We start from the raw sequence: 71,449 nt of genomic DNA, 5'->3' as shown, positions 1-71,449 counted from the left end.
TGCATCATTGTCCGTGTTGGCAGGTTGAATTTCTTCAGCTGCCTCAGGAAGTACATCCTCTGCTGGGCTTTCTTAATGACGGAGGTGATGGTGGGCTCCCACTTCAGGTCCTGGGTGATGGTGGTACCCAGGAAGCGGAATGAGTCCACAGAGGATTCAGCACCAGGTTGTTGTGGCTGCACCAGGACACCAGACGTTCAACCTCCCTCCTGTAGGCAGACTCATCCCCGTCCGAGATGAGTCCAATAACGGTGGTGTCATCTGCAAACTTGATTAGCTTGACAGACTGGTGGGTGGAGGTGCAGCAGTTGGTGTACAGGGAGAAGAGCAGAGGAGAAAGAACACAGCCCTGAGGGGAGCCGGTGCTGATGGTCCGGGAGTCCGAGACATTCTTTCCCAGCCTCACATGCTGCTTCCTGTCCGTCAGGAAGTCAGTGATCCACCGGCATATGGGATCAGGCACATTCATCTGGGAAAACTTGCCTTGGAGATGGTCTGGAAGGATGGTGTTGAAGGCAGAGCTGAAGTCCACAAACAGGATCCTGGCGTAGGTTCCTGGGGAGTCCAGATGCTGCAGTATGAAGTGTAGAGCCATGTTGATAGTGTCATCTACAGACCTGTTGGCTCTGTATGCAAACTGCAGGGGGTCTAGGGGGGGGCCGTGAGGGTCTTGAGGTAGGAGAGAACCACGCGCTCAAATGACTTCATGACCACAGATGTCAAAGCCACAGGTCTGTAGTCATTTAGTCCAGTGATCCTTGGTTTCTTGGGGACTGGGATTATGGTAGAGGACTTGAAGCAGGCAGGCACATGACATGCTTGCAGTGAGGAGTTGAAAATGCCAGAAAACACTTGGGCCAGCTCGTTTGCACAGTGTCTGAGGGTGGCAGGAGACACATCGTCTGGGCCAGGAGCTTTTTGAGCATTCAGACTCTTAAACTGCTTCTTCACATCTGCTTCATGAATATGAAGAGTTGTGGTGGGAGAAGGTGGTGTGAAATCCTCCTTGGTGTGGGGTGTGGAAGGAGGTGTTGTAGGTGAAGTGTTTGATGGTGGTGATGGCTCTATGGAGGGGGGAGAGGTGGGGGAATGAGTTTCCAAAGTGTCTCTATTGTTGGGGACGTTGGAGGTGTGAAGGCTGCCTGATGGCTTGTCAAAATGGCAGTAAAAGTCATTAAGGGTGTTGGCCAAGAGCAAGTCATCAGTGGAGTGGGGGGTTTTAGGCTTGTAGTTGGTGATATTTCTAAAACTTTTCCACACAGAGGGCGAGTCATTCTCTGAGATCTGCTGCTGCATCTTCTCAGAGTGCTGATGTTTAGCAATGTCCACTTCTTTAGTGAACCTGCACTTGGCCTCTCTGTAGCAGTCCCTGTCTCCGCTTCTGAACGCTTTTCTCTTTTCCAGCCACAGCTTTTTGAGTTTAGGAGTAAACCAGGGTTTGTCATTGTTATAACTCACCCTGATGCGTGATGGCACAATACTGTCCTCACAGAAGTGGATATAGGAGGTGATAATGTCCGTAAACTCATCCAAGCTGTTAGAAGCAGCCTTCATTGTGTCCCAGTCTGTAGACTCCAAACACGTGCGAAGCTCCTCCACAGCCTCGTTGCTCCACAGTTTTTTAGTCCTCACGACAGGTTTGGAGAGCTTCAGCCCCTGTCTGTACACGGGGATCAGGTGGATCATGACGTGGTCAGAAAGTCCAAATGAAGCGCGGGGCACCACACAATAGGCCCCGCTGATCGTGCTGTCCAATGTCCTCTCCTTTCTGTTCGGGAATTTAATATACTGCTTGTATTTGGATAGCTCTTGGCTCAGATTGGCTTTGTTAAGTCCCCAAGAGCAAAGTCCCAGAGTCTGGGAATGTCCACTTCATGTGCAGTATCTGCTGCGCGAGTGCGCACTGAGCTGCCTGCACATCCGCATCTGGCGGGATGTAAACAGCGGCCAAGATGAATGAAGCAAACTCCCGCGGAGAATAAAATGGTTTGCACTGAATAAAAAGGTATTCCAGACAGGAAGAGCAGTGCTGAGAAATCACTGTTACATCTGTGCACCAGCCACTATTAATGTAGAAGCAGACACCTCCACCTGTGGTCTTACCAGAGAGAGGCCTGCCGGTCCGCACGCAGCAGATGAAAACCCTCCAGCTTGAGCGCGCAGTCCGGGATGTCCTCACAGAGCCACGACTCCGTAAAACATAAGACACAGAAGGAGGCAAAGTCTCTGTTCATGCTTCTCATCAGGGCCAGCTCGTCCATCTTATTCCTGAGTGAGCGTACGTTGGAAAGGAAGATCCCAGGAAAAGCAGTTCACAGTCCGCGTCTCCTCAGATGCATGAGTGCGCTGGCTCGCTTTCCTCTCCTTCGGCGTCTCACTTTCCTGATCAAAGTCTGTAGTAAATCTGCCGCAGATGTGACAAATATTGGAAGTAAATCCACAGGTGTTGTAGTCCTGTAGTTAAGAAGCTCTTCTCTGGTGTTTCTGGAGTGCCCAGAAACACAAGTTATGCACAAAAACAAAACAGAAGTAACGCACTGAAAAACCAGGGCATCCATACGCGGCGCCATCTTGGATAAAACAAGGGGAAACTAATGGCCAAGAACTAAACAGAGAAACCTAGACAATTCAAAATATAGAATAAACTCACAACTAACTAAATGAACATAACCATAATACAAAAATTGACATCAAAACACTAGGTCAAATGACCTAGGACCATCACAATTGCACATTAACATGTTTCTTTTTGTTGTAATGGTTCAGCAGATAATGTTATTTAATTTGAATAGAAATTGATTTTCAGAATGAGTGGCTGTAACCTCTCAGGGAGAAGCTGTGAAGCTCTGTCCTCAGTTCTCAGCTCCCAGTCGTCTAGTTTGAGAGACCTGGACCTGAGTAACAATGACCTGAAGGATACAGGAGTGACTCTTCTGTCTGCAGAAATGAAGAGTCCACATTGTACACTGGAAACTGTGAGGTGAGAGTTATTTTTTGATTTTTTTTTTTTTTTTGGACAGCTGGGTTAAAAATTGTCAGAAAGTGCAGTTGTCAGGGTTCCTGGGTCATCGACCCAGTGCTTTCAGTTTTGTTCATGTTCAGTTTATTTTGCCACTGCCTGTTTCACTTCCTGTTTGTTCTTGTGTCAGCTCGTCTCGTACCATTAGCCAGAGTATGTTCAGCTGTGTACTCACCGGTCTCTCATTATCATCCTCATCAGTCTGTGTATTTAAGTCTTCTGTTTCTACTCGTTATTTGTCGTGTCATTGTCATGTTATGTTGTTGCTTCCACCTGTGTTCAGTCAGCCAGCCAGCCAGCCATTCAGTCAGTCCGTCCGTCCTTCATTCATTCATTCAGTCAGTCGTCCAGCCAGCCAGCCATTTCCTACCTCTTTTCTGTGTGTTCACTCCATCGACAATAAAACACCAGGCTTCACCTACCTGCGAGTCCTGCGTTTGGGTTCCTTCTTCCTCGCCTCCACACCACGCCTGACAGCAGTAGAGCAATACAAAGCATTTTTACTGGGAAGTTGCCATAAAACATTTAAATAAGGATTCTGTTTAATATTGGCACTGGTTTAAAGACTGCTGTACACGAATTATGAATGCAATATTTATTACATGGGCAGTGATGGTCCTAGCCTGTTTGGAGCCCTGGGCGAACACTCCCTCTAGCACCCCCTATGTATCCTGTTCAGTCGTCCCTCTAAGACTGTATATTAACATATTTCATTGTAAAAACTGTTGTCAGAACCATACCATATTTAACCAGAGAAAAATGGACACACACACACTCACACACACAAAAAAAAAAAATATATATATATATATATATATATATATATATATATGGTGTAACGATACACAGAATTCACGGTTCGGTTCGGTTCGATACTTTGGTGTCACGGTTCGATATTTTTTTGATACAAAAAAATGTTCATGCTTTTTTAATATGTCATTTATTAAAATTGTAAATATATATTTTAACTCAAAAGTACAGTTTTTAAATGTAATGTTGCTGAAACAACAAAGTAATAAAAAAATAAATCTATCTGATCGAGAAATCACTCATCTTTGGAAAAGAGAGTTTATTACAGAGAAATGGCTCTTTCCAAAATAAAACCTATACTATACGCTTCTTCTGGGCTATATTCTCAGCAGCATATTAAACATCGTGCGCTCGACAGTGCAGCCTAGGCGGAGTAGTCGAACGCAGATCCACTGAGCTCTCAACACAGACAGCATTGTCAGGAGAAAAGTTGATAAAATAAATTAAAAATTTTGTATTGTTCGATACACATGCCTACCGAACCGGAAGCACTGTATCGAACGGTTCAATATCAATACGAGTATCGTTGCACCCCTAATATATATATATATATATATATATATATATATATATAGATAGATAGATAGCAAAGATAGATCAAGACTGGCTACGGATACCGACTACGGAACGGAGCAGTTGTCAGCCACCTCCTGTACATGGATGACATCAAGCTGTATGCCAAGAGTGAACGAGACATCAATTCACTGATCCACACTACCAGGATATACAGCAATGTCATCGGGATGTCATTCGGGCTAGAGAAGTGTAGTCAGATGATAACAAAGAGAGGGAAGGTAGTCCGAACTGAGGGGATCGAGCTACCAGAAGGCAACATTGCAGACATAGAGGACAGTTACAAGTACCTGGGTATCCCGCAGGCGAATGGGAACCATGGAGAGGCAGCTAGGAAAGCTGCAACCACTAAGTACCTGCAGAGGGTCAGGCCAGTCCTGAGGAGTCAGCTGAACGGTAAGAACAAGATCCGGGCCATCAACACGTACACCCTGCCCGTGATCAGGTACCCAGCTGGTATAATAAGTTGGCCAAAGGAGGAGATAGAAGCCACTGACATAAATACAAGAAAGCTCCTTACCATGCATGGAGGGTTTCACCCCAAGTCCAGCACCCTGAGGCTGTACGCTAAGTGGAAAGAAGGGGGCCGGGGACTGGTGAGTGTCAGCACCACAGTCCAGGATGAGGCAACAAACATCCAAGAATTTATTGGGAAGATGGCCCCAACTGACCGAGTGCTCAGTGAGTACATCAGGTAGCAGAAACCAAAGAAAGAGGAGGGAGACAAGGAACCATCATGGAAGGACAGGCCCCTGCACGATATGTACCACCGGCAGATAGAGGACGTGGCTGATATCCAGAAATCCTACCAGTGGCTGGACAAAGCTCGACTGAAAGACAGCACAGAGGCACTAATCATGGCAGCACAAGAAGCACAAGAGCCATAGAGGCTTGGGTCTATCACACCAGGCAAGACCCCTGGTTCAGGCTGTGTAAAGATGCCCCTGAGACAATCCAGCACATAACAGCAGGGTGCAAGATGCTAGCAGGCAGGGCATACACAGAACGCCATAACCAAGTGGCTGGCATAGTATACAGAAACATCTGTGCCGAATATAGCCTGGAAGTTCCGAGGTCAAAATGGGAGACGCCTCCAAGGGTGGTGGAGAATGACCGAGCTAAGATCCTGTGGGACTTCCAGATACAGACGGACAAAATGGTGGTGGCTAAAAAAACTCAATGCATCATGGGAATCCCCGGCAGCCTACGTCTATTTTAGCTGTCATCATCCTGGGTCTTTTGACACAACGTTTTGTGTTTTCTATTATTATGATGTATTTTGGTTCTGGTTTTCTATTTCTTTTGTTGTTGGTTCTGTTCTTCCTCAGTTTAGTGTTAGCCATCTCTGACTTTGTATTTCCATGTCAAGTCCGCGTTTCTTGGTCTGTGTCTTTGAATGTGTGAGTTCCTGTTTTATGTTGAAGGTCTGCGTCTCCCGTCAGTGTTTCTAGTTTCACCTCCCCTTGTCTCGTTATGTCCAATTACTCCCAGCCGTGCCGCCCTCCTGTTTCCCATTCCCTGATTGCCCTGTGTGTATTTAAGCCCTGTATTTTCTCGTGTGTTGCTGGTTCGTCTGCGTTATCTCCATCTGTCCTTCTTTGTTCACTCTCTGAGTCATTCTGCATCATTTCCCATGTCTCCCTGCTTCTCCGTTTTCAGGTTTGTTTTTGCTTAGTTTTCCCAGTTTAGGTTTTCTGTTCTGTTTTCTCCACCCTCGCATTTGTTGTATGTGCACGCTCCACAAACAAAGCTCCCTCACCTCAGTTGTGCTGCATCTTGGGTCTGTTAATAATTCCATATGGCTTGCCCTGGCAAACCATGACAGTAGCATAACTAAGGGAGGATCCAGGGTCACCTGGTCCAGCCCTAACTAGATGCTTTAGCAAAAAGCAAAGTTTTAGGCCTAATCTTGAAAGTAGAGATAGTGTCTGTCTCCTGAATCCAAACTGGAAGCTGGTTCCACAGAAGAGGGGCCTGAAAACTGAAGGCTCTGCCTCCCATTCTTCTTTTAAATACTCTAGGAACAACAACAAAGCCTGCAGTGCGAGAGCAAAGTGCTCTCATAGGGTGATATGGTACTACAAGGTCAATAAGATAAGATGGGGCCTGATTATTTAAGACCTTGTATGTGAGGAGCAGGATTTTTAATTCAATTCTGTATTTAACAGGAAGCCAATGAAGGGAAGCCAAAACAGGAGAAATATGCTCTCTCTATCTAGTCCCTGTCAGTACTCTTGCTGCAGCAATTTGGATTAACTGAAGGCTTTTCAGCGAGTTTTTTGGACATCCTGATAATAATGAATTACAGTAGTCCAGCCTGGAAGTAATAAATGCATGAACTAGTTTTTCAGCGTCACTCTGAGATAGGATTTTTCTACCTTTAGAGATGTTGCGCAAATGGAAGAAAGCAGTCTTAAATATTTGTTTAATATGTGCGTTGAAGGACATATCCTGGTCAAAAATGACTCCAAGGTTCCTCACAGCGTTACTGGAGGCCAAGTTAATGCCATCCAGAGTAAGAATCTGGTTAGATACCATATTTCTAAGCTTTTCAGCGCCGAGAACAATAACCTCAGTTTTAACTGAGTTAAGAAGCAGAAAGGTAGCGGCCATCCAAGTCTTTATGTCTTTAAGACATTCCTGCAGTTTAACTAATTGGTGTGTCTTATCTGGCTTCATGGATAGATAGAGCTGGGTGTCATCTGCATAGCAGTGTAAATGTATGCTATGTCTTCTAATGATACTGCCTAAGGGAAGCATGTATAATGTAAACAGAATTGGTCCTAGCACTGAACCCTGTGGAACACCATAATTGACCTTAGTGCGTGAAGAGGACTCTCCATTTAAATCTACAAATTGGAGTCTATTAGATAGATATGATACAAACCACTGCAGTGCAGTACCTGTAATACCTACAGCATGTTCTAATCGCTCTAACAGGATATTATGGTCAACAGTATCGAATGCTGCACTAAGGTCAAGAAGGACAAGCACAGAGATGAGTCCACTGTCAGAGGCCATAAGAAGATCATTTGTAAGCTTCACTAAAGCTGTTTCTGTGCTGTGATGAACTCTGAAACCTGACTGAAACTCTTCAAATAAACCATTCCTCTGCAGATGATCTGTTAGCTGTTTGACAACTACTCTTTCAAGGATTTTTGATATGAAAGGAAGGTTGGAGATTGGCCTATAATTAGCTAAGACTGCTGGGTCTAGAGATGGCTTTTTAAGTAAAGGTTTAACTGCAGCCACCTTGAAGGCCTGTGGTACATAGCCGATTATTAGAGATAGGTTGATCATATATAAGATCGAAGAATTAATCAATGGCAGGACTTCTTTGAGCAGTTTTGTAGGAATGGGGTCTAAAAGACACGTTGATGGTTTGGAGGAAGTAATTATTGAAGTTAACTCAGAAAGATCGATTGGAGAAAAAGAGTCTAACTTAACATCAATGGAACTAAGAGTAGCTGTAGATAATATTACATCTGTGGGATGATTATTGGTAATTTTTTCTCTAATGATAAAAATTTTATTTGTGAAGAAGTTCATGAAGTCATCACTAGTTAACGTTAAAGGGATGGTTGGCTCAAAAGAGCTCTGACTTTTTGTCAGCCTTGCTACAGTGCTGAAGAGAAACCTGGGGTTGTTCTTATTTTCTTCAATCAGTGATGAGTAGTAAGCTGTTCTGGCTTTGCGGAGGGCTTTCTTATAAAGCAACAAACTATTTCTCCAGGCTAAATGATGATCCTCTAAATTTGTGACACGCCATTTCCTCTCCAGATTACGAGTCATCTGCTTTAGGGTACGTGTTTGAGAATTATACCACGGGGTCAGGTATTTCTGATTAGAGACCTTAGTTTTCACTGGAGCTACAGTATCCAGAGTCGTACGTAGTGAGGAGGTGAAATTATTAACAAGATAATCGACCTCTGTTGGGGTAGCGTTCAGATAGCTGCTCTGCTCTGTGTTGGTACAGGGCATTGACGATGATAACAGTGGCTGGATTATATTCTTAAACTTAGTTACAGCGCTTTCAGAAAGACATCTACTTTGATAAAGTCCACTCTCCACTGCTGCGTAATCAATTATTGTAAATGTAAATGTTATCAAGAAATGATCAGACAGGAGAGGGTTTTCAGGAAACACTGTTAAATGTTCAGTTTCTATGCCATATGTTAAAACAAGATCTAGAGTGTGATTAAAGTGGTGGGTGGGTTCTTTTACATTTTGAGAGAAACCAATTGAGTCTAACAACAGATTAAATGCCATGTTGAGGCTGTCATTTTTAGCATCAACATGGATGTTAAAATCACCCACAATAATTATTTTATCTGAGCTCAGAACTAAATTAGATATAAAGTCTGAGAAATCAGACAGAAACTCTGTGTAAGGCCCAGGTGGACGATAGATGATAACAAGTAAGACTGGTTTCTGAGTTTTACAGCTGGGGTGGACAATGTTAAGCATCAGGCTTTCAAATGAATTAAAAGTCTGTCTTGGTCTTTCATTAATTAATAGACTGGTGTGAAAAATAGTTGCCACACCGCCCCCTCGACCTGTGCTTCGCGATTTCTGGTAGTTAGAATGACTCGGGGGTGTTGATTCATTTAAACTAACATAATCATCCTGCTGCAACCAGGTTTCTGTAAGGCAGAGTAAATCAATTTGTTGATCAATTATTAAGTCATGTACTAACAGAGACTTGGAGGAGAGAGACCTAATATTTAATAATCCACATTTCACTGTTTTACTCTTTGGTTCAGATGTGGATACTGTATTGTTCTTTCTTTGTAAATGTTTAAGTTGTTTGTTGCTGGTTTTTAGTTTGTTTTTTGTCTTTTTGGAAGCAGACACAGTCTCTATGGAGATGGGTTTTTGGGGGGGTAGCAGGAGGAGAGAAGCTGCAGAGAGGCGTGTAAGACTGCAACTCTGCTTCCTGGTCCCAACTCTGGATAGTCATGTTTTGAGGGGTTTAATAAATTTGTCGATATTTCTAGAAATGAGAGCTGCTCCATCCAAAGTGGGATGGATGCCATCTCTCCTAACAAGACCAGGTTTCCTCCAGAAGGTTTGCCAATTATCTATGAAGCCCACATCATTTCTGGGACACCACTCAGACAGCCAGCAATTTAAGGAGAACATGCGGCTAAACATGTCACTCCTGGTCTGATTGGGGAGGGGACCAGAGAAAACTACAGAGTCCGACATTGTTTTGGCAAAGTTGCACACCGATTCAATATTGATTTTAGTGACCTCCGATTGGCGTAACCGGGTGTCATTACTGCCGACGTGAATTATGATTTTACTGAATTTACGTTTACCCTTAGCCAGCAGTTTTAAATTTCCTTCACAGGAGAGGAAATTTGACACACTAGTCACAGGAGCACGTTCAGTGAGAGACTTGAAATCACCAAAAAGCACCACTGAACGACACAGGAAATCATTCCTGCCTGTAGCCATCTTCCTGTACAACTCCTGCATCTAATACACTGTAAACACTGCAATAGTTACACCCTTTTTACACACACTCTTTTCCACTCTGTAATATTCTTGTGAGTTTTCTTGACATTTATCTATAATCACCTCTGTTAATCCCTAATATTTATAATTGAGTGATCTGTATATACTAGTGCCATCCATCCATCCATCCATCCATCTTCATCCGCTTTATCCGAGGCCGGGTCGCGGGGGCAGCAGCCTAAGCAAAGAGGCCCAGACCTCCCTCTCCCCAGCCACCTCCTCCAGCTTATCCGGGGGAACACCAACGCGTTCCCAGGCCAGTCGAGAGATATAATCTCTCCAGCGTGTCCTGGGTCTGCCCCGGGGCCTCCTCCCGGTGGGACATGCCTGGAACACCTCACCCAGGAGGCGCCCAGGGGGCATCCTTGTCAGATGCCCAAACCACCTCAGCTGGCTCCTTTCGATGTGGAGCAGCAGCGGCTCTACTCTGAGCCCCTCCCGGATGGCCGAACTTCTCACCCTATCTCTAAGGGAGAGGCCAGCCACCCTTCGGAGGAAGCTCATTTCCGCCGCTTGTATCCGCGATCTCGTTCTTTCGGTCACTACCCACAGCTCGTGGCCATAGATGAGGGTAGGGACGTAGATCGACTGGTAAATTGAGAGCTTCTCTTTTACACTCAGCTCCCTCTTCACCACGATGGACCGGTGCAGCGTCTGCATTACTGCAGCTGCAGCCCCAATCCGTCTGTCGATCTCTGGCTCCCTTCTCCCATCACTCGCGAACAAGACCCCGAGATACTTGAACTCCTCCACTTGGGGCAGGAACTCATCCCCGACCCGGAGTGGGCACTCCACCCTTTTCCGGCTGAGAACCATGGCCTCAGATTTGGAGGTGCTGATCCTCATTCCTGCTGCTTCACACTCAGCTGCAAACCGCTCCAGTGCGAGCTGGAGGCCCTCACCCGATGAATCCAACAGAACCACATCATCCGCAAAAATCAGAGATGAGATTCTGAGGCCACCAAAGCGAAAGCCCTCCGCCACTTGGCTGCGCCTAGAAATCCTGTCCATAAAAATTATGAACAGAACCGGTGACAAAGGGCAGCCCTGGCGGAGCTCATCACCCACCGGGAACGAGTCCGACTTATTGCCGGCAATTCGAACCAAGCTCTTGCAACGGTTGTATAGGGATCAAATGGCCCGTAGCAATGGGCCAGACACCCCATACTCCCACAACACCTCCCACAGGACACCCCGAGGGACACGGTCGAATGCCTTCTCCAAGTCCACAAAACACATGTAGACTGGTTGGGCAAACTCCCATGCACCCTCAAGTATCCTCGAGAGGATGAAGAGCTGGTCCAGTGTTCCACGACCAGGACGAAAACCGCATTGTTCCTCCTGTATCCGAGGTTTGACTAGCGGACGAACTCTCCTTTCCAGCACCCTGGCATAGACTTTCCCGGGGAGGCTGAGGAGTGTGATCCCCCTGTAGTTGGAACACACCCTCCGGTCCCCCTTCTTAAAGATGGGGACCACCACCCTGGTCTGCCAGTCCAGGGGTACTGCCCCTGATCTCCACGCAACATTGCAGAGGCGTGTCAACCAAGACAGCCCTACAACATCCAGAGCCTTCAGGAACTCGGGGTGGACCTCATCAACACCAGGGGCTCTGCCACCAAGGAGTTGTTTAACTGCCTCAGTGACCTCGCCCCCGGAAATTGGCGGGTCATTCCCCTCATCCCCAGACTCTGCTTCCTCCTCGGAAGACGCGTCAGTGGGATTAAGGAGGTTCTTGAAGTATTCCTTCCACCGCCTGACAATTTTCTCAGTCGACGTCAGCAGCGCTCCGCCAGCACTATACACAGTGCAGGTAGAGCACCGCTTTCCCCTTTTGACAGTTTGCCAGAATCTCTTCGAGGCAGTCCGAAAGTCTTTTTCCATGGCCTCTCCGAACTCCTCCCACACCCGAGTTTTTGCTTCAGCCACTGCCCGAGCCGCATTCCGCTTGGCCTGTCGATACCCGTCGGCTGCCTCCGGAGTCCCACAGGCTAACCAAGCCCGATAGGTCTCCTTCTTCAGCCTGGTGGCTCCCTTCACCTCTGGTGTCCACTATTTGGTTCGGGGATTACCACCACGGCAGGCACCAACCACCTTGCGGCCGCAGCTCAATGCAGCAGTTTTGGCAATGGCGACGCTGAACATGGTCTATTCGGACTCAATGTCCGCCGCCTCCCTCAGAATGCTGTTGAAGCTCTGCCGGAGGTGTGCGTTGAAGATCTCACGGACTGGGGCCTCTGCTAGTCATTCCCAGCACACCCTCACTACGCGTTTAGGTGCACCAGGTCTGTCCAGCGTCCTCCCCCGCCACCTGATCCAACTCACCACCAGGTGGTGATCAGTTGACAGCTAAGCCCCTCTCTTTACCCGAGTGTCCAGAACATATGGTCGCAGGTCTGGTGATACGATTACAAAATCGATCATCGACCTACGGCCTAGAGCGTCCTGGTGCCACGTGCACTATGGACACTCTTATGTTCGAACAAGGTGTTCGTTATGGCCAAACTGTGATTAGCACAGAAGTCCAATAACAAAGCACCGCTCGGGTTCAGATCAGGGAGGCCGTTCCTCCCAATCACGCCCCTCCAGGTCTCGCTGTCGTTACCCATGTGAGCATTGAAGTCTCCCAGCAGGACAACAGAGTCTCCAGGTGGAGCACCTTCCAGCACCCCCCCCCCCCCCCCCAGGGACTCTAAGAAGGCTGGGTACTCCGAACTGCCACTCGGCGCATAAGTGCAGATGACAGTCAGGACCCGTTCCCCGACCCTAAGGCGCAGGGAACAAACCCTCTCGTCCACTGGGAAAAACCCCAACGTACCGGCAGAAAGCCGAGGGGATATTAGAATACCCACCCCAGGCCGCCACCTCTCACCAGGGTCAACTCTATACTGAGACAGAGTCCAGCCCCTCTCCAGGAGACTGGTTCCAGAGCCCAAGCCATGCGTAGAGGTGAGCCCGACTATATCTAGCCGGTACCTCTCAACCTCACGCACTAACTCAGGCTCCTTCCCCACCAGAGAGGTGACATTCCATGTCCCTATTGCCAGTCTTGGCAGCCGGGGGTCAGTCCGCCAGGGCCTCCGCTCCTGGCCGCCACCCGGCACACAATGCACCCGACCCTTATGGCGCCTCCTGTGGGTGGTGGGCCTGGGGGAGGATGGGCCCATGTCTCCTCTTCGGGCTGTGCCCGGCCGGGCCAGGGTAAACTGTTCCCTCGGTGTTCTTTTCATAAGGGTCTTCTGAATCGCTCTTTGTCTGGTCCCTCACCAAGGACCAATTTGCCATGGGAGACCCTACCAGGGGGCAAAAGCCCCCAGACAACATAGTCCCTGGAATCCCTGGGACACACAAACCCCTCCACCACGATAAGGTTGCGATTCACGGAGGAGTATATACTAGTGCTGTTTCCTAAATGTGTAAAATCTGTAACATAATGTAATCTTTGGAGTTTAGTGTGTTACTGTTACTATATTTACATTTTTTATTTCTTGGAGCTACTGTAACCCACACAATTTCCTTAGGGATTAATAAAGTATGCTGATTATGATTCTGATTGTTTCAGGATGACCTGCCATTATCCAATGACACATCTGCTCTTTTGCTCGTTTCTCTTCTTCTATTCTCTTTTTTCTAAACTGAGCACCTGATGTCTTTGAACTTTTCTTGTTGATCTTCCATTGGTTTTAATTTTGCACTCCAGAATGAACACCCATCCCCCAACCCGAGGATCACCACAACATAACCTAATAGACCTACACCTTAGTTTACAGATTCGCTTTCTCTAGGGTTTAGTATTACAACCCAGTATTCAAATCATGAATACATAATGGGCTTCGATTTACACCATTATGAATGAAATGTGCTCTATTTGGAAGCAGCCGGCCCCCTCCCCTTTCAACAGGTTGTGTGAGACTTTAAATCAAATTATAAATTTTAAATTGTTATTGATCCCTTTACCCTAGTCCAAAACTGTACATTTATTTTCTTACTCTTCTTATATTTATTGTTTGTTTACTTGCACTACTGTAACTTCAGCCTTGTCGTCTCGTCTCTCTATATACTGTACTGTATGACAATAAAGTTTACTTTGACTTCAGCACAGCAGCGAGCAAGTGCACCGAGGGCTCTCATGCTCACTTTTCGCTTATAGAATTTCGAAAAACCATCGGTGCAAATTGTAGGCCTGTATCATAATATCTGGTGTTTTTGTGTTTGTTGGTTTGTTTTTATTTTGTTTTATTTTGCGAGTTGGTTATTAGATGGTGCTCCAGCCAGCCAGAGAATCCCCTGCCGCCCCGCCCCCTCCTCCCTGTGCTGCAAGCAGCAGCTGCACCTCGCAAAAGGAGGGCGCCCTTACTCCCAGCAAATGGGCAATAGAAAACCGATCGGTGCCTATGCAATCCCCAAAATAAGATGGCATGATGTCAGGGCAGCATTAGTACGAGCAACTGTTTTTGCCGATACCCATGATGCTGCCCCCACCACAATGCCGCCCTGGGCAACCGCCCATGTCGCCCATATCAAAAACTGCTATTGCACACAGGAATGTCCTCCTCTCATCTTTGTTAAGATGATCTTTCCAGTCATCAGCTTTAAGTGTCAGGGTCCTGGGTCTCTAGACCCAGTGTTTTGAGTTTCTTGTGCCTCATTGTTGTGTATTATAAATTTATGTTCTAAGTTTTCTTTGTTGCCCTACTTTATTCATAGCCTAGTCTCCTAGATTGAGTTTCTTGTATTTTATTTGGGTCCCTGTGTATTTACTAGGTTTTCCTCATGTAGTTGCCCTCTGTGTCTCCCTTTGGGTCACTGTGTTTATATTGTGATGTTAGTTCTGGTGCCCTGCATTCCGTGTTTTCCTCACCCCGTCATGTGCTGCTCCTTGTTCTCTTTCTCCCTCCAGGTTGCCTCTGTGTACGTCCTGTGTTGCGTTGAAGGTTCGTGTCGGGTGTCAGCACTTTCAGTTTCTGTGTCTTTCCCATCCTGTCATGTGTAATTATCCTCAGCTGTGTTCCTCATATTTTTTGTTAGTCCTTTATTTATCCAGGTAAAAATCTCATTGAGATTAAAAATCTCATTTCCAAGAGAGACCTTGCTTTCACTTCCCTGTGAATTTATGTCAGAGCCTCCCTCTGTTCCGTGTCGTGTCGTCCCTCATAGCAGTGCGTGATTCTCCCTGTGTCTCCTTGTGGACATTATAATTAGTTTTTCCCTGTTTAGTTTTGTATTGTTTGTATGATCTTTTTTCCCAGTAATAAAGCTGTGCTTTTGAGTTTAAGTTCCATTTCCGTGAGTTTGCGTTTGGGTCCATTCCTGCCTACCCCACAGCCGAAACAAGACAATAAGTTATGTTTATAGCAGGTTTTCACAGCTTTTACATCAGAAGGCTAAGGAAGTGGAGACGTATGCTCCCTGAAACTGTCCAATTAAAATAAAGTTGTCACGTTCAGTGTGTGGCTAGGCAAGAAGAGGACCCAAATGCAGGAATCACAGGCTGTTCAAGGATGTGTATGGTGTTTATTATAAATACAGGATGTGCAAAACATGAAAGGTTGAACTAAATTGAACAACTGAACTGAACTGAAAACACACACGTGGAACCGATGATGACAAGACCAGGAACTGAGGGCTGAACTGAACTGAATCGGACTAATGAAACATAGAATGTAGAACGTAGCATGATGCACATAGACAAAAAGGCTAACACAATTAAATACGAAAGAGGCACGGAAGGCTAAAAGGCTGCCGGAGCTGATCTGGAGGCCAGCCACAGAGTAGCTTGGTAGGTCACCATCAGCGCGGCTTGGTGGAGACCTCTGAGTTCGGCATAGCAGAACCAGCAGCTTGGAAACCTTTAGCATAGATGGAGCAGGAGCAGAAACCTCTGGTGGAGATGAAGCAGAACCTGATGGTGCAAAACCTCTGGTAGAGACAAAGCAGGGCCTGCAGGAGTGAAAACCTCTTGTGGAGATAAGGTAGGGCCTGCAGCAGGGTTAGGTGGCTCTAGCAGGGGTTGCAAAGAGCTTGGAGCAGGCTCTGGAGGCTGTAGCTTGGGTGGAGCAGAGCTCACAGTCGGCTCTTGGTTCTGCGGCTGTAGCTCAGGTTGAGGACTGAGTCATCTGTCCCTGGAACTGATGTGAAATAGAATGTGGAAGGAGTTAAAATGTCTTATCTCAGACAAAGAACTAAGCTAGGAAATGAGGATTAATTCAAACTGTATTTTAGTGACAGACATCATAATTAGTTAAGTGACAGTGACAGTAGTTTAGGTAGGTAGTACCACTAAATTTCCTCTTCCTCCTCCTCCTACTCAATGGTTTCCATTTAGATATAGAGGTATAACTTTTTGTTGTCTGGGTTCAACATATTAAGTGATTTTATTTTGTTTTTCAGACTGAGTTTCTGCAACCTCTCAGAAAAAAGCTGTGAAGCTCTGTCCTCAGTTGTAAGCCCACAGTCATCCAGTCTGAGAGAATTGGACCTGAGTAACTCTGACATGAAGGATTCAGGAGTGAAACTTCTGTGTGTAGGACTGAAGAGTTCTTACTGCAAAGTGGAAAATCTGAGGTCAGGATTCAGACTTTTCCACTGATACAGTCTAAAATCAGAATAACTTCATTAATAAGCTTTACCTTTGAGTTGATTATTACACACTGAATTACAGTCAAAAGATTTCATTAGTCACAGTTTATATACAGTTGTTAAAAGAAAATTACTTCATGCAGTGTTCAGTTAAGATATTTAGGCATATTTCTCATCGATATTACATGTTTTGTGATAAAATGTCGAAATTAGGTATTAATGACAACAATTACAGTAGAAACTTGGAAGCCTAGTCTTATGGGCTAGCAAGTCATCTTGTGCCATTCAGAGTTTCATTGTCATTAAAGGGGCTCTCTTTTTAAATGGCTAGATCACCATCAGGGCAAATGTAGAGATGTCTGAAGGGGTGGGTGCTCAAGGTTAAAAAAAAAGGGGGGGGGGGGCACATAGAACCAGGCTGAATAACAACAACCCACATTCATGAAGAACCTAATATGGAATTACTACATATCACTGTCATCAGGTGAGGACAATGCAACACAAACATGGCCTATTTAACCACTATACCCACCAGGTAAAAACCTGATGGGTACAAAGTTGCTGTTGAGGGGTTGCTGCTGCTCCTGCTGCTGATAGTGCTGATAGCAAAGGTTACAAAGTTTGGTTTGAACCAGATTTAGTTTTGACAAAGAATGTTCCACACTTGCTGTGGACACTGGGAATGTGCCATATGTCTTCAGCAGCTCAGTCGGGTTGAGGAAGATCAAATGTGCATTGTTTACTCTGACCACTGAAAGAAGGATATCACACTGATTAGTGGGATGCATGAGTATGAAGCACGAAAGACCTTAAGTCCTGTCTGTAATTTGTGTTCATTCTCAATGTCAGAGAACTGGCAGGGTTTCTTCACAGCTTGGTGTGCCTCTGTAGAGATTATTGCTGTTTTCCAATTCTCTGGGACTGTCGGGCATTGAAAGGCATTTAAGATTTCCCATGTGTAGTTACCTTCTCCTTCAGAAAGGGTTGAGAAAGCATGGTCTTCAGCAGTAGCTGTTGTGGCAACAAACAAACTTTTCTGGCACTTTCCTCCTCCAAGCTTGTCCAGGGGCCTCAGATGGGGCCCAATGATACAGCCTTCTCTGTAGCCTGTTCAGGTGATCTCCAGACACAGGATGAATTCGAAATTGATGCTTTTGAGAAGGATCATTACCTGCTGAAGAGTCTGGGGTATCTTGCTGTAGTATTTCCATAAGAAACTGCATGACAGCTGGGAGGATCTTCCTCATTGTCTTGAGGGCAGTTTCTCTGCAAGCCCACGTAGTGTCTGACAGCTTCTGCAGATCCAGTGTACAACTCAGGGTACAACTGCTTCTACATTTTAATAAATACAGAGTGCTACAAAAGTGTAAAGCTTTTCAATTAGGATGGAAAAGCTTGACTTTGCGCTCTCTACAACGGGAGGATTCAGGGTCACTGGAATGGATCAGGATATGTTTTATGTGTTTAAAGTGAGTGTGGATGGTTGTTTGTCTCTCTATCTTTGTGGCTTGTCTTGCCCTATGGCCCTCAGTTGGATAAGCAGAATAACACAGCTGTAAATGGATATATGTTATTGTATGTGACAAAGAGAAAATGGTTGTTGACAGATGGATTGTTGGTTTGTATGTCTGCAGTCTGTCAGGCTGTCTGATCACAGAGGAAGGCTGTACTTCTCTGGCCTCAGCTCTGAGCTCCAACCCCTCCCATCTGAGAGAGCTGGACCTGAGCTACAATCATCCAGGAGACTCAGGGATGAAGCTGCTCTTGGCTGGACTGAAGGACCCAGGCTGGAGAATGGACACTCTCAGGTATAGAGAGGATGTCTGATAGAGACAAAATTTCCTCTGTCCATCAGTCGGTTCCTGTTTGTTTGATATAGACGTGAGATGAACTGATTTATTGGAGACATTAATGTAGTAGGTCTCAAGGGAAAACTGCAGATATCTCAGTATATTATTTATCCTAGATTAAAACAGCCACTGGGAGCAGAGGAAACAGTTGTGTTTAGCAAAAGAAAAAACATTATTATAGTATAATGAGAACTGTCGTAGAAGCTGAAAACTACAGGGATATGTTTTCTGTAAATTTAAAGGCAAGCAGCCCTGCAGAAATATATTTATGTGTTTTTATTGCTTTTAATAGGCAAAGGTCACAATGTACTTTGAAATGTCAATACACACTTTTAAAGTAATGGAACTGAAAACGATGGAATAAATAACTAAATTCACTATTGACCCAGGTGGAAGATAGAGATAACCAGATTTACTCAGGGCCTTCTTGATGTGATGTTCTTCTGCTTCCCTGGCCGCGGTGTCTGTGGGGATGGTGTTCGCTCTGTGTTGCAGCATCCTGATGACACCCATTTTGTGCTCCAGTGGATGATGAGAGTCAAATCTTAAATACTGATCGATATGTGTAGGTTTACGGTATACATCAGCTTTTAGATGTCCCCCATTACTGATGGAAATCTTACAGTCTAAGAAGGCTAACCTGCCACTTTTCATATCCTCCCTGGTGAATTTGATGTGTCGGTCCACCGAGTTAATGTGATCCACAAAATCTGATACGTCCTGAGATTTGATTTTCACCCAGGTGCCATCCACATACCTGAACCAATGACTCGGTGGTATTCCAGGGTAGGATAACAAAGCCCTCTTTTCCACTTCTTCCATGTAAAAGTTGGCCACAATGGGTGAAACTGGGAACCTTTCATGGCGGGGTGCGCCAATGTGGTTTAGAATAGAATAGAATAGAATTCAACTTTATTGTCATTGCACATGTCAAGTACAAGGCAACAAAATACAGTCTGCATCGCTCCAGAAGTGCTTTAGCCATAATAGATATATTACAAAATATATATTAGCAATAATATAGATATATAAATATATTAAAGAAATGGGTCTGTTATAGGTATGAGGGTACAAAATATGGGTCTATTATGGATATGTTAAAATGTACACGGTATGAAGGTATGTTATGAATATACTATAACTATAAGTATGTACAGGCTGTAGTCGATGTACAAGCTATGTACAGGCTATGAACAAGATATAAATATGAAACTATACAGAAATATGAAGTAAAAAGCTATGCAGAAATACAAAATTAAAAAAGCTACACAGAAATATGAACTATGCAAGTTATAAACAGTTGTAAACAGTTGTAGAATTATAATTGTCATATTGTACAGAATGATTGTTGCATGGTCCCGAAAGTAGACACTGAAGGAAGGCGCTGCATTCTCAACAAAAGGCGAGCCTTTATACTGGCCAAACACGTGAACAAAAACCAAAAGAAAGACCAAGTTTAGGTAAACAGACAAAAGTAAAACTGTGACTATGACTTGAACTAATACTATGACTATGACTAGATAACATGAAGGGAAACAGGCAGACATCCTGACAATGAACAGTAAGAGACAAAGAACTCAAATACCATTGTTTCTACTTGTAGTAGTGACCCTTTATGTAAAATAGGTGGAATGCAGATACAGGACCAAGAACAAATACACTTGGTCGGTGCTGAGAGTGGTCCTGTTGCTGAGGTTGGGGTCATCCTGTAATCTCTGTTGAAATCTCCCAATTCTTTGAATCTTTGGGCTGAAGGAAGGACAATACTCGGTGTATAAATGCTCAATCAACAATCCTTTATTTCCATACAATTTTCACACAATGAGCATAAAACCATCCGGATGGGGAGAGATGCATGAAGAGGGTTACAGCAAATCTCAAAATGGTGGTGTGTTACACAGCTTTTTATACTTTCTACTGGCCCCCACCTGGTCGTAAACCTAAACATTCACAGTCTCTCTTATCTGTCATGGCGCCTAAGTTATGACCTTGACTCCCTGTCTTTCTACCCCCTACAAAGGTGGGGGCATGGAATGTGGTCTGTTTTTGCTATTATCGTCCAAAGGTCCTTCGCACGCAACATTCTCATCATGATTTAGCAGTTTGAAATGTCAAGAAAACAGTGTAATACATTCACAGCAGATAAATGGCGGCACCCACCTATCTAACAAAACCCAAAGATGGTCACATTCTTTCAACCCCAAAAATATACTGGAACATTTGTCTAACATACTACAAAAATGGTCATGTTCTTTTAACCTAAAAATATAATAATATAATAATATATAAGGGAAACTAAGCTACATACTTTGCACACAACCTAGACTAAGGGATATATTTATGTTCTACAGCTGTTAACATAATTCATCTACCTTGACTATGGGTATAAGATAACATAGTTTAGAATAATAATCTCACATCTCTTACGAACTACCTCACATCTCTTACGAACTACCTCCAAAGGTTCAGTGACTGGAATGCAATTGAAGAGAGATGTAACATCATACGAGACCATGAATTCATCTGCCTCCATAATGACGTCTCTCACCTTCTCAAGAAAATCCAAGGTGTTCTGGATGTGGTGTTCAGAGCTGCTTACCAGCGGGTTGAGGATCGAAGCGAGAAACTTAAAGATGTTATAGGTGATCGAGTTGCTCATACAGAAATTAAGTCATACGTATTTTTGTCACAATTAAGAACTGCAAGAATGTTGTTGCATTGCTAAGTGATGGGAGGGCCTTCCTCTCCTTCATGCTGAAGTTGAGGTCACTCAGAGGTCAGAGGTCATCTACAGTAACCACACTGACACCAAGAGGAGAAAACAACAGGCAGCAAAGGCAGGGAGATTTCCTTTCCATCTAAACAGAAGAGGAATATAAAGATAATGAAGGTCACAGTTTGAAACAGTCATATTTCATTCAATACAGTGGTGCACTGACAGATCAGGATCAGTCCAAATCATCAGCAGTTTAATCCACGTATGGATTGAAGTATATTTGCTAAAATGTTGGACTGTTTCTTTATCAGTGTCTAACAGTATGTGTATGAGAGCGATGTAATGTCCATGTGTGCATGCTGACTGTGCTGCTCTGACCCCCCTCCTCCTTTCAGGGTGGAGCCTGCTGGAGTCCGATGGTTGACACCAGGTCTGAGGAAGTGTAAGTGTGTTTTTAATGTGATTCATGAAAACAAAACAGCACACATTCAACCATCTTCATCATCCTGATGTCAGGAGTCATCATCAAAGTGTCAATCAATGAACAGATGATGGATCAATAACTGCAGCTGGATTGTGTTTGTTCTTTCCATCAGATTCCTGTCAACTCACAATCGACACAAACACAGTACACACAAAGCTCCAACTGTCTGACAACAACAGGAAGGTGACACATGTGGAGGAGGTTCAGTCATATCCTGATCATCCAGACAGATTTGATGTTTATAATCAGCTGCTGTGTAGAAATGGTCTGACTGGTCGCTGTTACTGGGAGGTTGAGTGGAGAGGGCGAGTTTTTGTATCAGTGAGTTACAGAAGAATCAGAAGGACAGGAAACACTAAACACCGTGTGTTTGGATACAATGAGCATTCATGGAGTCTGGTCTGCTCTGTTGATGGTCCTTGTACTGTCTGGCACAGTAAGATTGCAACATCCATCTCCTCCTCGTCCTCCTCGTCCTCCTCCTCTGTCTCTAACAGAGTAGCAGTGTATGTGGACTGTCCTGCTGGCACTCTGTCCTTCTACAGAGTCTCCTCTGACACTCTGATCCACCTCCACACCTTCAACACCACATTCACTCAAACTCTTTATCCTGGGTTTACACTCTGGTCAACTGGTTCCTCAGTGTCCCTGTGCTGAGTTGAGTGTAAAGAGTGTCCTCTTCTTATAGAAACACTCTAAAGATGGAAGCTCCCATTATTCCAGGATCCTCATGTTGTCTTTTTCCACTCAAAGCTTCACAGTGAATATCAGTATGTTGTGTTTCTCTGAAGCTCAGTTCATAACCAGCTCCTCTGCATTTTCAACAAGTCTGAGCTCATTAAAATGAATCCAAATGTTTGATTTCTCTTTCTTAATGAGATTTTTCCATCATGGCTGTATAAGTGGACATCCAATAGTACTCAGTGTATCAAATATTAAAGACATTCAGCATCTCTCATGTTTCTGTCATTCTATAAAAACAGCTGCTTTGAAAAAACTGATCCAATCAAAGAAACATGAACTTCCATAATAATCTGATCAATTTTCATCATTAGATCATTAATAATAATAGAAAGTTCTTATTTTGGAGGGACCTAACTATTACCGCGGAAGCACTAGGTGGTAGTCATGCCCTACACATGTCCTTGTGCAGTTGAAAATAATCCACAAAGTCGGCTTGCAGTAAAAAACAAACATGCAAACATTTATTTTCACAGTCTCAAGATCACAGTAACCAGTCTGAATGTCCTGTACATTGCCAAACACGGTAAGAAAACGACTCCACAGCTGGTTAAAGCCTCCACTACTCCACAGTGCCAATCCCGACCGCTCCCCCATGTGCACAAGCCATCTCTAGACCCAACTGTCTTAGCTAATTATAGGCCAATCTCCAACCTTCCTTTCATATCAAACATCCTTGAAAGAGTAGTTGTCAAACAACTAACTGATCATCTGCAGAGGAATGGCTTATTTGAAGAGTTTCAGTCAGGTTTCAGAGCTCATCACAGCACAGAAACAGCTTTAGTGAAGGTTACAAATGATCTGCTTATGGCCTCTGACAGTGGACTCATCTCTGTGATTGTCCTGCTAGACCTTAGTGCAGCGTTCGATACTGTTGACCATGATATCCTATTAGAGCGGTCAGAACATGCTGTCGGTTTTACAGGTACTGTACTGCAGTGGTTTGTATCATATCTATCTAATAGAATCCAGTCAGTTCATGTAAATGGAGAGTCCTCTTCACACACTGAGGTCAGCTATGGTGTTCCGCAGGGTTCAGTGCTAGGACCAATTCTGTTTACATTATACATGCTTCCCTTAGGCAGTATCATCAGAAGGCATAGCATACATTTTTACTGCTATGCAGATGACACCAGTATTAATAAGGAGGCACTATTGCTGCCCCCCCTTAACTCATGCTGCCCCGACATCAGCCAGCGCATTTGGGAGATGGCATAGGCACCGATCGGTTTTCTATCACCCATTTGCTCGGAGTAAGGGCGCCCTCCATTTGCGAGGTGCACCTGCTGCTTGCGGCACAAGGAGGAGAGGGCGGGGCAGCGGGGGATTCACTGGCTGGCTGGAGCAGCATCTAATAACCAACTCGCAAAATAAAACAAAATAAAAACAAACCAACAAACACGAAAACACCAGATATTATGATACACACTTATAATTTACACCGATGTTTTTTCGAAATTCTATAAGCGAAAAGTGAGCTCAAGAGCCCTCGATGTGCCTACTCGCTGCTGAAGTCAAAGTAAACTTTATTGTCATCTCCGCTATATACAGTACAGTATATAGAGAGACGAGACGATGAGGCTCCAGTTACAACAGTGCAAGTAAATAAGAAACATATAAGAAGAGTAAGTAAATAAACATACACTTTAGGACTAGGGGTAAATGGATCAATAACAATTTAAAATTTATAATTTACAGTTTGATGATTTAAAGTCTCACAAGCAACCTGTCAAAAGGGGAGGGGGCCCTGCCGCTTCCGAATAGAGCACATTTCATTCATAATGTTGTAAATCCAAGCCCATTATGTATTCATGATTTGAATTCAGGGTTGTGCGAAACCCCAGAATTACACCCTAGACAAAGTGAATCTGTGAACGAGAGTCCAGTTGCTGATGAAGTGCTTGCGTTGTGGGCATACTCCACCCAGGCCAACTGGTCGCTCCAGGTCACTTGGTTCGATGATGCGACGCAACGCAACATGGCCTCCAGCTCTTGCTTGGCCCTTTTGGTCTGACCATTAGTCTGGGGGTGGAACCCGGAGGACAAACTGACCTGAGCTCCCAATTCAGCGCAGAACTCCTTCCAAACCCGCGAGGTGAACTGAGGGCCACGGTCGGAAACGATGTCCTGGGGTATGCCGTGGAGCCGAAACACATGCTGCGTCAGTAACTGGGCCGTCTCCAGGGCAGAAGGAAGCTTGGGCAGAGCAATGAAGTGGGCGGCCTTGGGAAAACGGTCAACAATGGTTAGAATGGAGGTGTTACCTGAAGAGGGACGCAAGCCGGTGACGAAGTCCAGGGCGATGTGCGGCCATGGGCGTTTTGGAGTGGGTAACGATCGCAGGAGGCCAGAAGCAGGTGAGTTGGAGGTTTTGTCCCGTGCGCACACCGGGCATGCCGCAAAATAGCTCTGGACATCGAGAATAAGAGAGGGCCACCAAAACAAACATTGTAGAAAGGAGACAGTGCGATTTTTACCTGGGTGGCACGAAAACTTGGCAGTATGTGCCCAGTGAATGACCTGACTACGCGCCGTAGGAACATACAGTTTCCCCTCCGGGCCCATGCCTGGGTCGGGCTCCCGTCGCTGGGCGTCCCTGACCACCTTTTCAATCTCCCATGTAAGTGCGCCCACAATGCAGGTGGGGGGCAGGATGGGTTTGTCCTTCTCGTCCTCATCGGTCTCCGGTGCGAACTGGGGCGACAACGCATCGGGCTTAGTATTCCTAGAACCGGGCCTGTAAGTAATGGAGAAGTGAAAACGAGTAAAAAATAAGGCCCACTTGGCTTGTCGGGCATTGAGGCGCTTGGCTGCCTGGAGATACGCCAGATTTTTATGGTCCGTCCACACCACGAAAGGCTGCTCAGTGCCCTCCAGCCAATGTCGCCATTCCTCGAGGGCCAACTTGATGGCGAGCAACTCCCGGTCGCCCACATCGTAATTTCTCTCAGCCGGAGACAACCTGCGGGAGAAGAACGCACAGGGATGTAGCTTGCCGTCGATCCGTTGGGAGAGAACCGCTCCCACACCCGAATCGGACGCGTCCACCCCCACGATGAAAGGCCGGCCGAGGTCCGCCTGGACGAGGACCGGAGCTGAGGAAAACAGGTGCTTGAGCCGATCAAACGCCTGCTGGGCTGTGGAGGACCACTGGAAAGACAACTTAGGAGAAGTTAGGTTGGTTAGAGGAAGGGCTACCTTGCTGAAATCCCTGATAAAGCGGCGGTAGAAATTGGCGAAACCCAGGAACCTCTGCATCTCCTTGCGGGTCTTGGGAACAGGCCATTCCACTACGGCTTTGACTTTGGCCGGGTCAGCTCGCAAACGCCCCTGTTCTACAATGAAACCCAGAAAAGAAACAGTTTGCACATGGAACTCACATTTTTCCGCTTTCACAAAAAGGCAATTCTCCAATAGGCGCCGTAGAACCAGACGTACATGGTTGATGTGCTCAGTCTGCGACCTGGAAAAAATCAGAATGTCATCCAGATACACAAAGACAAAATGGTTAATAAAGTCCCTGAGCACATCATTAATCAGGGCCTGGAAGACTGCAGGGGCGTTAATAAGACCGAAAGGCATCACTAAGTATTCGAAGTGCCCCAGGTGGGTGTTGAAAGCCGTCTTCCACTCGTCACCCTTGTGGATGCGAACCAGATGATAGGCGTTCTGAAGATCCAGTTTGGTGAACACGACCGCTCCCTGTAGTAGTTTGAATGCTGAGGCCAGCAGGGGGAGTGGATATTTATTCTTAACTGTGATCTTGTTCAGCCCTCGAAAGTCAATGCAGGCCCGCAGGCTCTTATCTTTCTTTTCTACAAAAAAGAATCCTGCTGCTAAATGTGAAGTAGATGGGCGAATAATACCTGCGGTCAGAGACTCCGTTATGTAGCGTTCCATGGTCTCGCGTTCTGGTTTAGACAGACTGTAGAGCCGACTTGTTGACAGGGGAGCGCCTGGGAGTGGGTCTATTCCACACTCGTAAGGCCAATGTGGAGGCAAAGACAACGCCTTACTTTTGCTGAATACCTGGCTGAGGTCGTGGTATTCGGAGGGCACCAAGGACAGGTCGAGGGGTGAGGAGCTTTTCGCAGAGGCGGTCCCGGGATTGTCCGGGACAGCGGCAAGTAAACATTGTTCATGACACCGCGTGCTCCAGCCAGTTACACACCCTTTGGCCCAGTCGATTTGGGGGTTGTGACATTGGAGCCAAGGAAATCCCAGTACCAGTGGTGTGTGGGGGGCTTTGAATACCAATAAACTGATTTTCTCAGAGTGATTTCCCAAAATAATGAGTGTAACCTCCTGAGTGCGATGTGTGACGGAGGCTAGATGGCCGCCATTTAAGGCTGAGACCTTCAGGACCTCTGGAAGGGGAAGTAGGGACAAGTCTAAGATTTTGGCTAACTCTTCGTCTAGGAAATTTTGTTCAGAACCAGAGTCAATGAGTGCGCAGCAGGAGTGAGTGAGGGAGTGAGACATTATTTTGGCAGGGCAGCTGAGGTGAGGGAACGCTTTAGTTGTGGCACCCGCCAGTATCCCCACAATTACTGACGGGCTGACTCTTTTACTCGGTCTAGGCAGGAGTCAACAAAATGTCCTCTTTTTCCACAAAGAAAGCACTCACCGGTCCGTGGTTTGCACCCCAGTCTAGAGGAGGAAAGCTTGGCTCCGCCGAGCTGCATGGGTTGCTCTTCATCCCCGTGTTGCTCCTCCTCCTCACTTCTCCACATCAGAGTAGGAAGGTCCCTAGATGTACCCGTGCTCCCGTGGAGAGGCGGGCTGCGTTGGAGCCGTATGAGGTGAGGAAATCAACATACCTTTAAGCTCTGTTATGGCTTGCAGAAGCGCGGTTTGTTCCTTTGAAACGTGCTTCAGCATTTGCTCGTGTCGCTCCAAAACCTCCGCTTGGAAAGACAGCTGGCGTGAAGCAGAATCCGCTAGGTCCATGGTGGTGGGATTATTCTGTCACGGAAAAGAGGGACCCAGGCGCAGTTCTTCTTCACAGAAACACAGTGTGTTTATTTACAGTGAAACAGACAAGCAAGTCCAACAATTCACTCAAAAGTGCAATTTTCCAATCGTGCTTGTCCCTTGCTCCCAGTGCGTTCCGTGTTGTAACTCCCTTAGTGTGTGTCCTCCCCAACTCGCTTCTCCGCTCGCCCCTCCTGGAGGAAGAAGGAAAATCCACCGTTAGCCACACGCTCGCTGAATAAAAAGCTCACATTGCTCGCACGGACTATACCAGTTCGGAGTAATAATCCCACGTCGACTGTTGCCGCGAGTCCAGGTTAAATACCTCTTTCTAGCCGGGAGGAATGATTACCAACGGCTGGTCAGTTAATCAGCTGCAGGTGGCCGGCAACAGCAAAGAGGGACTCCCAATGACGACAGTCGCCAGGACACGCCTCTCCCACGGCGCGCACTTCCGTAAACAGCCCCGAGGACCGGGGAGGGAGAGAAGGAGAAGCAAACACACACAGAAAACATACACACAAGCAGAGTCGTCCGGAAGGACCGTCCGACTGTGACACATAGTTTCGTTTCCCTCTCTTTTATGAGTTCTCAGCCAGATCTCGATCTGATAATGTGTAGCTTGCTCATCAGCTCAGAAGAGACCGCAACGCAACCTCACAGTGGTTTCACATTCAGCTTCTCCATCATGTAGTTTTCAGCTGTTTCATACAGGGTTCAGCATATTAGTTGTTTTCATAGGTGTGCTCTATATCTCAACTATGGCTCATAATAAGACGACAGTCTTTCAAACAGGTTAAGTGCCTCTATGCACGTCATTAGTTTAAATATTTACCTATTTTACTTCATATGTCATTGTACTGAATTTGAGCAACCCTGAGCTTAATGCAGATTACTATTAACAACTGGTTAAATTAATGGTCTGGAGCACCGGCTGTTGTTGATCAGGGCAATCTAAAGAATCTGCGTTTTTTTGCTTTTTGTGGATTTCTCCACCTATTTGCACTGATTTTACCTGCTCCGGCTTGTTGTTTTTCAAACCATTTCTCATCAGGTGTTAATTTTACTTGTTTATTCCCCATTTTCAAAGATTTTGCTGGGCCGTCGCTGGCACGCTTGACTTCAGAGTGGTTTACTGATACGGCCTTCGACTGCGTTTTTTTGCTTTTTGTGGATTTCTCCACCTATTTGCACTGATTTTACCTGCTCCGGCTTGTTGTTTTTCAAACCATTTCTCATCAGGTGTTAATTTTACTTGTTTATTCCCCATTTTCAAAGATTTTGCTGGGCCGTCGCTGGCACGCTTGACTTCAGAGTGGTTTACTGATACGGCCTTCGACTTCACCCTAACGGTGAAGCGGTATCAGTTTTATGAGATGAAACTCAACCGTTCTCCTTTGTCACCAGTACTCGAGCCTCAGCAAAGAAAACAAAAATGGAAGTAGTTCAGCAGTGTATTGTGCTGTAAAATCAACTTACTTCCAGACATACACACACATAGACATTTGCGCGTTAATTTGTCACGAAGTATTTCACGGCTACCCCTAAAACCAGTCTAAACACAGTTCCTTTTGGCGAACCTATTTTAATTTCTTTATTTCAACGTGTTTCATCATTTCATCAACGTGTTTCATTTGCCTAAACATATTTTAACTTGTGTTTTAATTTGCCTAAACGTATTTTAATTTGTCACGAAGTAATTTTGGCTACCTCTAAAACCAGTCTAAACTTAGTTCTTTTTGGCAAACTTAAACCTAATTTACCACATTTCTTTAAACCTTTGCGGCCGTTTTATATACCAAAATAGTGTTTCTCACCCTCAGACGTCTCACTGGTGGTTCGGATCGTCAGACTGAATCCCACCGCCGTGGACCAGACCGGCCCAAACTCGAATTTACGATCCGGGTCTTTTCGGCCTCGTCTTAGAGGGCTGTGCACAGACTTCGGTGCTGGCTTCCCACGGCGTCAGGAATCAGTGCTGGATCTTGGAACAGAGTCACAGATAACAGTTCTGATGTTTTCTGATCCGGCTACGAAGGACCAAAACAATGTCAAGAGATGTATTCTAAGACACTTCTTCAGCTGAGAATCAGAGAGGAGAAACACACAGTTTTACTTGTATACAAGGGCAGCACAGAGCACTCGCACGAGACTGAGGACTCTGATACTCGCAGCTCTGAGACTGCCCTGGTCTTTATTTATAGATCTGTGGGCGTTTGTTCCTTACATTGGAATGTGGAGGTGTATATGTATGTGTGTGTGTGTGTGTGCGTGTGTGTGTCAGAGTGTGACCCCATAAACGACTTCCCTTAACCTGCTGGTCTGGAAAATCCAACAGTTCATCTATATGTAAAAAAGTCACTTAGACTAAAACTGACATAGTTACGTTAATCCTACCTTAAAACAATAAGACAAGGTACGACCTTTCCCATGCTCCTAGGATGTGGGGGTGAATGCCAGAACACCCTGGAATGTACACAAAGTTGTTACAGACCTCCTAGGATGAGACATTCTTTCAATATGCCACCAACTATATACTTCTAAACACAAATGATTACATGCAGTATTCTACCATATGCAAACTTATATCATTAAAAGATTGTACTGACTACAAAATACAATTTTCCATTGACAGGGTCATATGATTGTTGGGTTTTTCTCTGTATCTATGAAGCGCCTTGAGGCGACTTTTGTTGTGATTTGGCGCTATATAAATAAAATTGAATTGAATTGAAATTGAATTGAAAGGGTGTATGACAAAAGAGGACTTGTACGCAGTAGGTGTAGAAAACAAAATTGCATTTATTAGCAATTATTAAAGTTTAGCAGGTTGTGCGCATTTAACAAAAGTAGAGCGCGCTTCTTGAAAACAAAATAAAATAAACCCCACAAACAGTCGACCCAAGGATATATTGCCTTTTGTGTCCTTTTTAAAAGTCATTTTCAGTCTGTCAATGTTCAATAGTCACTAAATGTGTTTGTAACCAGTAGGGTTACAATCTACCAGTTCATCCGGCTCCTTGGGCTGGGCTCGCCATCCAGTACTGGAAAATCCTCAGTTCTTCTCAGGTCCTCAAAACCAATCCAATCCAAATAAGCAAAGGGAAAAAAACCTGACCTAGCTCAGCAGTGCATTAAAAATACACTTTGGCTTACGACTTATCAAGTTTCAGCTAAGTAAAGTGCAGGTGAAGGCATTTAACCCTTTAAAACCGGTGGGTGTGGGCACGCTCTGTTTTGCGTAACTATTTTTAAATCCCGGTAGCTCTGCAACCACGTAAGCTAGCACAATAATTTTTTTTGCATATGAAACCGGAGGAGTTGTACTTACATCTTTTGCCATCATCTTGTCCTCGGTCACAGTTTCCTTCCACATATAGCTTTGCAAAAACTGTATAAAAAGCACTTGCAGCAACAAAAACATAATATTCCAGAAACACGCTTCGCCGATCCGATCAGCTGTTCATAACACTTCCTAGTTGGAATAGACGTCAGCGCGAACTTTTGCATGTCTGCCATGACCTGCCCGAAACCGGAAGTGATGTCATTTTCGCGGAAATGTAGTTTTTTTTTTTTTTTTTACCATATAGCCTCATGAGCCTATACTGGTGTTTTTAAAAGTTATCTTTGATTTTATGACTTTCTGTGTCATTTCTGGGATGCTTAGGACTCACATTGCACTGCTGGAAATAGTTTATTTTAATGCATATGCTGCTTTTTTGCAAATTTGCACTATAATATTTATTTTCATTTTTCCTGCAGTATATAAAAATTGGTGTATTTCAAAAATAAAACTATGAAGACACTCAAAATAAATTTCCTGTGGTAGGAAACTATTTTGTGCAACTTTTTTGTATTTACAGTTTTGAGGAATAAGCCTCTTAAATATCTCTAACTAGAAATATATGTTAAAAAACAAAAAGATTTTCAATTTTTTTGCAGTTTATTGCACTTTTTGCAATTTATGTAATTGCTATGCACTTAATGCATACATATTATTAAAATCTGGGCTATAATGGTTGTATTGATGTATAGCAACTTGAAATGCTCCCAAAAATGGCTCCCCGGCATGTAAAAATATAATATAAGCTCTGGCGGACTTGGTTCTATTGTAGGTCTTAAAGGGTTAAAGTGCTATTTATTTCAGTTAGATATGTAAATTATGTGTATATGAATTTACAATCACAAAAAAAGGCGAGAAAAAAATAAAAAATGTAAATGAAATTTGTTTTTAAACAAAAATAAATGAAATTAATAAAGTTGTTTAATTTTTAATAAGTGAAAATCAATGAATTAATGTGCCCACTGCTGCCACGTTTCGACCCAAAATAGGTCTTCCTCAGGCTGGGGCACAATGAATGTAAAGCTGGGAATGCACAGAGAGAGAGAGATGTTGTCTCTTCAACGGTCAGCTCCCAAATGAGCTCCTCTCTGCTGTGCAGCCTTTTATAGGCTTGGTTTCATGTTCGTGAGTTTTTTGAATTTTAGGTTAGGCAATGTGTTTTCAAATGTCTGTGATGGTTTCAGACTAAAATGAATGTGTTTTTTAACCTTTGTAATAAAATTGAATGAAATGTATTTTATTTTGTATATTTTATGAATTTTTGAAGAACTGTAATTTTTAAGTGCTGTATATAAGATTTTAAATTTGCATTTTTATGTTTTAAATCCAATCGTGTTTTTATGAATTTTTGTAAGTTTGTACAGAAATTAGTTTATGATTTGAAAATTGGATTTGTGTGTTTTTAGCCAAATTGTGTTTTTATGCTTCTTGGGTTTGTGTATTTAATCAATATCGTACTTTTAGGGGTTTTAATAAAATTTTTGATTTTAACAACTGTTTTTGTTCTTTCAGTGTGAATTATAAAGTGATTAAAAGGGTTATGAATAAAAAACTGTTGTGTTAATGGTTTTAATAAAGTTCTAACCCCCAATATGTCCCGTTTCCATTGTTTGTTTATTGTACATAATTTGTAGTATGTAATAATACCGTGTTATTTATCATTATCAGATTATTATTTATTGATTTATTTATGGATTTAGATTTGGTTAGGGTTAGGGGAAGATGTTTGGGGTAGGGCTAATATCATGATGATTGAGGTTAGGGTAAATAATTGTGGTGGGACCAAAATCATAGTGGTTAGGGTTAGGGCAAAATATCGGGGTGGGGTTAAAATTAAATCACAATGGTTAACGTTAGGGTAGGGTATTAGGGTGGGGTTAAATTAAACCAACCCGAATTGGTTGGAGTTAGGGTACGGACTGGGATAGCGACTCCAACCGAATAGTGGTCACCAAGGTTATGGTTAGGGCCTGTATGCAAGTTCAATTGGGTGACATCATCCCAGGCCAATAGAGATTGACAGACCACGTGACTTTCACGCATTGCATGCCGGGAACTTGTGGCAAAACAATCCAAGTACCGCATCAAATACAAGCATTTGCAGCACCGCAAAACTTTCATTCTCCGGTTCCAATAAATTCTTGGTTTTTCTTTGCCCCCCAACAAAGGTATGTACAAAACGAAGGAGAATACTGCCGGTCCGTACAAAGACAAACTTGATGAAAAGTCAAAGAAAAGATACGAGGAAAAAAATCAAAGGAGTGAAAGGGTTATACCCTTATGAGCACACAGAGTGGACAAAATATGTTAGCGTGCTGCCCAACTTTCACCACGCTCATATTTATAATTATACGGTTCTTGGAGTGAGTGCATACACACATGAAGTTTAGTAACTTCAGGTCACTGCAACAAGCCCAGGTACAGTTTACCGACGGATGGGTACAGGACCTTGAAATGCACCGCGTAGAACGAAAGACCATCGTACGTATCATAAGTTTACCAGTCTCACAAATCGTCTTCATAAATACACATTCGTTAACAGTTTATTAATAGGACCTTTGAGCTCAACGGTAATTAATTAGTAGTGGAAATAATTTCTTGTATGCGTTACAGAAATGTAGCAGTGACAATAATATTGTACGCTGTAATCGCACTGGGAAATTAGTGATACAAAAAACCTGTTTTATCCTGTGAATAAAAGTATATGTTTTTGTCAATGTACCATGGTAATAACAGAAGCAAAACACAATATTCTGTTAGGACAATTCACTATTTATGCACAATAAACAAAGGAGCAAAGCGCGACAATTTCTGTTCAGCGCCAGACTTGCTTGTAACCTATATCACCAATTATGTTAAAAAAAAATGACGTATTAACTACTACAAAACACTGACTGTTGGGTCTAAATCAGACCCCGCTGATCCCAGAACTTATTCCCATGAAAGAAAGACAAGGCAACAGCGATCGATCTTTTTACTTGCAAGGGGGGCCTTGTCCGTACCTCAGCACATCACAAAATGACCTCTCCGACTGCCCCCTCTCGCTCCCTTTTATTGGCAACGTTCACACAATAAACAATAGTTTACAACACGTACCTTCCCCACGTAACCCCCCTTGGTTACAAATGACAAGGCACTGTGTGTGTGTTATGTGAGAATGTGTGTGTGTTGTGTGTGTGTGTGTGTGTGTGTGTGTGTGTGTGTGTGTGTGTGTGTGTGTGGCACGCTGCTGATCAAAGGGTCATATAACATAAAAGCACAGGAACATCCTTGGTCATAAAGAGGGCAATCTCCCCTCACCCTAGATAACACAATGAAGCCCTACAAAGGGGAGGAAGTTTACCACATCAAACAGACCTTCACAGAGGGTGTTCCTGTGATCAGAAACACTACTGCCCCCCCTCCCAGAATCTTAAGGATCTGGGGAGGGGAGGACAGAAAGGATTCTTTAAACCTATGTACAAATGGCAAACATAAGAATGACAATATTTAACAATTCACCCTGACATAACCCTCCTGTTTGTCATTTTATGCCTCAAATTATTCCTATGTAGTACATTCTAGCCATGCACCTCATGCTTGACATTTTCAGCGCAGGCGTCATTTTATACACAGGCTTCTGTCATGTCAGTAATTTCAGTCATGTCATATTGTTGCAAAAGTACATAATTAACAAATGTATTGGAAATCATCTTAGTTAGCATTGATCTTATACAAGGTAAAAGGCATCCTATACATAAGCAAATCAGCATCAACAATACATAAACAGGAATTAATTTTTTCAAAAGTGGATGCCACCAAGGACCAGACATTAACCAACCTATCCAGCCTCATGGTGCATCTACTCCTGTCGTGCGATTCATTATGTATTTCTGCAAGTAAACAACTGAATGTCAAAAGTCAAACAAGAAGAATCATCATTCTCAAAAATCATATGTCACTACAATCCAACTGTATACAGACATATGCATTCAAACACATCAGTTGACTTCATTGTTTGTCCATGTGGCTCTCAGCTAACTTCAAAGCTGTAGCCTGGTCAGCACTCCTTTTTATGACTCCTATCAACCCCCCAAATCTCACTGTAGGCTTCCTGTGGGGGTTAGAGTCAACTGGTGAGTTATCTGCATTTACAACTCTTCTCCTGTCCTGTTGTCACCACAGAAAAAGCTTTGTAAAGGTAATTGGATCAAGCTGTTTTGATCTTCTTGGCTCAAAACCTCAAGTGTTCATGATGTAAGTGTAGACAAAAGGCTTCTCTGTTTACATCCTTCTTGCAGAAGACAAAAGAATAGGTGATGTTGCACAAATTCCATGGTAAATCTTCAACTTGGACTAATCCATTGTCCTTTATGCACATAGGCAATCGGCCTGTTTCCAGTTCGTTTAGCTGTTCAATGTCCTGCAGCGAGTCATATTCTTTGAGTCAAACTAGCAGGTCTGTCGTACCAGAGCAGTTCACCTTCCCGGCTACTGGTGAATCAACCGTCCATTCAGGTTCAGAGCAGTTGAAAAGTTGGCAGTATTCCAAGTACGTTTACTCCTGGATGTGTTGCTAAGGCAACCAAACAAACTGTCTCGCTCTCAGTGATGCTATATGGCCACAGTCCAGAAGAATGTGTAGCCAGTGGCATCACAAGCATAACCATTGGTCTCGTTCTTTATGTGAGCGGTTGTGTTCTTAAACTGCCACCAGTAGTTGTTGAAAACCCATGCGGGCACTGGGTGTGGTTTGCTCTGTCCCAGTGCGCTCCCTGTCATCCCACTCGGGGTCCACAGGCTCAAGAAGATGCACAGCACATTCCCAGCCATTCTGATGAGTACCTGTGGCTCAGTTGGTTTCTTCACCAGATTGAGACGAAGGGCCCTGGAGGCTTTTCTCCCCCCTTTGTACCCGGTCTTCCTGCCACTTACTCCGAGCTGGCCTGGATGTGTGTCACCTTCTTGCAGTGCGCTTGATGTATCCATGTATTCCTTCCGGCAATCTTCGCTGCTGTGGTCGTTGTCAGCAGCACCCGATAGGGACCTTCCACCGCGGACTGGACCAGCACTTCCTCTCCATGGCCTTATCAACATCCAATCTCCAGACTTCAGACTCTGCTCCTGCGGAGAAACAGAATCATCTGGCAGATCATTTGTTCTCATGACTACTTTACTTTTAAACATTTCAAGCATCTAATCTGCTAATATGCTCTCTCTTCTTTTTTTCTATCATCACTACAGAAGACTAGAACTCTAAATGCTCTAACATATATAATCTCAAAGAGTCAGACCGTTCTCTGTTGGCGGAATCCTCATGTATATCTTAACTAATTCTATACAGTCTAACCATGTCCTGCCTGTCTTCCTAAGTCTTAACTTTACTGTTCTATTAGTTCTCTCTGCCTGCAAATGCAATTTTTTTTTAAGTATTTAATAATCCTAGAGTGAGTATAAACTACTGCTGCCATCATTCCCCCCTGTGGAGACATTGCAAAGCCCATGGCTCAAAATAGCAGCAGTCTTGTACAAATTATTAGGCAGTATTGGTTTATCACACAGATGATAAACACCAACCTGCAAACTCGCTCCTTCTGTAAGTCACAACTGTTTTCCTGCTGTAGGTGAGTGGCCCTACATGCCTGCTGATGTTGTACTGCCAAAATGTTAACACCATGTTTACTAAAGCTGCCTCTTTCGCGATGATATCTGCAAAAACTTTCCCTAATGCAACTGGATCTTTCCCTCACATGTGTGCTGCACATTTACAAACGGCAATTCCACTGGTTAATAACACTGCCTCCAGCAGATTTTGCAAGAGTTTGGTGTGTTCTACAGGTTTCCCTGTAGAGGTTGTCACACCTCGTCTCACTCACTGCACTACAAGGAAATGTAATGTAGCAAATGCACACTGGCTATCAGGGTATATTGTCTCTCTGCAGCTTTACACGTTTCCGTTAAAGCTAGCATCTCTGCTGCTCAAGCAAATATGAAACATGTTAGTTGTCATGCACAGATAACTTTCTCACTGTCTACTACAGTAAAACGTGTTCTAGTCTGTCCCTCTGCTGTTGTAAAACTCAAACCATCAACAAACCAAACCTTTCCCTCAACGAGTGGCACAGCTATTAAGTCATCCCTCGACTTACACTTCTTCTCCACGTGCTCTCTACACTCATGAGAAGTGCCCTCTTCTTTCGTTGGCAAAAAGGGTTTGACAAATTCAGAATTGTGCACCACTTTATGGTTCTGTATGGTTGTGAGAGTAACAGTAACATTAAAGACAAGTGTCTTGTAGGTGACAGAAATGTAAGTTTAGTCTGCAGTAATAGACATCTACCTCATGTGGAACTAACAATGTCAAAAGGTGAAATAAACTATTTCCTGAAACATTGTACAGCTTAAGCTGCTGCACATACTGATCTCACGCATGGAGGTAAAGCACAAGCAACTGGAGCTAATCCTTTAGGATAGTAAGTTACTGGCTTCACTTGTGGAACAAGTGCTGTTAGTTATTTTACAGTCACCTGGCATTTGTGCTGTTCACAGAACCACAAGTCCATCGCTGGACCTCCTCTGCACTGTCACTCTTGGAGCTTGGCACGCTCCCTCAGGTTCTCATGTTCCAACGCTCCTGGAAGCCCAGTAGCACAGCTCTCTGTGCGATACTGCTGTGCTGAAGGTGATCTCTGATCCTCCTGAAGACTCTCTCCAGGCCTCAGCTTCCATCTTGTGGGCGATCCTCTCAGTCACTCCTTCTCGTTATGGCACCTCACGACATCTACAAATTAAAAAATGACACTCCTCTCTCCACACGGCTTTTGCCATGTGTCAACTCCCCAATGAGACATGTACAAGAATGTTGCACAGTCTCCCTAAAACAATCTCCAGGGTTTGTCCCTTGGAGCAGCTTCACTCCAAGCTGTAACCCTGTGTAAAAACATTAGTCAGCAATTAAATGTTTTGCTTGTTTAACTCCCAGCTCCTGTATCCTAGAAGACAAAGTTTTAAAGTTAAAACAACCTCACATTTGCAACCAACTGCAGCTCGTAAGTGTAATAAAGTATTCAGCATCACAGAGACAAGGATCATTGCAGGTTTATTCTAAACTCATTAAACTCCTACTTTTTCCCATAATTTGTTCCAAATCATTTAACATCTCAATGTCATTCCACATTGTAATCAGCGACTTTCCTTAAGTTTGTCACTCACCATGAGCCCAAATAGTGGTCAGATAATGAGCCCCATGTAACTATTCTGTAACCACTGCCCATCTGTTCAATTGTCACTTGTCTGTCTGCTGAATCCTTTAGCACTCTTAAGGAAAAACAAACATTAGCCAAACACACGGTTCATCCTGGTCAGGTGTCGGCCATCCAGATTCCAGAGGAGCTGTGAAAAGTCATAAAGTTAACACTCACTGTGGAAAAGTAACAATGGTCTCATCACAGTATGTCTCAAACTGTATTAATTTCTCCCCTGTAATTTTCACATTTTCTCCAACATTCTCTCAACAACACAGTGTAATTTCATCATCAACATATAGCCAGTTTCCTTCACACAAAATCTCAGTAATCCTGTGGTAGAAAAACATCATTAAGTTGTGTCCTGCTGTAAATCACATGATCAAATCACATGATTAACCATCTGCTGTAAAAAGAAATGTAAATGTTAGCGCTGCGCAGGTGTATACACTCTTTCTCACAGTGATCTCTGTGAGCAACATAAGGTAGTGAATAACGCACCCATGGTAAATTCACAGACACAACAAATTTTAAACTAAAAAGGTTAAATTTGCAGAGTTCACATAGTCATGTGACCCAAGTTTCCTCCTGTGGTCTCCTTCTGTTCCTGCAACAGAGACACACACAGAGATACATCCACACCTTTGTCAGGTGGGGGTTAACTTCACACAATGGTGTTAAGTCAGTCAGTCTTGTCAGCTTCCCCATTTATTTTAAAATTCTCACTCAGTGATTCTTTGCAGATTGTGGAAATTATCGTCGCATTCGTTTCCACGCTCAGCAAATTGACGTCATTTCAAAAAGAAAAATAATTTAGACTGGATTTCCTCGTTGAATCCTTTTGGACAGGAACTTGTTTCCTAATTGTCCCAAATAAGTGGCTTTCTCCTGAGCCCATTTTAATTTTGGAGAAGCTCACTTTGCAACAGTTTTCTCGACGACGCTTCAGTTCTAATCGTGCAGATCTACTCAAACAGAGATCATCAAACAAAACTTCAGTGCACCATGAAAGTAACAAAATAAAAGGAAATAAAGAAAATAAAGGAAAGGAAAGGAAAGGAAAGAAAGGCCTTGTTTAAGTCATGACACGTGTTCTTCATGCCAGGGGGATAAATCGTAACAACCCAATTGGCAGGCTCAGCTTAGTAACAAATGACAAATCAACAGCCAGTTTAATCTCAAACATTCATACAATCAGCCATACACACAACATACAGCATAACCCTGTTGTCTTAGCACATAAGTTTCTTCTCATGTAACTAAATGTGTGCCATGTTAAAACTTCTTCACACACCAGAAACTCACAATCAGCTCACTCATCTAAAACCTCTCATCAGCATTCTGTTTTTCTCCTCTATGATGTAACCATCTGTCCTCCTATAATATTCAGTCCACTAGTCTATGTATCACTTTCATCTTACTAGTGACTTGGACAAGATGACAAACAGAATCTCATGCTTAAGGTGCTGTCTGGTCTTCATGAGTATCATTTATTGTGTATATGTATGTAGGGTTAGTATAGTTAATGCATTTTCTGTATGTTTTTGTGTTCCTCTCTCATCACACTTTCATTAATCTCATCACTGCTTAAACAACACACATCTCTCTCTGTTTTTTTTAACTGTCCTTTTCTCCAAAACAGAAAATAGCATTACAGCTGTTTCAGACTGAGAAACACCAAACACTCTTCATGCTGTCATTCATCCACACAACTATTTAATTTCTTTTTGTCCACTGGGCAGGTGATCTGCAGAATCATGTCTGCCCCAGCTGGATACCTTTTCACACACACCGTGACGTCAAACACGCTCACACTCACTTCTGCTTAGATCACAATTACACTTCATTAATTTCGACAACGAGATCTGCATCTCCATAGGGCAGGGTGTTATCACCTGGCCCTTTACCTGTGTACTGTCCTCTGACACGGGTCCAATTATAAGTGAGGCATCTCCTAAAAGTAACCTAAGTTTCCTGTCCATTTAAACGGTATGAAGAACAAAGCTGTCTGTGTCGAGCTATGAACTCATCAACATTAGTCAATGGGTCTCCAAGGCTCTTGCAAGCATCAGCACATTCAGACTCGGTCCATGGCCGGTAAACATGAAGAGTGCGGCTATCATCCCCGTCCACTCCATAATGTGGGTTAGCAACCTCTACCATAGGGTAAGTGCTCACCTCACAGAATGGATCAGGAGAAAAACTTTCTTCATCTTCACACTCTGGGACAGAAACACCATATGTTTTTTTGTGTTGTGTCAGGGATGGATATGTGGTTGTAACGTTTGTGTTCACTAACTTTACTTTCTGTTTCCTGCCCTGCCTAGTCTGTCTTAGACTCGATGCTGCTCCTAATGCCTCTCCATACTCAGCCTTTAATTTCTCCTCCTCTGCTTCTGCTCTCTCACACTCTTCTCTGCCTTTCTTTCTGCTAACATTCTTGCTCTTCCTAATGCTTTTCTACGGTGTTGTTCTAAAGTAGTTGCAGTGGATTGAGCTGTGGTTTCATCCTCAGGTTTTACAACTACTACTTGCAATATTGCTCTTTTAACATTCTGTGCTCCTCTTCTCTTTTGAGCAACTGCTAACTGCAACTCCTTCCTCTGCTTCACTTTCCCTGTTTTACCGGCTACACTTACAGCTATTCTTTCTACAAGCACTTTACTCTTAACTTCCACTAATGTCCATTCAAATCCATATTTTTCACATCAACAACCTACATACTGCTGCCCGGTAAAAATTTCTCCATAAATTTTACATCCCCTTCTAAGGCAGACTTACACATTTTATTCCCCATTATGACAATTCTTTTAAGTTTGCGGCAGGTAACACCTTACCTCAAAAATCCAGGCTACGTGTACACAACAGGTCACAGAATTAGTTAACACCGCTTTAGGTTTCCTTCTGTGTGGCTGCGTTCACTTACACACGCATACGTTCATTCACACACTTTTTAAGGCCTATAATCTTAAACTCTCTATACTGCGGCGAGCTCTTTCCTCCTTATACATTGGTGGAGAAACCATATACTCAACACCCTTAACTGCGGAGTCCCTTTTATTTTATAGAGCTCTATCCTCCTTTCGGTGGAGAAACCAACCTTACCCTCCTTAAATAAATCAAAAAGATTAAAACAAAAACAAAAACACTGGCGGAGAAACCAGGCAGCTTGCGTCTACACGCACAGCTAGCGTGCTTCTGGACCTGCGACCTATCCGCACAGTCACAGAGCCGCTTCCTCTAAGTTCGCGTGGACCCGCGCAACCAACGCAACCAACGCACTCCTGTGCTTGCGTGAAACCGCGCAGCTGCGGAGCCGTTTCTTTTCTTTAATAGCCTGCATCCTTCCCGCACAGCTCTCATGGACCTGCGTCCGAAACGCACAGTCCAACGCACTCCCGTGCTCGCGTGAAACCGCGCAGCTGCGGAGCCATTTCTTTCTTTAATAGCCTGCGACCTTCCCGCACGGCTGGCGCACTCACGTACCTGCGAGAACCTGCACGGTCACGTAGCCGCTCTCTATTGTTTTAAGTTCGCGTGAAACCGCGCAACCAGCGCTCCCCTGGACTCGCGTGTACCCGCGCAGTCTCAGTGACGCATTCCTATCTAGAATTCCACATTCATTCACACGGTTATAGAGACGCTCTCTGTTTGCTTACTGTTGTGTTGCGTTTCGTTCACAGGAGAGTTCCAGAATCCCGTCAGTCGCCGTCCACGAGGGGAGTTAAAACGCTATCTCGCCGGCCTGGTCGCGACTTTAACACTTCAGGCTTTATCAGGCGTCCTACGGCCTGGCTGTTGACAGTCTGCGGCTTGTCCTCTCTCTCCTCAGTGTACGGCAAAATTCTTGGGCTCCGGCTCTGAAGGACCAAATAAATGTTGTGTCTAAGTCAGACCCCGCTGATCCCAGAACTTATTCCCATGAAAGAAAGACAAGGCAACAGCGATCGATCTTTTCACTTGCAAGGGAGGCCTTGTCGGTATGTCAGCTCATCACAAAATGACCTCTCCGACTGCCACCTCTCGCTCCCTTTTATTGGCAACGTTCACACAATAAACAATAGTTTACAACACGTACCTTCCCCACGTAACCCCCTTGGTTACAAAGACAAGGCACTGTGTGTGTGTTATGTGAGAGAGAGTGTGTGTGTGTGTGTGTGTGTGTGTGTGTGTGTGTGTGTGTGTGTGTGTGTGTGTGTGTCAGATCAAAGGGTCCTATAACATAAAAGCACAGGAACATCCTTGGTCATAAAGAGGGTAGTCCCCCCACACCCCAGATAACACAATGAAGCCATACAAAGGGGAGGAAGTTTACCACATCAAACAGACCTTCACAGAGGGTGTTCCTGTGATCAGAAACACTACCGCCCCCCCTCCCAGAATCTTAAAGATCTGGGGAGGGGAGGACAGAAAGAATTCCTTAAAACAATGTACAAATGATAAACATAAAAATGACAATATTTAACAATTCACCTTAACAATTTGTCTCTCAGAAACAGTTCATAACTTCAACTCATCCATGTCACCTAAAAGGTAAACCTGTTTCTCCATCAGCTGTTCAGCTCTGATGATTCAGTAAGGACATCTCCTGGTTTCATCTTCATGTTTCCCTCTCACCACAGATCCAAACCATCATGACCAGCAGCTTTACAGCTGTGGCTCCAGCAAACATCAGCTGATACTAGAAATTAATATTAAATCAATTCTAACAACAGCTGATCAAGCTTAAACGTGCTGCTGTTGTTTAGCGCATCATCTGGCGCAAAGTGGACGATAAACAAACAAGAGAGACGATCATTGATCAGTTTCATGATTGAAGGAGAAACAGGAGAGAGAATGAGAGAAGAAGAGGCAGCTGTGCAGCAAAGACACAGAATAACTCCAGCTTTGTGTCTTTTTCATTGTAGCTGAAGTCCGGGACAAACTGTTCCTTTTCACCTCAACACGAAACGCGTAATATTTTCTCTGAATACGAGACGATTCTGTCTTTTTACGGGACTGTTGGAAACTCTACTAACTAACCTTATGAATAAAATAAAGTTCACTATCAGTAACATCATAGCACCACCTAGCAGTATAGAAACTCCGTCATGCTAGCTAGTACGCAGAGTTATTGTAACTGACTGTAAAAAGTCAGCATAACGAAAATAAACTCCACCTAAACTTGGTTTATATCTGACCCAGACAGACTGCAGGTCATAACTTCTTACCTGAAGTTCAGTTCACCTGACACTCAGACCGGCGGCTGCCTCGGGTCTCTGCTCCTCCTGCCTCCTCCTTTCCCTCATCCACCTGCCGGCCTCTGTGGAAGCTCCGCCACAGCCACCACCAAACAACTGAGTTATTTTTACACATAGGCCAGCATGTGGCCAATCCACCACCTTTCATTGTTTATACCGTTAGAAAAAATAAAATAAAATCATCGGCCCATAAAAACGAAAAATCACCATCGACCCACCGGGCAAATGCCCGATGGCTAGTCCAGCTATGGTCGTGCCATCAGTTAACCCTTCGCGTGCCAACTTTGGCACACGTGCCCAGGGTTGCCAACCCCTGCAATAGAGCAACACAGAGACGGACAGAGAGAAACAGCAGAGGGGAAAAAAGTGCTGGGGTGTCCTCTGGTCCCCTAATATATAGGGACCAGTATCCCTGCCCCCTGCTGCTGGGTAACTTTCCCACCCGTTCTCCAGCCAAACACAGCTGCAGGGGTCAGTTAGCGGCCAAGGTCTTGGCCAAAGGCCAGTCAGGACTCTGACTACCCTTTGGCTTATCACAATAGGTCATGACACGGTTAAACATCACACATTAATCCTAATTATTAAATCTTACTCAGCAAGTGGCACAATCTCATATATAAAAACACTTCAGTGTAGGTTCAAAGTATGTGCGTGTGTGTGTGTGTGTGTGTGTGTGTGATTATATCGTATGATATTTTATCGTGATTGTTCCCAGCTGCCATAATGTGCACCAAAAATTAACACTGTTTGTTCTCAGTCCTTACAGCACTTTCTCTCACCTAGAGCCAGTTAATGTCTCCAGACCAGCCCTAAAGCAGTGCTCCCTGATCTTTGGAAATGAATCCACTGTGAGTGTGTGAGTGTGTGTCGAGCCGAGTGTAAATCCCGAGGCTGAATAGCCTTTGTACAAGCACACACGCTTCTTAGCAGGGCGAAGCTATGAGCTAGAAAAATCCAAGCTGGCAGACAGCCTGTGTCTGACCAACCAATCAGAGAGCTCCTTACATCCCACGGTGTGGCTAATTTGAATAGCAGCAGGATTTTTAAAATGAAGTTGTTAATCCAACTGCTAATCCAAATGTTAATCCCTGAGGGAACAGGAAAGGGAAATGGATTTTGAAATGCAGTTTATTAAATTGGAATTCAAAAATGAATTTACAAATGCAGATTTTATTCTACAATTCATTAATTAAGTGCAGAATTTTTTATTTCGATGCGCGTGGCTCTTGTGGTCCTCCATAAAAAAAAAGCTTCATCTCCTCTCTCTGTTTATACCAACTCTACTGCCTGACGGGCTTTTGGAGACTCAGATTTGAAGCCAAACAGAAAAGACGATCTTGTTTACACTGAATGTTTTCTAACAGTAAATATTTTTCTAACATTTGTTCCCAGTTTCTGTCTTTCCATGTGTTGTCCCTTAATCTGAACTGGAACCCAATGAAGCAGAGTGTGTTCACCTCCTACGAGCCATCCTGTCACAGTGAGTGGAAGCTGCAGTATCAGATACTGGCTCTTTGTCATTTACAATGTGAGCTGTTCATGGTGGCCTAAACAAACTGTGTGCTCCTGTTGTTAAAGGGAATCATCCTGCGAAGCCACAAGTCAGCGTCACCTCTGTTTCCTGCTTGTCCAAAGTGAACAGTCATGAAAAGATCAATTCATACAGAAGTGAAGCAGCAGGATCAGTCATGGACGCACGAGTTTGTTTGTTTTGTGGCACCAAAAGGGAGCCTGTAGTGACTGGAGCTCCACTGGATCATCACCAGTAGGAAGAAAAAAAAAACACCACGTGGAACATTTTTGTAGAATCGTTGCAAATTTTCCAGCACACACTGGATGTGATCTGGGAATGTAGTTTCTTGCAACGTGTACTCAGATATTTCTGCAATACTTATGTAAGAATGCTGTTTGTTGACTTCAGCTCAGCATTCAGTACAGTCATTCCCTCCAAGCTGATCACCAAACTTGTGGATTTTGGACTCAGCAACTCCATCTGTACCTGGATCATGGACTTTCTGACCAACAGACCCCAGCATGTTAGGTCAGGCCATAACTGCTCTACCACCATCACACTCAACACTGCACTCCACAGGCTGTGTGCTGAGTTCCTCTATGACTGCAGACCTGGGTATGGATCCAACTCCATCATCCAGTCTGCAGATGACACCACGGTGACCGTCTCATCAGAGACAACGATGAGTCTGCTACAGGTAAAGCACCTAGCTGTGTGGTGGTCAAAGTAGCTTGCAAAGAAAAGCGTCTGGACTTCTTTAAGTTGCTTGAAGACGTTTCACCTTCATCCGAGAAGCTTCTTCAGTTCTAAGGTCAAATGGTGGAGAGTCCCAGATTTAAACCTAGTGGGAGTATCCCCCCAAAGAGGGACAAAAGGACCCCCTGATGATCCTCTAATCGCCTGAGACAAGGTGTGAAACTGGGTGAGGGTCCCAATCAACCAGAGTTTCGGGTGAGCTCATTGTGAAACCTGGCCCCACCTTATCATGTGATTTCCTGAGGTCAGATGGCCCAGGGTGTGAGTGGGCGTTAAGGCGTCTGGGGAGGGAACTCAAAACTGGATTATAGATGGCAGAGAGTTGGTGTCGTAGACACCAGCAAGGGAGGATAAGAAGGACAGACGCAACAACATTGTCATCCCCTATGTAGCCGGTGTATCAGAGAAACTCAGGAGGGTTTTCTCCAAGCACGACAACCCGGTGTACTTCAGACCCAGCAACACACTCAGACAAAAACTGGTTCACCCAAAAGACGAAACGCCAAAACACAGACTTAACAATGTGGTGTTTGCTGTACAGTGCAGCGAGGAATGCCCAGACCTCTACATCGGAGAGACCAAACAGCCACTTCACAAGCGCATGGCACAACACAGAAGAGCCACCTCCACAGGACAAGATTCAGCTGTCCATCTGCATCTAAAGGTCAAAGGTCACTCTTTCGAGGATGCCAATGTTCACATTTTGGACAGAGAGGACAGATGGTTTGAAAGAGGAGTGAAAGAAGCATCTATGTCCACTGTGAGCGACCATCTTTGAACAGAGGCGGTGGTTTACGACACCAACTGTCTGCCATCTATAATCCAGTTTTGAGATCCTTCCCAGACGCCTTAATGCCCACTCACACCCTGGGCCATCTGACCTCAGGAATTCGCATGATAAGGTGGGGCCAGGTTTCACAATGAACTCACCTGAAAGTTAACCCTGGCTGATTGGGACCCACACCCAGTTTCACACCTTGGCTCACTCTACAATCAAATAATGTAAAGGCTGCCCTCTCTGCCCTCCCACTAGCTGACCTAGCTGACACAAGTAAACTGTGCTAAGATGCCCTACAAGGTTCTTGGCCACATACATATAGATATACTTGGCTGTAGAAATCCTGCCATGAAGCTCCCAGCGCACATTTTTGATGCTTCTGTCTGTGGCAGAGGAGGTTTGGAGCTCTGCAGAGTCTTGGCGACTTACTGACTATGCACCCCTACCCACATGTATGATTTAGATTTAGACTTATGTGGCAGCTATTCACTGGCCTGACAAAGTTATTTTAAATGATATCATGTCATGAATAACACAAGTTATTTTTCATGAAAACTAAAAGTGGTGAAATTCTCCAAAAATGAATGAGACGTGATGTAATTTGACATGTTTTGTTGTTTTGTGTGTGTGTTCGTCTGTGTGAAGTTTTAATGTGTATCTGAAAAACACAATTTTGAAAACACTGGAAAGACCTCGAGACATTTTTTCTTTTGCTTTCTATGTAAACAAAAATTCCCACCAAGGCTTTTCAGTGTGAAATTTAGCGTGTAGAGAAAATACCTGTGCCAGGTTGGCTCCATCTAGTGGTGAACATTGCTTTACCACTACATCAGGTGAGTTTTTCTCTGTGCACAGTGACACAAAACTCATTTAACAACACAAACTATTAAAAAAATGATGCAGGCAGATCAAGGCAATGTTACAGATTCAGTAAGAACAGAAGTTTATTCCTTCAAATATGCAGGGCGTCACACTAACACAGCTGCTTATGTCCAGCATCGCTCTGTTATTATCAATTTGATTCAAACGTGTCCAGTTTATTGTCTTAAACTGGCATTAAAGCTTCAATGAACTAAAGTGGTCCCTCTGAGTCAGCACCCAGAAAGCTCGTCTCTTTGAAAAATGTGGCCATAAATACGAGCGCTGCTGGGATCTTAAAACGCTGGGGCTAAATCCACACCTGAAATCTTTGTTTCACTCAGTAACAGCAGCTTTTTAATAGTATTGACTATATGTTGTAGTCACATTTATATAAAATGTCAAACATTATACGTTAGCTAAAGGATGAAGTCACAGAATTATACTGAACAACAAAGCAATTTGAATTCTTCTTGTTTGTATATATTTGATTTACTGTAAGCAGCGGGAGTAAAAGCTAAAGAAGAAACAGTAAAGATATGAATGAATCTCTGCTCTTACAGCTTTTATTGTGCCGTGATGTCTCCTTTGAAACTGTCCTCTTGCTCGTCTTTTGGATCCTCTCCTCTTCTTCACCTTTCCTGTTCCTTTCACCAAACTGCTGCACTCTTGTTCTCTGCTCTCGCCTCCTGTTCTGGTTACAATTAGAATGCAGTCAGCATGTGCCAAACAAACTCCCCCCAAATCGATCATGTTTGATATGATGATGACGTTTTTAACATCTTATTTATCAACTTATTTAATACACTGTATCAATCAATTATTAAACAAATATCAGGCTGTAGAAAAGCCAATAATAATGCACCGAGCACGTTCATGCCATAACAGCTAAATGGCCATCAAAGAAAACCCTGAATGCCTAATACAGGACAGGCCAACAGTTAATGCAGCCACAGATGGACATCAGTCAGCTTTCTGCACTTTCCACCTGATCACATCTGTCCTCAAAGTCACGTCACTTCCTCTGTGGTTCATTTATGTTTACTTTTACATTTGCAGTGACAATAACTTTAGTGACATAGTGCACACATTATTTCCTATGGACTGCTGGGTTATCTTGGTTTATTTAAGTTAGTATTTTTAAAGGTGAAGTCAGTCATTTTTAGGTTATTTGATAGAAAAAAGGATCTTGTACTCATAAACAAACATAGAATAGTGGATACAAATGACACATTGTTAAATGTGTCATTGGTCACTGCTTACTTTCCTCATTATTTAAGCATTACTCATCCTTAGTATGTCATTTATGAATACAGATATACGTTCTTAGAAAGAACCACTTCTGAGCCTGATCTCCTTACTCCAAGGAGCTTTTGTGAGTTATCATTGTGCCAGAGGAGGAGGGCATCCACTACTTCTTTCATGTCACCTGAGTTCACCTGTGGGAAAGCACAGCGCTGAATCCCCTGACTATTTCTTTGAATTCAGGAGGACTAGTGAACTAATCTTGAGTGATTACTGAGTTATCTGACTAAAGCCAATGAACCAGAGAAATTCTAAACTCTTAAACATCCAGAGATGTCTGAATTTATGTCTGCACCTTCACACTCCAGATATGAAGGATCATACCTGTTTTACCTCCGGTGTTGTGCCAAAAAGTCATCGTCTGACAAAAACTGATTTCCAATGTCTTTACTTATGTTGGTAAATAGACTTTAGTGAACATGATCTACAAAAGGGTTTATATCAACTTTAATAACGACCCATTTTTTCAAGTATATTTATAACTCTGTGTTATTGTAACTATATTAAAACCAACCCAGTCCTTTTGGGACACTTAAAATATGTTTAGAGAACTATTATTATATTTGTTGCAGTTTCTGCTGTCCTCTTGGCCAGATTACTCTTTAAAAAGTCATTTTAATGTCAAATGAATGAATAAGAAGTAAAAATCACTGCAAAAAAGTGATTGCAGCTTCTACCTTGTGTCAGGAATGTTGTTTGTGGCACAAGATGACTCGATATCACTCATGAGGGACACATGTGACATGTTTCACATATTATAGACTAAAAAGTTGTCTATAGCAGTTTAAATATGATCAACTGGTTTTTGACAAATACCAGAAATGAGTTTATGGCAGATATGACTTTTTGACACAACACCAGCTAACTGACAAGACCTAGTTAAAAACTAATATTACGGTTGAATATTAACCTAACCTTAGGCTCCAGTATTCTAAAACTGGCACTTCCCCTCTGATAAACCACATGATCATGTAACAAATATGTCAGCTTACCAAAGAACAGAGGACAGTTTATTCAGGGTGTGACAGCACTTTACCACCTGTGTCCAACATATCATACACATTTCTGGACTGGAGCACGTACATCCTTAAAAACTCCAGGACTTCATCACAGCCTCTCTCACATCCACATGTGTAGTTTACAGGAAACTTAAATAACACTGGCTGAATATGTTTGTAGCAGGATAACATTAGGCTCCCTTATATGATGGGATTTAAACAGGGAGGAAGAAGAAAAATGTTGGCATCAGTTCCCAACACTTCACTCAATTGAGACTCACTTGTGTTTAACACTGGAATATGTGAACAGATTACTTATTGAGTCCTTTCTCAGTCCACGGGTTGTAAAACCACAACATCCTCCATCCGTAGTAAGAGAAAGCGTCTGTGGCAATAACCAAAATGTCTCCATACAGCCTTTGTGAATAAAAAAATGGCTGGCCAGGAAAATATATATATTTTTAAATGTAAAAATGTATAGAGCTAAATATGAAACGTGTCTGTGAGTCCTTCGGTCCAAATACTCGAGGTCGAGAAGAATATATAGCAGCCGCTGATCCCTCAATGGCACCAGTAAGACGGCAGGACAGCAGGGCCTCTTCCTCAGCAGAAGTCTCCTCCACTGCTAGCAGGAGAAACATGAGTATACTAAAGGTACTGCGTGTACAGATATCACCGCTGGCTCACACAAGCTTGCTCTGACACAGCTACAGACCTTGGCTGTGTCCCAATCCAGCGACCGCACGCTCCTGAGTACGCATTTTGAGAGCTATTACGTCACAGCGACACGACGACAGCTGTCCCAATTCGAAGTGTACTCCAAAAGCACTGTCGACTTCCCCAAATGTCAAGCGTGGTCCGGTGTACATTTCGTGGTCCCAATTAACCCACAATTCATAGCGCAGTGGTGGGTGTGGATAATTTTGCCGAAAAATACGGTAGAGGGCTGAAGCGGAGCGGCCGAAGAGTAAACTTTCACACTTATTTATGTGCAAATGTTTAATAATGAAGAACATTAAAACATTATTGTTGGCCACATGTCAGCAGAGTTATGTGACATTAGAGATGTTTGTACTAACTTTGTTTTAAAGCCTTTACTTTACACCGTTCGATAGTCGACCTTAATCCTACAGAGAATGTGATGATTTGATGGATAATTAAAGTCAGTCATATATCCACAAACACAACAAGCTGAAAGTCAGTGATGCTGCTCGGTTTGCAGTCCTGAATATCACGGCACAAGCAGGATTCACTGCACTGTTAATGTTAGCTATGTTATATTGCTGCCTCTGTTCGGTGGTGTCGAGCCAAACGGACTTTAACGTGTGTTTGAACGAGCTGACGGTTCACTCGTTAAGCTGAAAGAAAGATGCTTTAATCACAGCAGTCACACATGTGTCCACTGTACCATCTGGGAACTCTTCTTGTTTCGTAATAACACAAACACTAAATCCTCCTGTTTGTAGCAGTGTGTACACCTGAGACTGTCACCTGTGTGTCTGTCCTGCACTCTCTCTCTGTTTCTTTCTCTCTGATTGTGGAATAAAAGTATGAACATGTGTTTATAAGTTACACTTGTGTTTGAATCCTGCAGCTTATCACACATTTGATTTCCATGTGTGACGACTGCAAGTGTCCAGAGTGAGGACAGACTGAGGGACCCACTGCTGCACATCATCTGTGAGGCTTTGCACCCCTGATGATCCACCAGGACAAACTCAGCAGTGTGTGAGGAAGAGGAGGAGGAAGAGCCAGCAGCAGCTGACAGATGGAGAGAATAGACAGACTGTTCCCTGTTTGTGAAGGACTGCTAGGAAAGTTTAACATCACTAACTGTCTGTCCTGAATCAGTCTTATTAGGTAATGTTCAAATAATGTTATCATCCAGTGTTTTCAGTGTGGGAGAAAGTACTCAGGTTCAAGTTACACACTATGAAAGGCAGCAACAAGTTTAATGTTCAGAAACCTAAAGTCTGTATCAGCAGCAGAATGGAGCTAAAAATAAATGTTTGTTTCAGTTCTATGAAGCTTTGAGTATTTTGGATCAGTAGCACTGCTGTGTTTGTTGCATCATATTGCTGTAATTGTTTATATGCTTTATATATTCTGAGGTAAGTTGATCTATAGTGTTACATCATATTCTATAAGGATGTTATGTGTTTGTAGACTTTCTGCCCAGTTTGACCCATTTAGCAGAATCAGCCTGTTTAAGGCTCTGATATCTATTCTGTGTGACTTAAAGCAGTTATGACATGGTCTGATTTTCTCACCCAATAAAGGAATATTTCATATATCAGTCTACTCTTCATTCTATCAGACACAGTTATCACAGCTCGTACATTTGCTTTTTACACATATATGTAAGCATTGAGCCAAATTTAGTAATGCCAACATATTAAACGGACAATATTTGTTACATAATACATCTATATATGCACTGTCACAGATACTTGTCTTTGAGTGAAGATTTAAGGTGACAGGAAATATAAATAACTGCAAATTGAATCTTTTCTGAACTGAACTGAGTGTTTGACACAGAGTTCAGGCTCACTGCTGTAATAACTAATCATGATACATATAATAATAATAACTATAATATTGTCCATATTATATTTACATTACCACAGTGAGATGACTTTAGTCTCATGAACAACATCAGCTAATTGTTATTTACTGGCTAATCTTAAATGACTGTTCAGTACAGAAATGAAGCCCAACAACCAGGTTTTACAGTCCTGTGGTCTCAGCCTCAGATACTCAACTAATCAAAGTGATGTCATAAAAATGAATGAACAACAAAACATTTTTCTCCTTCATTTCTGTCAAACAAAGCTGTATGAAACGTTTCTCGCGCTTAGTATCATGGTTGCTAGGCAACCTGAGCAGCGCGACGACGGCTGGACCGTCCCATTTCACGAGCCTCTCACCTCCGCGCTTCTCGTACTTTGTATTACGCGCCGTACGTGCGGTCGCTGGATTGGGACACAGCCCGTGTGTGCTCATAGCCCCTAAACAACAACAGTACAGTCTGCTAGTTCAAATGCACAACATAAATGACAACTTACTGTACACTGAACACACATCGCTCACTGAGTTAGGTCCTTGCACCTTTTTAAAACACACCCCTTTAGCTTACATCTTGAAAGTAGTGCCAGCCATATGGGTTTATCCAATCCAATCCAATCCAATTTCATTTATAAAGCACTTTAAAATACCCAGCACAGGAACAAAGTGCTGTACAGAAAATAAGTTAAAACAATAGAATAACAGAAAACAGCAAAATAAATAAATAAAACACATAGAACATAAAATTAAAACAGCCCTATATTAAAACAAAAACAAGATAAAACAGCATCGAATCACCTAAAAACAACTGAAATAAAAAAAAAATAAAAATAAAAATAAAAACCAACATCTCACGTGGTGTCAAATGCCAGGGTAAAAAGGTGGGTTTTCAAGAGTGACTTAAAAACAGATAAAGAAGTGGCCTGTCTGATCTCTAAAGGAAGCTCGTTCCACAGTTTTGGAGCTGCTACAGCAAAAGCACGATCACCTCTAAGTTTACGCCCAGTCCTGGGTATCTTCAGGAGCAGCTGATCAGCTGACCTGAGAGAGCGGGTGGGTGTATAAGGCTGTAGCAGCTCAGAGAGATAAGATGGAGCGAGGCCATGGAGAGCTTTAAAAGCAAATAAAAGAATTTTAAAATGAATCCTAAAAGAAACAGGCAGCCAGTGACGTGAAGCTAAAACAGGGGAAATGTGCTCAAACTTTCGAGTGCCAGTTAAAAGACGAGCTGCGGCATTTTGCACCCTCTGTAGATGACTAATATATGACGCGCTGACCCCAATATAAAGTGCATTACAGTAATCCAGCCGAGTGCTAACAAAGGTGTGGATCACTGTCTCAAAGTGCTGCCGTGAAAGAATTGGCTTTATTTTTGCAGCTGCCTGAGGTGAAAGAAGCTTGATTTTACCACTGCTTTTATCTGATTATCAAGCTTCAGATCACACTTTGACCCCCAGGTTTGTGACAGTTGGCTTAACATACTGTGCCAGGGAATCTACATACACATTGGGGGTCTCAGTGGGGCTACCAAAAACCATCACCTCTGTCTTTTTATCATTGAATCTTAAAAAGTTAACAGACATCCAAGCCTTAATGTCATCAAGACACTGAAGTAATGGCTGTGTAAGGTATCTGCCTTTTTTCTTTAGAGGGACATAGATCTGACAGTCATCAGCATAAAAGTGGAAAGCAATGCCGTGCTTTCTCAGCACAGAACCAAGAGGAAGCAGATATAAAGAGAAGAGGAGGGGGCCTAGAACTGAGCCCTGTGGGACACCACACAAGAGGGGAGTGGAGGACGACACATAGTCACCAAGGCTGACACAAAAAGTTCGCCCCGCCAAGTAGGACCTGAGCCACTCCAGTGCTGTGCCCCTAATGCCCACCCAGTGCTCCAAACGAGAGAATAAAATGGCATAATCCATGGTATCAAACGCAGCTGTCAAATCTAAAAGCACAAGAACAACACCGTCCCCAGCATCAGTCGCTAGAAATATGTCATTAAAAACTTTTAAAAGGGCTGATTCAGTGTTATGAAAGGGTTTAAAACCAGATTGGAAAACCTCTAAAACATTTTGCTTTTCCAGGAAGGCCATTATTTGGCTGTAAACTACCTTTTCCAGAATTTTGGAAAGAAAAGGTAGTTTGGAGATAGGCCTATAGTTTGCAAGAACCGTAGGATCAAGAGCAGGTTTTTTAATCAGGGGTTTGACTACTGCATGTTTAAAATCTTTAGGGACAACACCTGACATCAGACTATGGTTTACCAGCTCAAGAACCAAAGGACCAACTGTAGGTAACACCTCTTTTAAAAGTTGAGGAGGGACAGCATCATTTGGAGACCCTGCAGGCTTAAGATGACCAACAGTCTCCTTTAAAAAGGACAGAGTCACAGGCTCAAACCTGTCAAAGACAGCAGAGCAGGAAACAGAGACTGAGAGGTCATGAGCACAGGGAGAGATTTGAGCCCTTGTGGAGGAGACCTTCTCAATAAAAAAGTGTAAAAACGTTTCACAGGCATCTGATGAGGGCTCGATACAGTCAGTATGTGGTGCATTAAGAACAGAGTCAATAGTTTTAAATAAAACACGCGGGTTGTGACAGTTTGACAAAATAATGTCAGATAAGTGTTTTCTTTTGGCATCTTTTACAGTTCTTTGATATTGGCGCCAACAATCCTTCAGCATCTGGAACGACACTTCTAGTTTGTCCTTTTTCCACTTGCGCTCAGCTCGACGACAGTCGCGTCTGACAGCTCGGGTCATGTCGTTCAGCCAGGGCTCAGATTTAGTTTTAGGCCGTCTGGTTTTTAATGGAGCCACAGTGTCCAAAGCAGTCCGACAGGTAGAATAAAACCATGAGCTCAGTTCCTCAGTCTGGCTGCATAAAAAATCCGGGATCTTACAGATCTGGTCAAAGACTGTTGAAAAGTGTTCAGCAGTGGAGGAGTTAAAAACACGACGGCGCAGAGCAGCAGCGCGAGGTTTAACTGAGGCACAGGCAAGAGGAACTTCAAACATCACAGGACTGTGGTCAGAAAACACAGCATCACAAATATCTATGTTAAAAACAGAAAAACCATGAGATAAAACAAGATCAAGTGTGTGTCCACGTTCATGTGTGGGACCTGTCACACATTGCACCAGATTAAACGAATCAATAAGGTTTAAAAAGCCCTTCGCCATGGGCATATCAGGACAACACACGTGAATATTAAAATCCCCAACAATAAGAACACGATCATATTTTGGCATGAATTCAGCCAAGAAGTCAGCAAAGTCACTCACAAAGTCCTTATTGTATTTTGGAGGCCGATAAACCACCGCACACAACACTGTGTGAGAGCAGCCCAGCTCAAACACAGACAGTTCAAAGCTGGTGAACGACGGGGTTGATAGCTGCTTACATTTAAAATGACTTTTAAAGATCGTAGCTATTCCTCCTCCTCGGCCCAACATACGTGGGGAATTAAAATAGCAGCAATCGCCAGGTAGAAGATCTGAGAAGATGCTGCACTCACCGGCGCTCAGCCACGTCTCGCACAAACAGAGAAAATCCAGTCCTCGGGATGTGAAAAAATCCTTCAGGATAAACGTTTTGTTCGCTAGGGACCTAGCATTTACCAGGCCAATCCTGGCGGTAAGCGGCGGATCCCCGTTGCTAGCCGTCCTAGAAGCCCGACACAGAGGCCGCAGGTTCCGCAGATTCACACCACGCCGACGGGGGCGAGGAGAGCAGGGTTTTTGGGACTGGAACATCCCATCCAGGCCGATGACAGGTACCAGCCAGGCACAGACAGGTTCCAACGATCGCCGAGAGAAACAGAAGTTTGGCACCGCTCCTTGTTTTCTGGATAAGGGCTTAAGAGAATACCTTAACGAAGCTTTCAGCTTCACCAGGAAGCCAGCCCTTCGACCCCGGCGACGGCACTTTTGCCGGAGTGGTGGATCTGGAACACGGCACAGGTGAGCCGGGATCTCCGAATTTAGCGGGGGCAAAGTTTTATATCCAGCTTGGTTCCACTTTGCCCAGCCTTTGGCAGAAGGTCGGAGATCCAGTAGGGTTTGGCGATCATGCACCAAGAGAGAGTTGGCATTTAGTACAATAGTCAATAAAATCAAAACAAACAAACATAACACTGGCAGTGACAGACGGCAAGCCACACGCACCGGCGCCATCTTGGACAGGTCACCGTAGACATCACATTCTTTTTATATATCAGATATATCAGTACATCTGTATATTTGCTCTTATTGCACTTACTGATAAGATGCAAACTGTATTTTGTTACCCTGTATTTAGACATGCATGACAGTAAAGTGGAATTCTAAATCCTAAACATTTCAACAAAAAAATCACAGCTACAGTTTTTAGAAGTGATTTTTAGAAGGCCAGTAAAGAGAGCATGGAGACAGATGGAGGATCCAAATCCACTGAATCTACACGCTTCCTGTTTCCACCTCATCCTTCCAGTGCTCTACTATACTCTGCTCTCTGCCTTTGAACTTGCCTGGGCCAGGTCTGAGTCCAGCTTTGCCAGGTCACATGACACAGGGGTGTGGTCTGATGTCAGCAGGCAGGTCAGTGGAGCCCTCTGGTGATGGATTTATGGCAGTGAAACAGGAGGAGGCCTGAGAACAGACAGCAGGCTTAACAGGACAAAGTAGCATGTAGTACTTGAAGGAGTCATCACAGCCAATCAGCTCTCAGGAAAATGGAACATCACATACATTTTCTCTTCTTTGATTTTCATCAGTGTATTTTTCTGTCAATATTTCTGCCTGATCAGAAGCTCATAGGCACTTCCTGTCACTCTACAATCAAATAATGTAAAGGCTGCCCTCTCTGCCCTCCCACTAGCTGACCTAGCTGACACAAGTAAACTGTGCTAAGATGCCCTACAAGGTTCTTGGCCACATACATATAGATATACTTGGCTGTAGAAATCCTGCCATGAAGCTCCCAGCGCACATTTTTGATGCTTCTGTCTGTGGCAGAGGAGGTTTGGAGCTCTGCAGAGTCTTGGCGACTTACTGACTATGCACCCCTACCCACATGTATGATTTAGATTTAGACTTATGTGGCAGCTATTCACTGGCCTGACAAAGTTATTTTAAATGATATCATGTCATGAATAACACAAGTTATTTTCCATGAAAACTAAAAGTGGTGAAATTCTCCAAAAACGAATGAGACGTGATGTAATTTGACATGTTTTGTTGTTTTGTGTGTGTGTTTGTCTGTGTGAAGTTTCGATGTGTATTGTTATGAAATAAATATATATTCTTAATTTTTGTTTTATAGAGGCCAGACTAGGAGAACGCCAGTTTGAGCACAATGTCACAGAGTACTGACAGGAAACTGCTTTTGCAGAGAACAGGAAGTTTTAGTGCAGAGCTGCACAGGCGTATTAATAAAATACAGGAAACCAGACAAAAAGCAGAACTAAGTAAACTGTGTGTCGCTGTGACGCAGTGCAGAAATATATATACGGATTTAGCTGGCAAAGAATTCAGCCCTGAGCTTGTGTGTTCGTGTGGCGGGTCTCCATTTTGCAAAAATAAAGATCATTTTTTGAGCTTGACCACTCTGAGTCCAGTCTTTCTCTGTCGCCAAAGAAATTCAAAAGAACGGAATTTAATAATATCTGAAAAGCACAATTTTGAAAACACTGGAAAGACCTCAAGACATTTTTCCTTTACCTTCTATGTAAACAAAAATTTCCACCAAGGCTTTTCAGTGTGAAATTTAGCGTGTAGAGAAAATACCTGTGCCAGGTTGGCTCCATCTAGTGGTGAACATTGCTTTACCACTACATCAGGTGAGTTTTTCTCTGTGCACAGTGACACAAAACTCATTTAACAACACAAACTATTAAAAAAATGATGCAGGCAGATCAAGGCAATGTTACAGATTCAGTAAGAACAGAAGTTTATTCCTTCAAATATGCAGGGCATCACACTAACACAGCTGCTTATGTCCAGCATCGCTCTGTTATTATCAATTTGATTCAAACGTGTCCAGTTTATTGTCTTAAACTGGCATTAAAGCTTCAATGAACTAAAGTGGTCCCTCTGAGTCAGCACCCAGAAAGCTCGTCTCTTTGAAAAATGTGGCCATAAATACGAGCGCTGCTGGGATCTTAAAACGCTGGGGCTAAATCCACACCTGAAATCTTTGTTTCACTCAGTAACAGCAGCTTTTTAATATTATTGACTATATGTTATAGTCAATAATATTACAATTACAGTTACAATTAGAATGCAGTCAGCATGTGCCAAACAAACTCCCCCCAAATCGATCATGTTTGATATGATGATGACGTTTTTAACATCTTATTTATCAACTTATTTAATACACTGTATCAATCAATTATTAAACAAATATCAGGCTGTAGAAAAGCCAATAATAATGCACCGAGCACGTTCATGCCATAACAGCTAAATGGCCATCAAAGAAAACCCTGAATGCCTAATACAGGACAGGCCAACAGTTAATGCAGCCACAGATGGACATCAGTCAGCTTTCTGCACTTTCCACCTGATCACATCTGTCCTCAAAGTCACGTCACTTCCTCTGTGGTTCATTTATGTTTACTTTTACATTTGCAGTGACAATAACTTTAGTGACATAGTGCACACATTATTTCCTATGGACTGCTGGGTTATCTTGGTTTATTTAAGTTAGTATTTTTAAAGGTGAAGTCAGTCATTTTTAGGTTATTTGATAGAAAAAAGGATCTTGTACTCATAAACAAACATAGAATAGTGGATACAAATGACACATTGTTAAATGTGTCATTGGTCACTGCTTACTTTCCTCATTATTTAAGCATTACTCATCCTTAGTATGTCATTTATGAATACAGATATACGTTCTTAGAAAGAACCACTTCTGAGCCTGATCTCCTTACTCCAAGGAGCTTTTGTGAGTTATCATTGTGCCAGAGGAGGAGGGCATCCACTACTTCTCCAAACAACTTCCCCAAACCAAAGCACAAATAAAACAATAAGTAAAACAGGCTGTTCTAAAGTATGATTAAAGTTCAGCCTCATTAATATAAATGTCACTGACAGTTGCTAATATATTGGAAAAGCAAAATACTTACTGATGTCTTTCTGTCCAACAACAGGAGTGCTGGTCCCGAGCCTCAAAGACAGTAAGAAGCAAGCAGAGGGAGAAAAAGCAGAACAGTTTTCAGAAACTGATTTGATCCTTAATGGCTGTGCAATCATTGTAACATAGAGATTGCTTGTGTTGTTAAATAAAGGCTAGATTTGACATTAATAGATGCCACAGATGTTCAAAAGCTGCCACAAAGCATGAACAACAAATGGACGTCTCCTGCACCTCCCGAAGAATTTTGTCTGGGCTCTTATCTCACTTTTTTATTTCAAACAATCAACAGAAAATTTCACAGACATAGTTTTATGTAAGGTTTTTAAGGCTGTGGTGTTAATTTTGAAGTAACATGAGCCCAGCGGCAGCAGCAAGGCTAGGCTAACACTAACTAGCTAGCAAGATTATAATCCCGGTGCTAAACTAAGAGAAGCCACAAAATCAGTTTGAATAAGAGTAAACATTTACTCACCAAGTCAGTGTATCAGGTAAAGATCCACAGCAATGACAATAATATCTTGAGCTGACGCTTCTCCAGGTTTGCTCAACATATTCCATAACAAATGCTGGCACCGTGAACATGCGGACTGAGAAGCTTAATGTGTACTTTGTAAAAACGATGAGAAAAAAAGCTGGCTGAAGAAGAAAAGATAAATGGCCCTTTTTTCAAGCCTTCTCTCGGCCGGCCGTTTGGCCTATGACATGTGGCGGAAGCCCCTGGTACAGGGCACCGCCAGTTCGATCCCCTCACGAACTCAGTGGCCACGGCCCTCGCTTGGGGGGCGGGGAGACACGCACTCGTGTTTCCTTTATGCTTTTTCCTGCTCTCGCCAAGTCCTCCGCCCGCTCTACATCTCTCTTATTACCTTTTATTACCCGAAGAAAATCACAATCACGCTTACACTCATGCCTTTGCCTTTCACCACTTCAAAACTGCGCCTACTTCAATATTACCTTCATTCGCTCTCTTTGCTTTTCGCCTTTCTTTCTCACTACACTAAGTACAGTTTTTTAACGCTGTGTATTCACTCTTGCTAAGTACATGTGAACAGATCTTGAATAAAAACAACAAAACAAAACATACTTTTCTGTTTTCTGCTTCTTGCTTGTAGGTGTCAGGATTAATTAAGTGAAGTCAAATTTCCAGACAGTTGGTATTTAAGCTGATTTATGACACTGATGCATCTTAATGTGCAAGTGGGATAATGTGTGACTCTCCTTGTTGACCCCTGTGAGAACAGAGTGGGTTATTATGGAAAAGGGACATAAATCTGTGGGTACAGTCACAGTGTGGTTACTAAGCTGACTATGAGCAAGTCCCTTAAATAGAACAGATTAGAAGCAGATTAGATTTAGGTAAAATGATTACATCTCTTCTCCTCCTCACTATTTAAAGGAACAAGGATGTTAAGGGTTTTAAGGGTCATGAAAATGGGGGACAAACAGAAATAATAAATATCTCATCTATTCCTCAAAGTTTATAGCAAGGTGTTTAAAAATAAGGACTAATATCAAAATGCAAACATGCAACTTTAACTTTTGGCACACTTTACAATATAGATACTATTAAATGCAAATGGATTAGAGTAAAACTTTAATGTTCCTGCGGGACAGTTTACAGACAGACGTCCAGCTCCAACACATCAAACACGGATCTCCTGCATTATTGGATTATATTATATAAAATGCTGCTACTAAACCAGTCACATAAAAATCATAAATGAATTAGTGGCTAACCTCCAAATATTCTCATTGTTGGCGGGTGGTGTTTTTTAAATTAGAGCTGTAAAATGTAGAAAGCCATGAAAAAGAACAGGTAGTTGGTAAAACATCTCAATCTTATTCCCAGGGTGCCAAGTACATGTATGAAAGCTATGGGCATTTACCTTATGAGCCCTTTGGTGTTGGTGTCACATAGCTGCATTAAAATGCTCCAAAAGGCTCAAACAGGGTCTGTGTTCTCTTTCTTCATATATGTACATCATAACCATTGGGTACATGTCATTTTATGAGGGTCGTCTTCTTCCTCTTTCTGTTGCTCTCATACACTATAGTGGATCATCTGCCTCCATCTCACCTTGTCCCTACCATTGTCCTCTGTCATACCAACCCCCATGTCCTCCTTCATTAGATCCATGAACTTCCCTCGAGGTCTTCCTCTTTTCCTCCTGTCTGGCAGCTCCATCTTCACCATCCTTTGTCCAATATGTCCATTATCCTCCTCTGCACATGTACAAACCACCTCAGACTTACCTCTCTAGCTTTGTCTCCAGACTGATCAATTTGAACTGTCCCTCTAATGCTCTAATTTTTCTAGTTATGTCCATTCTGGTCACTCTCAATTGAAACAGTAACATTTTCAGTTCTGCCACACCAGCTCTGATCTCCTGACTGCCAAACTTCTGACCAATCCCATCCTCCAACAGCCTAATGTGGACATATAGATCTGTTAACTCTCCAAGTCTAATAATGCTTTGATCAGAGTATTACAGCAAAGGTTTATGTGAAACCAGCAATTATCATGGGAACGTCTATACACATTATATATATATATTTTTTTTTTTTCTTTGATATATATATATATATATATATATATATATATATGTATGTGTGTATGTATGTGTGTTATGAACAGCTGATCGGATCGGCAAAGCGTGTTTCTGGAATATTATGTTTTTGTTGCTGCAAGTTAAATAACTCATGAAAGTCAAAGGAGCTTGCAAAGAAAAGCGTCTGGACTTCTTTAAGTTACTTGAAGACGTTTCACCTCTCATCCGAGAGGCTTCTTCAGTTCTAAGGTCAAATGGTGGAGAGTCCCAGATATAACCCTAGTGGGAGTTTCCCCCCACAGAGGGACAAAAGGACCCCCTGATGATCCTCTAATCGCCTGAGCCAAGGTGTGGAACTGGGTGTGGGTCCCAATCAGCCAGAGTTTCGGGTGATTTCATTGTGAAACCTGGCCCCACCTTATCATGCGAATTCCTGAGGTCAGATGGCCCAGGGTGTGAGTGGGCCTTAAGGCGTCTGGGAAGGGATCTCAAAACTGGATTATAGATGGCAGAGAGTTGGTGTCGTAAACCACCGCCTCTGTTCAAAGATGGTCGCTCACAGTGGACATAGATGGCTTCTTTCACTCCTCTTTAAAACCATCTGTCCTCTCTGTCCAAAATGTGAACATTGGCATCCTCGAAAGAGTGTCCTTTATCCTTAAGATGCAGATGGACAGCTGAATCTTGTCCTGTGGAGGTGGCTCTTCTGTGTTGTGCCATGCGCTTGTGAAGTGGCTGTTTGGTCTCTCCAATGTAGAGGTCTGGGCATTCCTCGCTGCACTGTACGGCATACACCACATTGTTAAGTCTGTGTTTTGGCGTTTTGTCTTTCGGGTGAACCAGTTATTGTCTGAGTGTGTTGCTGGGTCTGAAGTACACCGGGATGTCATGCTTGGAGAAAACCCTCCTGAGTTTCTCTGATACACCGGCTACATAGGGGATGACAATGTTGTTGCGCCTGTCCCGGGACTCTCCACCATTTGACCTTAGAACTGAAGAAGCCTCTCGGATGAGAGGTGAAACGTCTTCAAGTAACTTAAAGAAGTCCAGACGCTTTTCTTTGCAAGCTCCTTTGACTACGATGACCTGGATGACTGAGAACCTTCACAGACATAACTCATGAAAGGATAACCAAGCACACCATTGGGCAGAGAGAGTGTTCGCCCGTGGCGCCAAACAGGCTAGGACCGCCACTGTCCCTGATAGTGGCTCCAGCGTACCACACGGTGATGGAGGAGGTGAGGATGGACTCGATGATTGCAGTGTAGAATTGCATCATCATCCGTGTTGGCAGGTTGAATTTCTTCAGCTCCCTCAGGAAGTACATCCTCTGTTTTGGCATCATGGCCTTGGACTCACTTTTACAACTTTTTAATAGGAAAAAAGAGGAATTTTAATTAAAAAATGTTTTGACATTTGTGAAAATGTAATTTTTCCTGTATTCATTTTTTTTTTTTTTTTTACATTTGTTTTGGTTTTTATTGCCTTTTGAGTCAAAAGTCTCCAGAGGCAGATGCTTGGTTTCCTGGTATTTCAAGACATTAATGCAATGGAAAGGGATTTAAAAAAAAGAAAGAAAGAAAAGAAAGAGTGGAAAGTGAATCTCACATGAAGCGGAGGAGCTCAGAGTTCTCTCACTAGTCTAAATATCTTCAGACGTGAGTGCAGATAGTAGTGGGAACATTTACTCAAGTACTTAAAATACATAAAGTCTGTGTTTCAGGTAGGTGTTTCCATGTTATACTAGATTCTGCTATTGTCATGGTTGGCTGTGTGGCAGGCAAGCAGAAGCGGTGGACCCAAAAATGCAGGACTCTTGGAGATGGGAATAAACTGAAAACGCAGCTTTATTGCTGGACGAACGATTGAAAATAAAACTTACAAAAGGAAAACAAGACTAAACCGAGGTGCTGGAGGACTGGACATTACAAACACACAGCAGGTTGAGGGTACGACGCGACAGGGAGCACAGGAAAACACAGGGCTTAAATACACAGGGGAGTAATTAGGGAATGGGCAACAGGAGGGAGACACAGCTGGGAGTAATTAGGCTAACGAGACAGGGGAGAGGTAAAACTGAACACACTGACATAAGACATGAACTTTCAAAGTAAAACAGGAAATAAGAAACAAATCACAAAACCGCAAACATATACACAGTCATCCAGGACACACATACACACACGTATACATATATATACACTCTCCACAGTTATGTGTTAAAAATACAGTAGATCAGGTCCATCAGTCAGAAACGGAGCCTGGAGACGTCTGAGACAAAGTTTTTGTAGCTCTCTGTCGACGTTCCTCATAATATTTCTAAACAAAGGGAAAAGCGAGAAAACAAACATCGTTAGGCCAACAGTGTGATTTTGTGTGCTGAATCGTGTATATGTATGTGCGTGCGTACCTGCAGGTTGTCGTAGTGTTTCTGGCTGCAGCAGTGGAGTTCCTTGGCGGTCTTCTCATTCAGGCAGAAAACAGAGCAGATGTTACAGAAAAATCCTGATTTAGGGACCACAAACTCCTGACCTGCAGAGAAGCAGAAACAGGAGGATTAGACAAGTATTAACAACAAATTTGAATTTAGAGTGTGTGTGTCTGACCGATGGGGCTGTTAGGGTTGAACTGAGGCAGTCTGAAATCTGCTACAACACACGGAGACTGAGAGCGAGATCGCTTTGCCTCAGGTCCGACAAGCTCCCTCCTGCGTTTACCCACAACTGAAAATGAAAAGAGCGACACGTTAATCATCAACAAATCTGCTACAGGAGCCACTGGCTTTATAAAATATTTAAACATTCAATTATAACTCAATAATAATTGAACAAATGATTTCGATTTACTTGAAAAGCTGAAACATTCATCGGCCACTTTATTAGGTACACCTGTTTGACTGCTCATTAATGTGACTCTCTAATCAGCCAATCACATGGCAGCAACTTAGTGATTTAGGTATGTAGACATGGTCAGATGACCTGCTGAAATTCAAACTGAGCATCAGAATGAAGAAGAAAAATAATTGAAGTCACTTAAACGTGGCATGTTTGCTGATCTTAGCATTTCAAAAACTGCTGATCTGCTGGGATTTTCCCACAGAAGCATCTCTAGGGTTTACATCAAATGGTCTGAAACAGAAAATATCCAGTGAGTGGCAGTTCCCTGGAGGAAATGCATTTTTGAGTTTAGAGGAGAATGAAATAACTGCTTCACGCTGAGCGGAAGGCCAGAGCAAGCCAAACAACCACTTATTACAATGCACAAGAGTATCTCTGAACGCACAGCACATCCAACACTGAAGCAGATGAGCTACAGCAGCAGAAGACCACACTGGGTTCCACTTCTCTAAGCTAAGAACGCAAAGCTGAGGGTACAATTCACACAGGCTCAGCAACGCTGTAAAATAAAAACGCTGCCTGGTCTGTTGAATCTCAGTTTCTGCTGTGACATTAGGATGGTAGGGTCAGAAATCTTGGATCCATCCTGCCTTGTATCAAAATTTCAGGCTGGTGATGGTGTGGGATATAGTCATCGCACCAACGGAGCATTTTTTAAACACCACATATGTAAAATATATTAGTACCACCAGGCTGAATGTCTGTAGCACAGTGAGGAGCACAAATATGAGATCAGAGCCATAAAATATCACAACTTTTCTTTTTATATTCAGTTTACTGTGTTTTGGCTGTCAGAGCGGTGTATTTTGCTGATTTAAAGCAGCTCTTTGTACCTTTAATGTCGGCCATGCTCCATCCATCATTCTCCTCTCCCTCCTGCGTCTCGTCGTCAGGACACTTGGGCTCTGGCTGCTGTCCAGCAGGGGCGGCTGCAGCATCGGGCTGGGTCACTGCTTCCTCCTCGGTCCTCTGGCTCTCCGCCTGGCAGTCACCTTTGGTCACTGCATCAGTCGATTCTGCGGTCTTCTTGGTTTTCATTTTGAGGTTAACTTTGTTGTCACCAGAGTCTTGCAGACGCTGTTTCAGGCTCTTCAAACTGAATTTAAAAGCAAAGATGCCAGTAGGTTACCATGAAAAGAGGTTTGTTGTCACAAAATGTTCATGTGAAAGAAGAAATTCCATTTCAAATTCCTAATCTAGAGTTGCTTATATCTAAATCACATTCTTCTCTTTTTGCATCTTTGGGAACTGTTTACTATAGACGACCTTGAGGAGCGTATGGTATATTTGACTCTGCCACTAAACCTGAAAAAGAAAGATACTCACGACTCAATACGTCCAGCTTTACTCCTATGAAGAGGAGAGAAAAAAGCACAAGGTCAGACAGACATGAAGACACTTTAAAGAAAATGAAAAAACACAGTGTAAAATAAATTTCCTCTTTTTCTCACTTCTGATTGTGGGACACACTTACCAAGCAGATAAATAGTCCTTGGTGACTTTGCTCTCCATCACCTGTGTTAATCCACCAGGTTCGGCCATCTCAATGCATATCTGAGAAAACAGAAAGGATATTTGAGCAACACAGTGGTACTCAATGGGTGTGCTACAGGCACGATTTGTATTGTACAGGGCCATAAAGAATTTGTCCTGGCGAGTTTCTTTACTGCCCTGTACGATAGTACAAGGCAAAGAAAAAAAATCTTGGGGTTTTAAACTTGCAAATGGGAAATAAGTGCAAACATATTTCTATACTTTTGCAAAGTTTTTGATTGAACAATAAAACCACTGAGCAAGAAACACTAAAAGAATAACTTAGCGCTGCCTCAAACTGCAGGGATCTCCCCTGCTCGATGGGCCAGGACAAAAGGCTGAACAGGTCATAAGATTACTACTTGGTTGAGAACTTGGTGCATTTCAGGCAGTCCTTCTTCACCAGTGTTTGCAAAGGCATGTCAAATTCAGATTGCCTGCCGCAGGGAATATTTAAACTTGCTCAACTAGTGTTAAAAAAAACACAAAGTCTCCTTCAGACTCATTTAAAATGTTTGTCAATATGAAAAGAACAGCAGACACCATGACAAGCCTTGCAGCCTTCTGTAACACATAAAAAAGTTGCACGTGTTTATGAAATCGTACCCTGTTGGCAAGCGGCAAGAATCTGACAAAAGCAGCAATGGACGCCACCACTTCCACGATCATCACGACAAGGTCCACATTCACCTCGGAGACCTCCACACTCAGCAGCCGGTCCTCCAGAGACTCCGACTCTGGAACATGCTGAAAAACAACCAGCGTTAAGATCAGGGAGACCCGAGCCTGCTGCTTTTACAAGACAGATTTATGTGACTGCTGACTTACAGTGGTGCTCCATTTCATCATGCTTCTATACATGCTCTCCTGTGAAAAGAGTAGAAGATGAAAGGGGATTACATCAATCACTGATCCTCTGTTTGTACAATAAATATTGAAGAACTCTCCTCCTGGCTAGAGTGTTTTTAATGTTCTATTGACCACATGTAATAAGATAAATATTGGACTCCACTGTAAGTGAGAAGTGACTCGATCCTGGTTTGCATCTTTGTGGCAAAGGATTCATACTTCAGGATAGTAACGACACAACATATAACCAAGGTTTTGCAGGAACTATTTGATGCTATTTGAGTCTCAGTGTCAGGTCTGACGGTGCCCCGACCGGCGACCTGTGTGTATGTGTGTGTTTGTTCTCCTCTCTCTCGCTCTGTTTTTTCCTCTCCTGCTCCGCTGCCATTGTTACGCGGTCGCGTAGCAACGGGAGATCTCCGACCCGGAAGTGCTGCCGCTCTGAGCTGCTGTCCCACCTGCGACTGATTCCTCGCCAGCTGCTGCCAATCATCCGCCGTCGTTGGCAGAGCTATTTAATGGTGTGGCTGAGTGACAGACAGCGCTGGAGTATTGCACCAAGCCTGGTAGTGACTCGAGCTCAGCAAGGGTAAAGCAAGCATTTGAAAGCGGAGGGAGGCTAATCGTGGCTGCTTTGCCTTTTCCCAGGAAGCGAACGAGACGGAAGGAGAGACGTCACTGATTCACGGGAGTTGTGTGGACACACGAGGAGAGACGGGGAGAGGAGCACTGAAGGGACTTGCACTATGGATAACTGTGGATTGGCTTCACTGTAAATAAAGACACTGTTCAACTTTAACGAGAGGTCCGCGTCTGGGTTCACTAACTCACCATCCTTAACACTCAGTGACTTTCCGCAACAGTTGTCAGACCTCGATTCCTCTTAACATGTAGCTGTGGAGAGAGTTCTCAGAAAGCTCCTGAATAGCTAGCCCACAAGGAAACTTGAGATGGGAAACGCTGAAGCTAGAAGGTTAGCAGCGACTGAAGTTTCAAAATAAGTAAGGGCATTACTTAATAGTCAGTAAAACACTCTATAACCTATGTCTGGGTCTTTAAAGTTTACACGGGGCTGACTTCACAAGGAGCTCTGTGGAAATTTAAAGTGGTGGCGGAATGACGTGGGTTGTCGCCTATGAACAGAAAAGTGGATAAAAGTTCATGCAGCTTTTGTGCTGCTGTTGCAAAAAGGAAGGAACAAATACAGACAAAGTAACAATAAATAGTCGATTTGAAATTCATGCATATTTTTAGTTTTTCCATTTCTTATTCAGATATTTATCAATAAGTGACTTATATGTATGTATATATTGTATATATTGTCCTATTCCTTACTTCTTGTATCTGTCTTTGTTACTGTTTGTACTGTAACCAATATATTTCCCCTAGGGATCAATAAAGTATTCTGAGTCTCATTCTATTAATATTAGCCCAGAGAAGGATGATGCTGTGCTCACTCCTTAGAGGAGAAATCTGTTTTGATTGGGATCTGAATAGTTTGAGTGAAACAGGAGCATGCCCCTGATTTAACAGCCCCCGATTGCTCCATTTTCATACCTCACTTGTACCAGGAAGCATGTCTTGTAAAACAATGTGGATTCTGAGCGTCCACTCTCCAACAGTAACTGGATTTTTAAGGTAATCCCTGGCGAAATCGCAGCACGCATCCCAGCTGTTAAAAAACACAAAGGCCTGGAGGGGAAAAATGATGCAGAGGAAACATTCAATATTAATCATTAAATTGAATTAAATTTGCAAATGCAAATTTCTCTGTATCGGCCTGCTGGGTCTACTCCTCACCCTCCTCTGCAGTGATAAAACGATTATTTTGTAGTACAGAGTCTGAACAGTCTGATCAGGGACGTAACGCCACACCAGCTTGGTGACATCCTCCTGACTGTAGTTTCCTTCTGGCAAACCGGTCAACATGATCGTGGAGAACGTAGAACCTTGAGATTGGGCTTTCTACAAGACACAAGGTTCAAGAACCAAAGTTTATTTGAAGGGAAACTTTGCGGTACTTTTTAAAAAATATATATTATTATTACTGACCACATAGAGAAGACAAAAATGAAACCAAGTTTAGCAGAAAAAAAGAAATGTGGTTTTTGAGGTGAGTATTTGGAAAAATGGACACCTCTTGGTATTTACTCAAGGATTCCTGTTTAACACATGAAACCTGGGTTTAGAAGATGCACTCACCTCAATGTCATCAGGTTCACTGACAGTTAAATACTCTAGAAGTGTAAAACAAACACAGTTAGTAACAGTCAACACTTTATATCTGGAGGTTAATTTTAGTTTCCAGCTGTTTCTCTCACCTGGGATTGTGAACCAAGGAGAGACAGTGGGGAACACAAAGGGACTAGTTGTCATTGTGATCCAATATGGTGAAGTGCTGCGTTGTGGGATGGTAATATCTTCTGTTGGGACAGTTGCACCATCAACAGCAACCTCGGTGTCTGGCAAAGCTTTGTCTGGCAATCTTGGTGCTGCACAAGCAAAAATACGTTTTGTTAAAAGTTTTGTGGGGGAAAGAAAAGGAAAAATGAGTGGTGCAAAACAGGTTTTTAATGTTTACAATGATCCAGTAATATCAATGTTTTGACTTTTATTTGAACTTTAAGCACCTTTACAGATACCCAAGGTATCATAGACATCAGAAAAACAATGATTAGTGGGTTAGCTCAAATGCCAGACTGAAAAAGTGCAGTTTAAGTAATGGCTCTGGTTCATGTGTCTGGGGCAGAGACAAGCAGAAGGAAATTGACCACTGATGGAGCAAAGATTTCTGGAGGGGCCAGAAAAGAGGTCAGAGAGATAATAAGGCAAATGAGCATCAAAGGATTTGTGGGAACGAGAATCACAGTGTTAGTGGATAAAAGTTGAGGGAATGTGTCACAATGATTTATTGTGAACAACAATAAATCAGCAGTTTTGTCTTCACTTTATCCACAGCCCAGGGGGAGAACTGGAAAAATCTATTCATGTAGTGTTTCACAAACAGAAAGCGAAAGAAAGGTCTTACCAGATGACCTTCCATTAACTTAAACCATCTTTTTTTTTCCTTTAAATCATTATTGTTTAAATCCCATTTAAAAAACACTTACGCAGTGAGGTACATCCACGCTGTGGTATTCGCAGCCGTTGACAATTTGTGGCCGGTGGCCCCGTTTTAGAAGGCTGTACCAAACGCCAAGGCGAATCAGCATCACGAAGAGACTGAAATTCGATAAACACCTGAAACACAAGAAGAAAATGTATTCTGAACATTTTACCTTCACATTGTAAATGTTTAGAAAATAAGTGCTAAGCACACGTGGAAAGAGTGAACTAAGTACAGCTTTATTGTGGAGATCACTGGATTCAAAAGTCAGAAATCCTGGCTCAATGATGCACTGGAGCCACGCTCAACATGCTGTAATGTGATAAATACTAGTGCGCATGAGCATATGAAGAATTGCTCAGCGAGCAGCTTATCGGCAGTCTCTCTTTACTAATCGCTATAGTTTTGCAGTTGTGCTTTCCTCAAGATAAGTAGCATCCAAATCTAGACACATCATCTCTTTTTAAGGATGGATTTATGAAGGTTGGTGCATGTCCTTTAGTTTGGTGTGCAAGCGGTTAATCTGTCAATTTCTCTGTATGGTTAAGATTACACTTACACAAGCACATATCTCATACAGCCTTTCACAGACTTCTAACACATGCACTTGTTGGCATTTATGAGTGTGTTTATACCTTGTTGAGAAGAGGCAGGTAGTTTCTTACACAATCCATTTTTTTCAAAGCTTCTCTGAGATCCCTGGACTCGCCTGGCGAGATGTTCCTGATGTAGATTAATCGTGCTCCATTGTCAGTCACTTGCTGCTTCGAGAAAACCGGGTTAACGTGAAAAAAAAAACAACCCCACAAACAGTATGACGTTCCAAACATTCTTATACTAAGAGTTCCAAGATCAATGGTCATAAGTTTGGCACTTATATTCACACAGCAGGTATGCACCCTGGCAGCTATCTTCATTTTCCAAACAATTTATAATTGCAGCTCTTGCTGTTTTTGATAACACTGGTTGAAAAAAATATTTAAACTAATGTACACACAGTGCCGTGAAAAAACGCATTTGCTCGTTCCCAATTTCGTAATTTTTTGCACAAGTTTCAAATCGTTAAACAAATGTTTAAAAAAAATATACAAAAATGCATTTTAAATGAGGATTTAATTATTCCAGGAAAGAAGTTCTCCAAACCTTTCCTAAGCCCTGTGTGAATATCTGAAAAAAACGGGTATGTCCCCATTTTTCAAGGTGTTTTGACTTGGATGCGAGTGCCTTCCAGTTATGACTTTATACTCTGACCAATAAATCTAAAGGTATTCTAGTGCAGTCCTTTGTTTCTGAGATATGTGCGTTACTTACATAGCATAGAGCCGTTTCATCAGAGACTTTATAAAACCTCAAGCTGAAAGAAAAAAAACAGTTAAAAATCATTACATCACTTCGGATTCGGTTCGATTTATTTCAGCTTAAAGGTATTTTTTTCTACAAAAAGAAATATTTTTTTACATTTATAATCACACTTTAAATAAAACAAGCAGAAACAAATATTTTTCAAATAATTTTAATAACATCTGTCACAACAGTAGATAGCATTATCTA

General features: G+C 43.1%; 3 protein-coding genes and 4 long non-coding RNA genes across 12 annotated transcripts in view; 2 read left to right on the top strand and 5 right to left on the bottom strand.

The window, feature by feature from the left end:
* LOC146504712 (protein NLRC3-like) overlaps window positions 1–22,563 on the top strand; it is a 245,145-nt gene extending 222,582 nt beyond the window's left edge. Inside the window, exons 10-14 of the mRNA XM_085183401.1 lie at window positions 2,807–2,980; window positions 16,313–16,486; window positions 18,136–18,309; window positions 21,463–21,509; window positions 21,664–22,563. Of these exons, the coding sequence (XP_085039527.1) occupies window positions 2,807–2,980; window positions 16,313–16,486; window positions 18,136–18,309; window positions 21,463–21,509; window positions 21,664–22,208 (1,114 nt within the window). The 3' untranslated portion in view covers window positions 22,209–22,563. The remainder of the gene's footprint in view (window positions 1–2,806; window positions 2,981–16,312; window positions 16,487–18,135; window positions 18,310–21,462; window positions 21,510–21,663) is intronic.
* Window positions 649–1,765, bottom strand: LOC146504713 (uncharacterized). Its single transcript, XM_085182729.1, has one exon. The coding sequence runs from the start codon at window positions 1,684–1,686 to the stop codon at window positions 649–651; it is 1,038 nt and encodes a 345-aa protein (XP_085038855.1). The 5' UTR covers window positions 1,687–1,765.
* An 11,013-nt stretch (window positions 22,564–33,576) lies between the features above and the next one.
* Window positions 33,577–41,955, bottom strand: LOC146504711 (uncharacterized). The gene is made up of 2 exons (XR_014877714.1): window positions 41,492–41,955; window positions 33,577–37,369 (listed from the first exon to the last, which is right to left on the bottom strand). It is a non-coding gene; the product is annotated as an uncharacterized LOC146504711 (long non-coding RNA).
* Window positions 41,956–43,100: 1,145 nt separating this feature from the next.
* LOC146504710 (uncharacterized) lies at window positions 43,101–49,730 on the top strand. Its single transcript, XR_014877718.1, has 2 exons — window positions 43,101–44,552; window positions 44,651–49,730. It is a non-coding gene; the product is annotated as an uncharacterized LOC146504710 (long non-coding RNA).
* LOC146504709 (uncharacterized) lies at window positions 47,046–56,004 on the bottom strand. Of its 6 annotated transcripts, none has more exons than XR_014877709.1 (3): window positions 52,295–56,000; window positions 49,996–50,049; window positions 47,046–49,905 (listed from the first exon to the last, which is right to left on the bottom strand). It is a non-coding gene; the product is annotated as an uncharacterized LOC146504709 (long non-coding RNA). The 6 variants fall into 6 exon arrangements; XR_014877713.1 differs by having other exon boundaries at window positions 47,046–49,902; XR_014877711.1 differs by having other exon boundaries at window positions 47,046–49,697; window positions 49,805–49,905; window positions 49,996–55,995.
* A 48-nt stretch (window positions 56,005–56,052) lies between these two features.
* On the bottom strand, window positions 56,053–61,499 carry LOC146504708 (uncharacterized). Its single transcript, XR_014877719.1, has 3 exons — window positions 59,437–61,499; window positions 58,954–58,994; window positions 56,053–56,476 (listed from the first exon to the last, which is right to left on the bottom strand). It is a non-coding gene; the product is annotated as an uncharacterized LOC146504708 (long non-coding RNA).
* Window positions 61,500–63,013: 1,514 nt separating this feature from the next.
* Window positions 63,014–69,925, bottom strand: LOC146504707 (uncharacterized). The gene is made up of 13 exons (XM_085183357.1): window positions 69,903–69,925; window positions 69,114–69,284; window positions 68,995–69,029; window positions 68,593–68,757; window positions 68,350–68,484; window positions 66,772–66,810; window positions 66,550–66,690; window positions 65,885–65,964; window positions 65,737–65,760; window positions 65,244–65,506; window positions 64,120–64,236; window positions 63,924–64,045; window positions 63,014–63,832 (listed from the first exon to the last, which is right to left on the bottom strand). The coding sequence occupies exons 2-13, from the start codon at window positions 69,166–69,168 to the stop codon at window positions 63,758–63,760; spliced, it is 1,251 nt and encodes a 416-aa protein (XP_085039483.1). The 5' UTR covers window positions 69,169–69,284; window positions 69,903–69,925; the 3' UTR covers window positions 63,014–63,757.
* Window positions 69,926–71,449: the final 1,524 nt, after the last annotated feature.

The sequence above is a fragment of the Neolamprologus multifasciatus genome, chromosome 13, assembly GCF_963576455.1.
Source record: "Neolamprologus multifasciatus chromosome 13, fNeoMul1.2, whole genome shotgun sequence".
Lineage (NCBI taxonomy): Eukaryota > Metazoa > Chordata > Actinopteri > Cichliformes > Cichlidae > Neolamprologus > Neolamprologus multifasciatus.
This window is presented reverse-complemented; position numbering and strand designations above follow the sequence as displayed.

What these genes read in the sequence shown, in the direction of transcription:
- LOC146504713 (XM_085182729.1), bottom strand. Translation starts at nt 1,686, where the DNA reads ATGATCCACCTGATCCCCGTGTACAGACAGGGGCTGAAGCTCTCCAAA.
- LOC146504707 (XM_085183357.1), bottom strand. Translation starts at nt 69,168, where the DNA reads ATGACAACTAGTCCCTTTGTGTTCCCCACTGTCTCTCCTTGGTTCACA. An exon ending in CAACCCTAACAGCCCCATCG is followed by an intron (nt 64,046 to 64,119) that starts GTCAGACACACA and finishes GCTTCTCTGCAG; the next exon opens with GTCAGGAGTTTGTGGTCCCT. An exon ending in AACACTACGACAACCTGCAG is followed by an intron (nt 63,833 to 63,923) that starts GTACGCACGCAC and finishes CCCTTTGTTTAG; the next exon opens with AAATATTATGAGGAACGTCG.